This window comes from Dermochelys coriacea, chromosome 1 (genome assembly GCF_009764565.3).
Source record: "Dermochelys coriacea isolate rDerCor1 chromosome 1, rDerCor1.pri.v4, whole genome shotgun sequence".
Classification (NCBI taxonomy): domain Eukaryota; kingdom Metazoa; phylum Chordata; order Testudines; family Dermochelyidae; genus Dermochelys; species Dermochelys coriacea.
This window is the reverse complement of record NC_050068.2, coordinates 218181611-218253699: the sequence shown is the minus strand read 5'-3', so window position 1 is coordinate 218253699 and position 72089 is coordinate 218181611. Positions and strand designations below refer to the sequence as shown.

General features: G+C 43.9%; 1 protein-coding gene across 6 annotated transcripts; it reads right to left on the bottom strand.

Moving 5' to 3' along the window:
* Positions 1 to 13192: 13192 nt before the first annotated feature.
* LOC119854830 (C-type lectin domain family 4 member E-like) lies at positions 13193 to 71452 on the bottom strand. Of its 6 annotated transcripts, XM_043514368.1 has the most exons (8): positions 71442 to 71452; positions 67574 to 67679; positions 67188 to 67190; positions 66985 to 67071; positions 66272 to 66385; positions 15436 to 15587; positions 15058 to 15188; positions 13193 to 14748 (listed from the first exon to the last, which is right to left on the bottom strand). In XM_043514368.1, exons 2-8 carry the CDS (start codon positions 67608 to 67610, stop codon positions 14601 to 14603), a joined length of 672 nt encoding a protein of 223 aa, XP_043370303.1. In that variant the 5' UTR covers positions 67611 to 67679; positions 71442 to 71452; the 3' UTR covers positions 13193 to 14600. The 6 variants fall into 6 exon arrangements, with proteins under 6 accessions (XP_043370303.1, XP_043370299.1, XP_043370312.1 ...); XM_043514364.1 differs by lacking the exon at positions 71442 to 71452 and having other exon boundaries at positions 67574 to 67893; XM_043514377.1 differs by lacking the exons at positions 66985 to 67071; positions 71442 to 71452 and having other exon boundaries at positions 66272 to 66382; positions 67574 to 67893.
* Between the last annotated feature and the right edge of the window lie 637 nt (positions 71453 to 72089).

Here is a 72089-nt window from a genome sequence, read left to right as displayed (position 1 = left end):
TGGCCATACATCCCAAAGCCCTCCTTATAGCACCACTGCCTAAGCCATCTGTTGACAGTCATAATCTTGTCACACCTTTGTTGCCCTTCTCTAGGAAGAGGCAGGATCCCACTAAAGATCACCTGAGCCTCAATTTCCTTAAGCGTCTTCCCCAGCCTAGCATAGTCTCCCTTAATACTTTCCAGTGAGAATCTAGCCGTATCATTTGTTCCCACATGAAGGATAACTAGGGGATTCTTTCCCGCTCCCTTTAGGATCCTTTTCAACCTCATGTCTACATCCCGTATCTTAGCACCTGGAAGACAGCACACCCTTCTATTCTCTGGATCAGCTCTAGTTACAGGCCTGTCTATTCTTCTCAATAAAGAGTCCCCGATCACATAGACCTGCCTTTTCCTGGTGACAGTGCTATTCTCCAGTCTCTCCCCTGTTCCCTCTGGCTGCAAGTTCTTTCCATTCCTATTTTCTCTTATAATCCTTTTCAACCCATCCTGTATCCTCCTGGGGCTCATATTTGGTCTAGTCTCCCTTGACTCTTCTGCTTTTCCTATAGGACTAGCCTCTCTTCTCTTCTTCCTTACCCTTCCACCTTCAACAAGTACCTGCTGAGCCCCTTCTTCTTCTTCTTCTTCTTCTTCATTTTCCAACTCTGAAAACCTATTCCTAAGCTCTATTTCTCCTTCACTAGCCCGTCTTTTCCTCTGCCTGGTCCTTTTAGTCACATGCTTCCACTGACCACTTTCCTCACCCAGTCTCCCCTCAAAATTCCCCAGCCCTACTTCCATCTGTAAGTCTGAGCTTTTCCCTTCAGATACCTCATGTCTTTGCTCCATCATCTGCTCAAACCCCTTCCTAAACTCAATGAGACTTTCCACCTGCATCTCCAAACCTCGGATCTTTTCCTCCATCAGCTCTATCAGACGGCATTTCATGCAGAAAAAACTCTTATCGGGTCCCGCCTCCAGGATCATGTATATACCACAGCTTCCACATCCAGTCATCCTCAATGTGTCTTTCACTACAGGAGTCACTCCCACAGCTGCCTCCGTATCTGTCATCGCCTTCCCACCTAAGTCCTGTTAATCTGGGAAACAGAAGTCACACCAAAAAGACCACCCCCTCCCCCAGCAAAAGCAAACCCCAAACAAGCACCACAATACAAACTCCCCTGTTTGCTAGCTCCTGTGCTGCTGCAGGTGTCTGTGCCGCTGCCTGACTGGCTGGCTACCTTTATAGGACCTCTAGTCAGAAGCCCCACCCCCTAATCAGGGCTCAGCTGCTCTCCCAGCACAAAGCCCCACCCCCTAATCTTGTTATATTGAATCAGATCTACCCAGCACCACTGGTCTTCCTCCTTCTGATCAGTCAGACTAATATAGTAATCATTCCTTTTAAACACTGCATTAGTTCTCTGGGTATAGTTGAAAATGAAGTTCTGTATTTAAACAACAACAAAATCTCAACCAAATGTAGTGATTGACCAGACTGTAGGAGGCAGGAGTCTTTTGTAGGGTGTAACAGTAATGATGAGTGGGTTGGGTGGAGGATGTTGGGAAGGGAGATGATTTATAGGAGTCCAGTATTTAATTAACATGGATACTGAATTCACCTCCTACCCCTAGGATCAAGAGTGGATGGGCCCTCCAGATCCGGACACTGAATTCCCAATGAAATCTGACCTGTGGTGAGTTAACTACTCAGCTTCTGTATAGATCACCACCAGATGGGAGCCCATCTCTGTGCAGTTCTTCTCACTGTCAGCACAGGTCATTTTATCACGAGAGAAGTAGTAGCAGATGGTTTGAAAGGGCTTCCAGCCCATGGGCAGCATACCCAGCCTCGCTCTCTGAGGGACAGAGTAAAGTTGGGAGGAAATGAAAGCAGGGAAAACTCATTTATATAATGTTTCTCCTGGGGGAATTCTGCACCAAAAAAATAAAAAAATTTACACCAAATAGTTAAGAATTCTGCACACAATATTTTAAAATTATGAAAAATTCTGCATATTTTATTTTTCAAAATAATACAATATAATCACACTAGTTTCAATTATTTTGATAATTTATTTAAAAATACCTGTCAGCAAGTATGTCTGTAACAATGTAGACAACAAAAAAGATTCAGGAAATTTTTTTTTGACAAATAGATTCCTTACTATGCATATTAATACAGAACTCTGAGTAAAAATTAATCTAAACTACAATACAGAACCATATTTCCCACACCCCTCAGAAGCAGTGCAAAGGTTTGGGGGAGCCAGTGTAATGGAGGAGCTGAGGGAGAGGGAAATAATTGCTGGGATGGAGCCTGGGTATGAACTGAAGGGTTGTTGGGTATGGGTGGGAAAAGTATGGAACAGGCTTTTTGGGGGGGCAGGGAGGGATTGTTAGGGAGCATCCCCCATGCAGACCCTGGCTGACCCCTAGCCTCTCTGATTCAGTCAGGCACATCTGCTCTTGTCCCCATGTGTGCTACACCCCCATGTGTCCTTGAACCCCCTGTCCACATGTGTCCCTCCACTCCCACTCAGACATCCATTCCCCCATCCCCATGTGGCCCTGCACCCCCTTCTCCTGTCCCCATGTGTCTGTGCCCCCATTCAGCCATCCTCCTTCCCCCTGTAGTTCTGCAACCCCTTCCCCTCTGCCCATGTGGTCCTGCGCCTCCACTCCCATTCAGCCCTTGCCCCAGTCTGTCCTCCCCCACTAGCCCTTTTGAGCCCCCAGAGGGGAAAGTAGCTGGTCTGGTCCGGTACGGAATAATGGTAAAAAAAGATGCAGTAGTGTACCGGCAAGTAAGTGGAGTATTCAGTACTGGCTTACTTTCACCTCTTTTGGCTGCAGAACAAAAAGTTCAAACTCAAAGCTAATAAAAGCTTGGAAAGGAAAAACTCACTGTCATATTTATTTGTTGTTTCTCCCCCTCTCCTCCTCCAGCCAGGCTGCCGACACGGCTAGGCTCCCCGTTCCCCCGACCTCCCGCTCATCAGGGGCTGCAGGGGCTCCCGTCTAGCTTGTAGCAGGGAGCAGAGGGACTGGCTGAGGGAGAAGCCTCCCCAGGTAGCCTGCTGCCTGCATGAGAACAGTTTAAATTTAGCTGTTCACTCCGTGGTCTGAACCTTGGGATTAGGGGCTTTTCTGGCTTCCTTGTTAATTTCACTCAGGGTTGTTCCTGGGAGCGAGGGAGGGCGGGTTGGGTGAGACCAAGGCAGGGGCAGCATACAGTAGCCATTTGGCTGCACAACTTAAATCCAGAGCTAATAAAAGCCAGTGGAAGGGGAAAACTCACTGTCACGTTGGTTTCTCTCCTCCCTCCTCCTCCAGCCAGGCTGCCGACAGGGCTAGGCTCAGTGCTTCCCCAAACCACCGCACTCAGCAGGGGCTGCAGCGGCTCCCTTCTAGCTTGTAGCCTGCAGGGACCAGGGGGACTGGCTGAGGGAGAAGCCTCCTCAGGTAGCCTGCTGCCTGCATGGGAACAGTTTAAATTTGCTGATCCTGCCCTGGTTCAGACTGGGATTTGGGGCTGTTTCTGGCATCCTTGTTAATTTCATTCACAGTTGTTGGGGGGTGTGTGGAAGGTGAGACCAAGGCAGGGGCAGAATACAATAGGCATTTTACTGCACAGCTTAAATCCAGTGCTAATAAAAGCCAGTGGAAGGGAAAACTCACTGTCACATTGGTTTCTCTCCCCTCTCCTTCTCCAGCCAGGCTGCCTGATGCGGCTAGCCTCCCCGTTCCCCCGACCTCCCCCACACCTCAGCAGAGACTGCAGTGGCTCCCCTCTAGCTTGTAACAGGGAACAGGGGGACTGGCTGAGGGAGAAGCCTCCCCAGGATGCCTACTGTCTGCATAAGAACAGTTTAAATTTAGCTGTTCACTCCGTGGTCTGAAAACTGGATATTCAGCAAAAGTATTGTGTCTCCTTTGAAAGAAATAGTAGTTTTCATTCCACCCTCTTTATATATTGAATAGAGGGAAGAAGATGAAGTAAGAAAGGATACAGCCGTGGGTAGGAGAATGTATATAAGGAGCAAGGGCGGTGTGGATACTAGTCTAATAGGTTATACTGGCTGTAGAATGACTGTGCCTAATAGGGTACAAAATGTGAGCGAGGCCAAACAGCAAAAATTAAGATGTTTATACACCAATGCGAGGAGCCTAAGTAACAAAATGGAGGAACTAGAGCTACTGGTGCAGGAAGTGAAACCAGATATTATAGGGATAACAGAAACATGGTGGAATAGTAGTCATGACTGGACTACAGGTATTGAAGGGTATGTGCTGTTTAGGAAAGACAGAAACAAAGGTAAAGGGGGTGGAGTAGCATTGTATATCAATGATGAGGTAGAATGTAAAGAAATAAGAAGCGATGCAATGGATAAGACAGAGTCCGTCTGGGCAAAAATTACATTGGGGAAGAAAACTAGTAAAGCCTCTCCTACGATAGTGCTTGGGGTGTGCTATAGACCTCCGGGATCTAATTTGGATATGGATAGAGCCCTTTTTAATGTCTTTAATAAAGTAAATACTAATGGAAACTGCGTGATCATGGGAGACTTTAATTTCCCAGATATAGACTGGAGGACCAGTGCTAGTAATAATAATAGGGCTCAGATTTTCCTAGATGCGATAGCTGATGGATTCCTTCATCAAGTAGTTGCTGAACCAACTAGAGGGGATGCCATTTTAGATTTAATTTTGGTAAGTAGCGAGGACCTCATAGAAGAAATGGTTGTAGGGGACAATCTTGGCTCAAGTGATCATGAGCTAATTCAGTTCAAACTAAATGGAAGGATTAACAAAAATAAATCTGCAACTAGGGTTTTTGATTTCAAAAGGGCTGACTTTCAAAAATTAAGGAAATTAGTTAGGGAAGTGGATTGGACTGAAGAACTTGTGGATCTAAAGGTAGAGGAGGCCTGGGATTACTTGAAATCAAAGCTGCAGAAGCTATCAGAAGCCTGTATCCCAAGAAAGGGGAAAAAATTCATAGGAAGGAGTTGTAGACCAAGCTGGATGAGCAAGCATCTTAGAGAAGTGATTAAGAAGAAGCAGAAAGCATACAGGGAGTGGAAGATGGGAGGGATCAGCAAGGAAAGCTACCTAATTGAGGTCAGAACATGTAGGGATAAAGTGAGACAGGCTAAAAGTTGAGTAGAGTTGGACCTTGCAAAGGGAATTAAAACCAATAGTAAAAGGTTCTATAGCCATATAAATAAGAAGAAAACTAAGAAAGAAGAAGTGGGGCCGCTTAACACTGAGGATGGAGTGGAGGTTAAAGATAATCTAGGCATGGCCCAATATCTAAACAAATACTTTGCCTCAGTCTTTAATAAGGCTGAAGAGGATCTTAGGGATAATGGTAGCATGACAAATGGGAATGAGGATATGAAGGTAGATATTACCATATCTGAGGTAGAAGCGAAACTCAAACAGCTTAATGGGACTAAATCGGGGGGCCCAGATAATCTTCATCCAAGAATATTAAAGGAATTGGCAAGCCCTGAAATTGCAAGCCCATTAGCAAGAATTTTTAATGAATCTGTAAACTCAGGAGTAGCACCGAATGATTGGAGAATTGCTAATATAGTTCCTATTTTTAAGAGAGGAAAAAAAAAAAAGTGATCCGGGTAACTACAGGCCAGTTAGTTTGACTTCTGTAGTATGCAAGGTCCTGGAAAAAATTTTGAAGGAGAAATTAGTTAAGGACATTGAAGTCAATGGTAAATGGGACAAAATACAACATGGTTTTACAAAAGGTAGATCGTGCCAAACCAACCTAATCTCCTTTTTTGAAAAAGTAACAGATTTTTTAGATAAAGGAAATGCAGTGGATCTAATTTACCTAGATTTCAGTAAGGCATTTGATACTGTGCCACATGGGGAATTATTAGTTAAATTGGAGAAGATGGGGATCAATATGAACATCAAAAGGTGGATAAGGAATTGGTTAAAGGGGAGACTGCAACGGGTCCTACTGAAAGGCGAACTGTCAGGTTGGAGGGAGATTACCAGTGGAGTTCCTCAGGGATCGGTTTGGGGACCAAATCTTATTTAATCTTTTTATTACTGACCTTGGCACAAAAAGTGGGAGTGTGCTAATAAAGTTTGCAGATGATACAAAGCTGGGAGGTATTGCCAATTCGGAGAAGGATCGGGATATTATACAGGAGGATCTGGATGACCTTGTAAACTGGAGTAATAGTAATAGGATGAAATTTAATAGTGAGAAGTGTAAGGTTATGCATTTAGGGATTAATAACAAGAATTTTAGTTATAAGTTGGGGACGCATCAATTAGAAGTAACGGAAGAGGAGAAGGACCTTGGAGTATTGGTTGATCATAGGATGACTATGAGCTGCCAATGTGATATGGCTGTGAAAAAAGCTAATGCGGTTTTGGGATGCATCAGGAGAGGCATTTCCAGTAGGGATAAGGAGGTTTTAGTACCGTTATACAAGGCACTGGTGAGACCTCACCTAGAATACTGTGTGCAGTTCTGGTCTCCCATGTTTAAAAAGGATGAATTCAAACTGGAGCAGGTACAGAGAAGGGCTACTAGGATGATCCGAGGAATGGAAAACTTGTCTTATGAAAGGAGACTTAAGGAGCTTGGCTTGTTTAGCCTAACTAAAAGAAGGTTGAGGGGAGATATGATTGCTCTCTATAAATATATCAGAGGGATAAATACAGGAGAGGGAGAGGAATTATTTCAGCTCAGCACCAATGTGGACACAAGAACAAATGGGTATAAACTGGCCACCAGGAAGTTTAGACTTGAAATTAGACGAAGGTTTCTAACCATCAGAGGAGTGAAGTTTTGGAATAACCTTCCAAGGGAAGCAGTGGGGGCAAAAGATCTATCTGGTTTTAAGATTCTGCTTGATAAGTTTATGGAGGAGATGGTATGATGGGATAATGGGATTTTGGTAAGTAATTGATCTTTAAATATTCAGGGTAAATAGGCCTAATCCCCTTAGATGGGATATTAGATGGATGGGATCTGAGTTACCAGGAAAGAATTTTCTGCAATATGTGGCTGGTGAATCTTGCCCATATGCTCAGGGTTTAGCTGATTGCCATATTTGGGGTCGGGAAGGAATTTTCCTCCAGGGCAGATTGGAGAGGCCCTGGAGGTTTTTCGCCTTCCTCTGTAGCATGGGGCATGGGTGACTTGAGGGAGGCTTCTCTGCTCCTTGAAGTCTTTAAACCATGATTTGAGGACTTCAATAGCTCAGACATAGGTGAGGTTTTTTGTAGGAGTGGGTGGGTGAGATTCTGTGGCCTGCTCTGTGCAGGAGGTCGGACTAGATGATCAGAATGGTCCCTTCTGACCTTAGTATCTATGAATCTATGAAATGTCCTTAGGAAATCGGGGCTCAGATCTCTTTTTGTTTTGTGGGTGTCCTGCAGAGTACGGAGGCTGAAATTGACAAAACTTTCTCTAAGTATCTAAATGTGCTTCTGCTGGTGTAGCTATTTTTGTACAGGAAGGGGAAGGAGAATAAGTGATACTGGTATAAGGCACCTTAGTAACACTATCATTGCAATAATTTCCCTGAATATCCAGTTTTCCCCTCCAGACCTTTTGTGGTTTTGTCTATGGGGCTATTTGCTTTCCCTGTGAATCTTTAGTGGTTTTACCAAAATTGCTTTGCCCAAAATAAACCCTGATCATCAGAACACATCTTCTCACTATGTTCTCCATGTTTTTTTTTTTTAAACAGTAACATTTCAAAGAGGATCTGCAAGCAGTTTGGACATCACAACCATGATCCTCTGCTGGGGAGGGAATGGGATAGATTTGAACTTGGAAATGGTTCCTGATTTTGATTGTATTTTTTGTGTATTATATTATTTAATTTAAACTGTTCTTATGCAGTCAACAGGCTACCTGCGGAGGTTTCTCCGTCAGCCGGTCCCTCTTCTCCCTGCTACAAGCTAGAGGGGAACCCCTGCAGAGTGTGGGGGTCGGGGGAACGCAGAGCCTAGCCATGCCAGCAGCCTGGCTGGAGAAGGAGGAGGGAGGACAAGGAGAAAAATGTGACAGTGAGTTTTCATGCTTATTCCGATAGTAAAGTTTTATTACAGACAGTATTGGTAGTAGTAATAATAGCTTTATTTTCTATCTCTAAGTCATGCAATGGGAGGGATCCATGAAGTATGTAGAAGAAGTGGTTTGCTTGTGTTTGGACTGTAGGGGTAAGAAATGTAACTTATTTCCACCCCTTACCCCGCCCCTTCTGCCTGAGGCCCCATCCCTTCCCGGGGGGGGGGGGGAGCGTTGGACCCATACCAGTAAGAGCTGTATTTTACTTTCACCCCTGAGCCCCTGTCTGACCCCCCCACCAGCTGCATGCTGTCTGTCTCCCCACAGCCCCTGTCTCCTGACCTGGCCCAACAGGTGAAGAAGTGAAGAAGGCAGGCTCTTTCTTTTCCCTGTCATAGCTGGGGCTGGCCATGAGCGGCTGTTGTGTTCTATTGCACAGTGCCTTCTCGTGGGCAAAAGGCAGAACTTCGGAAGTTATTTTCTGCTGGGAGCTGCTGCTCTGTTCTAGTGCCACAGCACCCTCTGGTGGGCAAAAGGCAGAGCTGCAGCAACTTTTCAGCAGAAGCTATTTTCTGCAAAAAATTATGCACGGCCTATGAAATTTGCATGCGTGCAGTGGGACAGAATTCCCCCAGGAGTAACCTGTATAGCATCTTTCATCTTCAATGCTCCCAAAATCTTTGCAGGTTTCAGAGTGGTAGCCATGTTAGTCTGTATCAGCAAAAAGACTGAGGAGTAGTTGTGGCACCTTAGAGACTAACAAATGTATTTGAGCATAAGGTTTCATGGGCTAAAACCCACTTCATCGGATGCATGCAGTGGAAAATACAGTAGGAAGATATATATATACACATACACACAGAGAACATGAAAAAATGGGTGTTGACATACCCACTATAATGAGAGTGATCAGTTAAGGTGAGCTATTATCAGCAGAAGAAAAAAATAAAAACCTTTTGTAGTGATAATCAGGATGTCCCATTTCCAACAGTTGACAAGAAGGTGTGAGTAACCATAGGGGAAAAATAAGCATGGGGAAATAGTTTTACTTAGTGTAATGACCCATCCATTCCCAGTCTTTATTCAAGCTTAATTTAATGGTGTCCAATTTGCAAATTAAGTCAAATTCTTCTGCTGAATTATAAATTTGTTGGTCTTTAAGGTGCCACAAGTACTCCTCATTCTTTTAAAAATCTTTACAAACTCTGTATGCAGAAACTGTGTCCCTTCTTTTTCCTTTAAGCCACTTTTCCTGGGTCATGGTGGCAGCATGGAGAGTAGGGAGGACTAGACCTTCCTTTCCTCTGCAACAGGTTCCAGCTCCTCCTTGGGGATTACCACATGTTCCCAGGCCAGCTGGGAGATATAATCCCTCCAGCGTGTCCTGGGTCGGCCTCAGGGCCTCCGCCCAGTAGAGTTCCAAAGGAATAACAGAATTAGAGCTGGTGAAAAACATTCAGTTTTTCAAAATGTGGATGACATTTTTTGTAAAAATGTTTCAATTTTTTTTTACTGGTTTTAATCATCTCATAAAGCGATTGATGCTGATTAAAAATTCAAAAGTTCATTGAAATTTTTTTGTGAAGATGTTTCTACATTTTTTTGACCAGATGTAAACAAAGCTGAAGCACTAACCAGAGGGAGAGAGAGAGATTGGATTCACCAGATCAGAACAGACTCTTATTCCAGCATATTAGCTGGTATCTGAGTCCCTGGCTGTAGATAACAGATTTCTTGATGTGTTTGGGGTGGTTACTGGATCTATGAAGGTAGGTGTAGTGATCTGTGGGTTTCTTGTATATTGCTTTCTGTAGGGTTCCATTGCTGAAGCTGATCATGGTGTCACCAATTCACCAATACCCGATATATGGACTTTGAAATTTCTGTATGTATCTGATTGCTTTACCATTTAAAAACTCTCTTCTTGTTCTCTCTCTTTTCTTTGTAATAAACCTATAGTTTTAGACACTAAAACTGACTGGAAGCATGGTATTTTGGGTAAGATCTAATCTAATATTCACCTGGCAATGTGGCTGGCCCTTTAGGGTTCAGAAGAACATTTTGTATAGTGAGCAGAGTTTTTTAAATAACTTCTCACTTTACATCTCACTGGACCTAGGTGATGACTGGGAGCCAGAGAACTGGAATGCAGTAAGAAGGCTGTGTGATTTCTTTATTTAGCTTGTTGATAACCAGTGTGATGGAATACAAGTAAACTTTGTGACTGGTTGGTGAGTTTAACTTCAGTGTTAACCATCAGTTTTGGGAGTATCTTTTCTCCCTTTTGCAGCCTGCCCTGACCTTGGCATTTTCAGTGAGGGCTACCGCAGGCACCATGGGTCACACCAAGGAAGGTAGTTTCCAGCCAGATTAGTTGCTGTTGGTTTTATGTCAAGTCTTCTTAACAAAAAACAGGATCACAGCCTCAATCCTTAAAGTCTATACAGGTTACTGTGATATCCCCCAGGGTAGAATCTGGACAGTTGATCAGCTGTGTCCTCTCAACCCTCCAACCTGGGGTGCCTTTCATGCTGTTTTGCTATGAGAAAAACCACTCCTGACCTGTTCACACACAGGCTTTGGTGTGCAAAATCACTCCCAGCTGAATTATATGAGTGCTCTAGGCAGCCCCTCCTGAATTATACTGCTGAGTGATCAACAAATTCCCGGTCTCCAGACTTATTCCCAAAAATGTGCATCTTGTACTGCCCAGTTCTTTCCTTCTGTGCAGTACAAGCTCATAGAAGCTCATCATTTCATTAATAGAAAATGATATGCACAAATCTTTGTTATCTCAAATGGAGGTCTCTGAACACTTCAATTCAAATACACAGTGGTTTAGATAAAATAAAACAAGTTTATTACCTAAAAAAAGATAGATTTAAGTGATTACAAATAATGAGGTATAAAAGTCAGAATTGGTTACAAAGAAATAAAAGGTAAAACACAAACTACTACCTAACTTAACAAGCTAAAATGAATGAAAAGCAAAGGTGTTTCTTACCAAATGTTTTTACTGGCTGAACTCCTTCATTGATGTTTCCTTTGTCTTTCAAATGCTGTTGATGCTGTGAGTAAAGATGGGGGGGGGGAGAGGTGTCCTCTATTCCCCCTTCATAAAGCATTTCAATTCTTTGAGAATCATCTCCAGCTGGGGTTCAGGTGACAGCAAGTCTGTTTTAGATGTGGACCCCCAGTTGGACCCCAAAATGTAAATTTCTCACTCACATCCTTCTTCCTTCCAAAGAATGTCTGGTCAACCCAGTAATTATCCACTTGATTATGTTGACACCTGGCTGAGGTGGTGACTAACCCTTTGTCCCTGAGGAACTGGTTTGGGTTGCTTTTCTAAACTTGGAGCATGTCTCAGCAATGTCATACAGTAAAATCTTAGAATTTTACATACAATGTTTCTACACACATTTTACCAGGACAATAATGTTCAGTAGATTCTGAAGTTTACATGCTACCTCACAAGGCACACCTGGTACAAAATTTATCAAAGTCTTGTAAAAGAACATAAGGGCACAGTGTGTCACAGTTATGTTCCTTTTCCCAAGTCTGTCTCTCCTCCCCATGAGTTCATCAACCCAAAAGTTCATGGCTCTTACCTCAGAGTCTTTGCAATAACAGGACTTTCCCCAGTCTCCCATCTGTTTCTTGTAGCTGCTGCTCCTCCCAGCAGTTGCTCCAGCCTGTGGCAGGTGTTGCAGCCCCTGTCCATTTCCTGCTCCTCCTTTTATGAAGATCAGCCAGTTACGTTTGCAGGTCTTTTCCCATGTGAAGTGGTTGAGGCTAATTAGCCATACAGCTGCAGGCCTCTGACCCCAGAGGAATGGTGCCCCTTATACCTTCACACCCAGCTATCTTAAATCTGTCTATCTCAGGTACTAGAGCTGCGAACTCATGGTAGCATGTGGTCTGTGGTTAGTGTGGTCTATACAAACTCGCCTGGAATCCTGTAAAAACTCAGGTGGCTAGTCTGCACTGAAACCATACTGCTCTGGGACCCAAGCTAGCTAGATTAAAGTTAGCTCAGGTACGTCTACCTGAGCTGCTACTACACTATGTGATTGCACTGTAGATATATCCTTTGTCCTCTGGCATGGGGTTTACAGTTATTGAGTAAATATTGAAATCTCTCCTTAGACGAGCATCAGATGTTCCTCCTCTAAACCCATTAACAACGAATCCTAGGATTGTCACACATTCTGTCCAAAGAACTGGAGAAGGTGCTAAAAGAGACAAGCCTGCAGTGACTGCCGGGAAATGAACAAGATAGGAGTTAATGCTTTCTGTCTCTAGGATGAAGTCTATCCATCCCTCTTTTTGCACCTTTCCTGACCAAGATATTTGCTTTTCCTACAGTAGTAAAAAAATGTATTTAAAACTGATCACATGAATTGTTAATCACAACTGTTCCAGTCTGTGGCATTTACAGAGATTTGTACTGCTCCTCTATTCACTGGCTGGACATGTTGCATAAATAATTATCAACAGGAATAACAATTATATAGTAACTAAGGTCATATACTCCCTTGATCTCTGGGCAAACCTTCAACAGCCCTTGGGGGCCATTCCACTGTGCATTGTGGGAAGTATATAGTCCTGTGTTTATACTCTGGCCCACAAACCAAAATTTTCATGGAATTTGGTCTTTTCCTCCAAATGAAGCAGGAGCGCTGTGAGTAAGGACTGGGGTGCACTGCCAGAGCTGTGTGTGTGAAGCTCTTGATTGACACTTTGACACAGCAGATTGTGCTGAAGGTCAGGAGTCAGGTGCATTATCAAAGCTGCGTGGGGATCCTGGGACTGAAACAGCAATAAGGTGGCAGCTAACAATGCTGCCCCTATGAATCAGGAGGTCTCTTGTCTGTAAGATTTCATCCCAGCACACTGTGGTCCTGTCACTTTGCAGAAGGTTGTGGTTCAGGGCATAGGAATTAACCAGTCTATCTTCTGTGTTTTGAAAATGACAGTAGACACACCCTGATGTGAACAGAGAGCTATCCTGCCCTGTGTGACTCAAGGACCCTGGGTAAGAGTTCATTCCAGCACCCTGGGATTCTCGCACCTCGTGGGAAGTCAGGGCTGGTTTCTCAGCAAATGGGCTTCCCAGAATGAACTGGATCAGAATCTTTTGTTTACATCTGACTTTATTAAGATAAACCAATAGTAGACACAATCCTGAAATAAGCAGGGAATTCCTGGAGAGGAATCGTATGCAGAAAGAGTCAGAAGTAAGCAGTAGGAGATGGGACAGCACTAGGTGAAACACATACAGAGAGAATTTTATACAGAGCGTCCGACATTCTGCCTCAAAACCCATCAACAATGAGATCTAGACCTGTGGTCTCCTCAGAGGAAGTAGTGGAAGTGCCATTGCTCCTGCCATTCAATACTGGATTAGACAAAGATGTGGAGAATGCACGACCGGCAACAATCCAGCACTAGCTCCTGGGCAGTGGGAAAGAACTGGGCTTATAGATCCTTTCCATTTCTAGGAGATTTGGTCTAGGATCAGTCTCTTGATTGAAACCCTGTCCTTTCTCTGGGGCAGTGGTTCCTAAACTTGTTCTGCCGCTTGTGCAGGGAAAGCCCCTGGCAGGCCGGGCCAGTTTCTTTACCTGCCACATCTACAGGTTCAGCCGATCGTGGCTCCCACTGGCCGCGGTTCACTGTTCTAGGCCAATGGGAGCTGCTGGAAGTGGCGGCCAGTACGTCCCTTGGCCCACGCCACTTCCAGCAGCTCCCATTGGCCTGGAACAGTGAACCGCGGCCACTGGGAGCCACGATCAGCCAAACCTACGGACACGGCAGGTAAACAAACCGACCCAACCTGCCAGGGTTTTCCCTGCACAAGCGGCGGAACAAGTTTGGGAACCACTGCTCTGGTTAAATCTGGAAGAGAGCTAATGAACTGGGTGGCCTTCTAAACAGTCTCAGCTGGAAGCACAGACACATGTTTCCAGTGAGGTTGGAACAACAAAGAGCTCTGAGATTTGGACCTTTACTCTTGCATCTTTTTCCTGAAAGCTGAATCTCTTATTACACCCAGCAGTCACCAGAGCAACATGGACATGATGAGACACTCTCCCATTCACAGCACACACATTCTTGGGGACTGATGTGTTGGGCCCAAGGAAAGTTATTACATTTAGCAACATTGGCTGAATTAATACAGTGAATAGCAACTCTCCCTTCAACACTTTAAGGCAAATCCTCTGGCTCTCCCATTCCCAACCCACCTTCTCCACTGGACTCATTGGGTGATGTCACAGGGAGTTTTGTGACATCATAAACAGAGCTTGGCTGAAGTCTGGTGTTTTTCCACTTTAGTCATTTTCAGAAGTTTATATTTTTTTTTCAAAATGTTTTTTTTGTGGTGAGTTCATGCCACTGAGCACGGTAACCTCCACCTCCACCTTCCTGCATATTATACAGCCCCAGACACACAGTGATACAAACCCTCCAATCTGATCTCTCTGTGAGCTGCCCATGGTGAGGGATGGGCTCGCTCTCTGATTTCACATCCATGATGGGTTTTTTCATCAAATATTTGTTGCCACAGTTTCACAAATTCGATGAGATGGTACGATACAAGGGAAGTTATTCCAATTCATGTTCTCCTTTTTGGATGTATCTACAGCAACACATTTCTCCACAATGAGGTTGTTTGGTTCTCCAGGTATCCAGAACCTGTAAGACGGAGAAGTTGATGTGTCAGACGTCAGACGTATCATTATGAGTGACCAAGGGGAAAGAGTTCTAGCTGATGAGGATGGAAGAATGGTGGAAATGATAACCTATGAATCCTCCAGAGAGATTCCCCTTCCTCCCTAAAATGGATTTGTAGCTTCTGATCATGATGCCCTAAGAAATTTTCCTTTTGCTGGATCAGAAACATTTAGCTCCAGTAGGTGACAGATATCTCTCTCTAAGACACACACATATCCACTATGCTGTATGTGAATCTGTTGGACAGTCTTTATCCCAAAAGGTACTCACACTGCCGTCTTGTTATATGGAGTCAGATCCACCCAGCGCCACTGGCCTTTCTTCTGTTGAGCCAGACCAATATAGTAATTTTCCACTTGGATGCCAATAACTGTTCTTTTTACATAATTGGAAATGAAATCCTGGATAAAAAAAATCAATTTAAATTTCACTAGATTCAGTTACTGAGCAGACAGTAGCAGGCAGGCAGGAATCTCTGGGGACTGTGAGTCTGGATGGAGATGTTGATGGCTAAGGAAGCCCATGACTGCGTGACCATGGAGCCAGAACTACTCACACAAACTCAAGAGCAGGTGTGTGTGTGTGTGAAGGTCTCCTCTAGGGCTGGGCACTGAATTCCCAATAGAGTCTGATCCCCAGCAAAGATACCTGCTCAGTTACCGTGTTGATCACGACCAGGTGGGAGCCCATCCCTGTGCAGTTCCTCTCACTGTCATCCCAGTTCATGATGTCTTTAGAGAAGTAGTAGCAGCTGGCCTGAAAGGGCTCCCAGCCCAAGGGGCAGCACGTCCAGACTCGCCCTGTGAGGGAAGATAAATCCAAGGAGAAGGAATCATAATAATTAGAGATGGAAAATCCCTACTCGTGACATCTTTGCCATTGTCTATGGACAATGTTGAATTGTTCCCTCCAGTTTATTCTGAAGGGGTTGATGTATTTTTAGAAGACATTAGCTAACATGGTCAGTAAGCCCAGTGTAGACAAGGCAAGGTAAACTAACATGTTAGCTGACATGTTCTAACCACGTACCTTTAAATTCTCAACTGGACAAAGCCAAAAATGACTCAGTTAATACAGTTTCCCCCCATTCATTTGCAAAGACATCCATAGTCTAATGGATATGAGAATGTTAGTGTTAGAGAATATTTCCTCAACCTGAATTGCTCTTCTTTTTCTCCTGTTATACTTTCTCTGACCATTCTCAATTAACCCCTCCCCATCCTACTTGTTCACACCCTGCCTGTGCTTGAAGAATGTTGCTATTTCTCTCCTTAGCTTTCACTTAGCCCCTCTGTACAAACTTCATTTTCTCCTCAGGGGTGAATCCCTGCAGCCCATTGTCACTGTTTTCTGTCAGTCCAGACCTGGGTGTGAATCAGGCCACTAGCCCAGAACGCTGGCACAGGGGTGATTTCTTTTCTCTTTCAGTGTCACTGACCTTTCCCTTCATCTCTCCCCACGACACAATGCCACTCTGCAGAACCCTGGGGCAGGGCCTTGTGCATTTCACAGCTTGAATTTCCCATGAGGAAAGTGACTGGTAAAGGAGAGAAAAAAAGAGAATGGATACAATATTTCCCTCCTCTTGCTTCCACATACAACCTGATTTCTTGTCCATCTCCTGGCCAAGAACTGTCACAGTATGGTTGCTCCTATATGGGTTTGCTTTATTTTCATACATACCCAAACAATCTCCCATAGGAGGAGAATAGGGTAGCTCAGCTTCCTTCATCTGGGAGAGTGGGGGGGGGGCATTCCTTCAGTGGGAGAGTCGGGGGCTAGAATGCAACATTCTTTAAACTTAAAAGCCAAACCACCCTCTTGATATAAACAAAACAACACCAAAGGAACCAGCTGCAGGAGTAAAAAGAATGCAGGCAGAGGTCCAGCAACAGAGTGGGGGCTACTCAGTTTATTGCACCCAATGCTGCATGTATGATTACCTGCCCTGTGGGCAGATGGCATATGTGTGCATTTGGTGCAAGGAGCTCCTGGCCCTCAGAGACTGTGTACAGGCTTTGGAGACCAGAGTGGCTGAACTGGAGGAGCTGAGGGAGACAGAGAGTTACATAGATAAGACTTTCCAGGACACAATATAATGGTTCCACCCCCAGTCTGACTATCTCTGTGCTGTTGAGGAGGATGAAGGTCCCAGGGAAGGAGAGCATCTAATTGGAGCAGAGGGAAACAATCCCATAGTTGGGACCCTCCTTCCAGTTGATGTTGTGGTATCCTCTCCCACTGAGGATACCTCTCCGGAGGAAGGAACTCCAGCTATTAGAAAGAGGCAGGTATTAGTAATAGGCAATTCAATCATTAGAAACATAGATAGCTGGGTTTTCCATGACTGGGAGAACCGCATGGTGACCTTCTTGCCTGGTGTGAAGGTTGCGGATCTCTCGAGACATCTATATAGACTTATGTGTAGTGCTGGGAGGAGCCAGTGGTTATGGTACATGTAGGTACCAATGACATAGGGAAGAATAGGAGAGAGGTCCTGGAGGCCAAATTTAGGCTGCTAGCTAAGAGATTGAGGTCCAGGACCTCCATGGTAGCATTCTCTGAGATGCTCCCAGTTCTACATGCAGGGCCAGTTAGACAGGCAGAACTGCGGAGTCTCAATGCATGGATGAGATGATGGTGTAGGGAGGAGGGGTTTAGATTTATTAGGAACTGGGGAAACTTTTGGGAAAGGGGGAGCCTATACAGGAAGGATGGGCTCCACTTAAAACAAAATGGAACCAGATTGCTGGCACTTAACATTAAAAAGGTTGTAGAGCAGTTTTTAAACTAAGGGCTAGGGGAAAGCTGACTGGTGTGGAGGAGCATGTGGTTCAGACATCCCTTGGGGAGGATCTATTAATAGAGAATCTCTATGTCCTAGTGAGGATGAGAGGATGGAAAATGATAAAATACAGGCAGGGTCTGATCAGAAACAGTCAAATGAAAAAAAAATCCCATTCAGTTACATCATGTAATGGCAGACAGCTAAAAGGAGACAAGTTTTTAAAGTGCTTGTATACCAATGCTAGAAGTCTAAATAATAAAATGGGTGAACTAGAGTGCCTCATATTAAATGAGCATATTATTATAATAGGCATCACAGAAACTTGATGGAATGAGGAAAATCAATGGGATACAGTAATACCAGGGTACAAAATATATTGGAAGGACAGAATAGGTCGTGCTGGTGGGGGATTGGCATTTGTGAAAGAAAGCATAGAATCAAATGAAGTAAAAATTGTAAATGAATCAAACTGTACCATTGAATCTCTATGGATAGAAATTCCCTGCTCTAATAATAAGAATATAGCAGTAGGGATATATTATCGACCACCTGACCAGGATGGTGATAGTGACTGTGAAATGCTCAGGGAGATTAGAGCGGCTATTAAAATAAAAAAACTCAATAATAATAATAATAATAATAATTAATAGGGGATTTCAGTTATCACTATGTTGACTGGGTATACGTCACCTCAGGACGGGATGCAGAGATAAAGTTTCTTGACACCTTTAAATGACTGCTTCTTGGAGCAGCTGGTCCTGGAACCCATCACAGGAGAGGCAATTCTTGATTTACTCTTTAGTGGAGCACAGGATCTGGTCCAAGAGGTGAATATAGCTGGACCGCTAGGTAATAGTGACCATAATATAATTAAATTTAATATCCGTGGCAGGAAATCCACCACCGTGCCCAACACTGTAGCATTTAATTTCAGAAAGGGGAACTACACAAAAATGAGGAGGTTAGTTAAACAGAAATTAATGGGTACAGTACCAAAAGTGAAATCTCTGCAAGCTGCCTGGAAACTTTTTAAAGACACCATAATAGAGGCTCAATTTAAATGTATACCCCAAATTAAAAAACATAGTAAGAGAACCAAAAAAGAGCCACTGTGGCTAAACAACAAAGTAAAAGAAGCAGTGAGAGGCAAAAAGGCATCCTTTAAAAAGTGGAAGCTAAATCCTTGTGAGGGAAATAGGAGCATAAACACTGGCAAATGAAGTGTAAAAATACAATTAGGAAGGTCAAAAAAGAATCTGAGGAACAGTTAGCCAAAGACTCAAAAAGTAATAGCAATTTTTTTTTAAAAGTACATCAGAAGCAGGAAGCCTGTTAAACAACCAGTGGGGCCACTGGACGATTGAGCACTCAAGGACCACTCAAGGACCACTCAAGGACGATAAGGCCATTGCGGAGAAACTAAATGAATTCTTTGCATCAGTATTTATGGCTGAGGATGTGAGAAAGATTTCCAAACCCGAGCCATTCTTTTTAGGTGACAGATCTGAGGAACTGTCCCAGATTGAGGTATCATTAGAGGAGTTTTTGGAACAAATTGATAAATTAAACAGCAATAAGTCACCAGGACCAGATGGTATTCACCCAAGAAGTTCTGAAGAACCTCAAATGTGAAATTGCAGAACTACTAACTGTAGCCTGTAACTATCATTTAAATCAGCTTCTGTACCAGATGACTGGAGGATAGCTAATGTGACACCAATTTTTAAAAAGAGCTCCAGAGGTGATCCCGGCAATTACAGGCCTGTAAACCTGACTTCTGTACCAGGCAAGCTGGTTGAAACTATAATAAAGAACAATATCGTCAGACATATAGATGAACATAATTTGTTGAGGAAGAGTCAACATAGTTTTAGTAAAGGGAAATCATGCCTCACCAATCTATTAGAATTCTTTGAGGGGGTAAACAAGCATGTGGACCAAGGGAATCCAGTGGATATAGTATACTTAGATTTTCAGAAAGCCTTTGGCAAGGTCCCTCACCAAAGGCTCTTAAACAATGTAAGCTGACATGGGATAAGAGGGAAGGTGCTCTCATGGATTGGTAACTGGTTAAAAGATAGGAAACAAAGAGTAGGTATAAATGGTCAGTTTTCAGAATGGAAAGAGGTAAATAGTGGTGTCCCTCAGGGGTCTGTTCTGGGACCATATTCATAAATGATCTGGAAAAACGGGTAAACAGTGAAGTGGCAAAATTTGCAGATGATACAAAATTACTAAAGATAGTTAAGACCCAGGCAGACTGCGAAGAGCTTCAAAAGGATCTCTCAAAGCTAGGTGACTGAGCAACAAAATGGCAGATGAAATTTAATGTTGATAAATGCAAAGTAATGCACATTGGAAAGCATAATCCCAGCTATACATATAAAATGATGGGGTCTAAATTAGCTGTTACCACTCAAGAAAGAGATCTTGGAGTCGTGGATAGTTCTCTGAAAACATCCACTCAATGTGCAGCGGCAGTCAAAAAAGTGAACAGAATGCTGGGAATAATTAAGAAAGGGATGGATAATAGGACAGAAAATATCATGTTGCCTCTATATAAATCCATGGTACGCCCACATCTTGAACACTGTGCACAGATGTGGTCACCCCATCTAAAAAAAGATATATTGGAATTGGAAAAGGTTCAGAAAAGGGCAACAAAAATGATTAGGAGTATGGAACAGCTTCCATACGAGGAGAAATTAATAAGACTAGGACTTTTCATCTTGGAAAAGAGACAGCTAAGGGGAGATATGATTGAGGTCTATAAAATCATGATTGGTGTAGAGAAAGTAGATAAGGAAGTGTTGTTTACTCCTCATAACACAAAAACTAGGGGGTCACCAAATGAAATTAATAGGCAGCAGGTTTAAAACAAAAAAAGAAAGTATTTCTTCACATGTTTCAGAGTAGCAGCCATGTTAGCCGTGCATTCCTTTTCTTATTTCTTCACATGATGCACAGTCAACCTGTGTCAGAGGATGTTGTGAAGACCAAGACCATAACAGGGTTCAAATGGAGCTAAATAAATTCATGGAGGATAGGTCCATCAATGGCTATTATCCAGGGTGGATAGGAATGGTGTCCCTAACCTCTGTTTGCCAGAAGCTGGGAATGAGTGACAGGGGATGGATCACTTGATGATTACCTGTTCTGTTTATTCCCTCTGGGGCACCTGGAACTGGCCACTGTCGAAAGACAGGATACTGGGCTAGATGGACCTTTGGTCTGACCCAGTAGGGCCATTCTTATGCTTTTATGTTCTCTGTTGGCAGTGGTAAACAGTTCTACTGACTGACTGGTGCAAGACAATCTTTCTTGGTCAACAAGGCAAACAAGAGCAGTTTCTGATCCACATGGGGTGGGTCGAGTAGGTGTGGCCAGGAAACAACTCATTAACATTGTCATGCCTTGCTGAGCAGTAGCAGGTGTCGGGGCCTTCAGTGTTGTTGAATCTGGGTATTTTCTTAGCCTATTTACAGGTGTACATTACTTCCAGGAAATCACCTCTTCCAGAGCTCCCAGGCCAAACACCAACATCATGTCCCAGGAAGCAGCTCTGCCCCAGGAATTGAATCTAGGTGCACAGATTAAGGAAGAGAGAAAACTCTTGCTGTTTGCCACAGTGCCCCCAAAAGAACCTGCATCCCAAAACTAACTTTGGTACAGATCCCATCAGTCACACAAGCACGGGAAGGCAGAGCATACTGGAGGTGAACCACTGGCTATGAGACCAGTGTGAAGCTGAAACTTTGGGTGTTGTGAAACATTGGACACATTCCAAGGAGAGAAAGGGCTGTACGAACAGGATGGGCTGCATCTCACAGGCGGTGGAGGGGCTAATCTTCTGGGTTGGAGACTAGCTGGGGCAGCCAGGAGGGTGTAAAACTAGCAACACATGGGGGAGGTTTCTGAGGGGGCGAACACAGTACAAATGTTTAAATGTCTAACTTAAAGTCAAGGCGTTGGGAACTTCTTGAACGGAGGTGGCAAAAAGTGTGAAGAGAAGTGGTTTTTTCAATTGCATACGTACCAGTGTCAGGAGCCTGGGTAATGTACAAGAGGATCTGGAAAATCTCACTGATGAGAAGAAATTTGATATAATTGGCACTACTGAAACCTGATGGGAGGCTTCACATGACTGGAATGTTAAAACTACTAGTTATCACCTGTTTAGAAGGATCAAATGGGTAGGAAAGATGGCGGGTGGCTGTGACACTCACAGAGTCCCAATGCCAGAGGGCAAGGGCCTCACTGGTAACAGGTAATAAGTTTCACTTGGCCTGAGCAGTTCAGTGTACCCCAGTTCATGGATGTCATAATCTGTGTCTAATAGGTGTCACATAATATGTCATTGGAAAACTAATAATTCACTGAACAATAATTGTCTTGCGTGATGTAAGTATATGGTGTGTATTAAAAGTTATGACTAGATAGGCTGGAATTATATCTAAAATGTATATAAACCAGGCATGTAAGGGGGATTTAGTAAACAGGTCTGCCCTAGACAAAGGAATGTGTTTGCTTCTCTGACTAGCCTGGTCATCAGGCAGAGACAACAAAGGTCTATTTACATACTAGGTAAACAAAGCTATCAAGCTAACAAGCAGGGAAGAGAAACTTTATCTGATCTATAAAGACAAGGGGCCTAAACCTCAAATGATAAGCAATGTATCAACTGATTGGGTACAATATTACTGTATTATGAAAGTCTATTGATTGAGATATTTTATGAAAGCCTTTGACACACTAGTGATTAATATCAATGTGCAATGTCTGTATTAGCAGAACATAAGGGATTGTGAATACTCATTGATTTCATGCTTTAAAGTGTGTGTCCAAACAAAAGAAGAAACAGGTCTCTTCCAGACAGGATGGAATGTCACATTTATCTACCTGTCCCCAATGAAAATAAGCAAAGTGTGACCCAAAATAATGGAATCCCCACTTACACAGAAAAGCAGCAGAGGAATGGGAAGTCCACAAGAAGGGAAGAACAGCAAAAGGTCTTCCTGCCTCTTGAAATAAGGTTGTTGAACTTCGGAAGATATAAGCCAGAACAGAAATAATCTTTGGCATTGATCACTGGACAGATACAAGGGCCTGAGGCTCTTGCAAGCCAAGAAAGGTGGATCCTTCAACCAAGGCGGGGTGGGTTTGAAGTCTCTGGGAACTGAATATAGGTGAGATAACTGCTTAGGTAAAGATTGTACCTTGCTATATTAAGTTTTAGATTTTTAGATATGTGTTTTCACTTTTATTCATTTGGGATCTTTACTAACTTTATTCCTTTTGCTTAGCATCACTTAATCTATGTCTTATTGTGAATACTGTTTTATTTTTGTTATAACCAACTCAGTGCTGTGTTTGAGGGGAAGGTGTATTTATCCCAGTTAAGTTAATAAGCTGTAATGTACCTTTGTCTCTTTAAAGGATCAGACAAACCTTATTATTTTCCTGAGTTATCCAAGAGAGAGCTGGACACTTCAGGGCACACAGGTTTGGGAAAAATTTGGGACGGGGGTGTGTTAGAGTCACCCTGCAAGTAGTAACCCAGGCTGGTGGAAGTTGGAGGGGGGCAATGGGGCTGTAGAAAGGCTGCTGGAGTCAGAGCTGCTGAACCAGGGATGGATGCATTGCACACAGACACTGAGGGTGACCTGCATACTTGCAGGCTGGCCGTGAGTATCCTAGGCTGTGAGCTACAGCTGCAAAGCATTGAAAGGCAGCCAGGATTGCAGGACAAGTGCTGACACAACCCACCACTGGTTTGGACTGCACCCTAGAATTTGACAGTGGCACTCTACATTAAAGATACCATTACCTGCTTTTGAGTTATTAATAACTCAAAAACGCAAGATTGTCAATGTATATGGATCAATGTGATAATCAACAAAACCCAGGAAGAGGTACGGATGGGGGTGAGTTACAGACCAGCAAATCAAACTAGGGAACAGGATGAATTGCTCCTTCCTATAAATTTGTGGAAAGAAAAATTATGTTGTTATGGGGGGAATTCAATTTGGAAGCCAGTAGTAAATCTCATTAGAGTTTCTAAAAATGATAGATGATAATTTTCTAACAAAAACGGTATTGCACCAAACACATTTTGGACCGCATTATGAACAGCTAAAGATGAATTATCACTGACCTGGAAATTGGTGGTTGTCTAGGGACCAGTGATCATGCCCCAATTACACTCCTTGTGGGCAAACCTAAGACAGTCCCAACCAGTTATGTGTGTATGTGTACACACACACTTTCTGCTTCAAAAGACCTAATTTCCCAAACCTGAAGAAGATTATGAGTGAAATTGATTGGGAGGAAAAATGTAGACAGAAAATTGTGAATGCAAATTGGGAGTTCTTTAAGGAGAATTTATTAGATGGCCAAAACCCCATGATTCAGAAATTGTGACAGAGAACTACTTTGCTTAAAAGCCCATTCCAGTTAAGAGGTCAAGTGACAGCAGGAATTAGAATAAAATATGTACATAAAACCAATAGAGAACAGGAAAGTAGATAGAAATCAGTATAAATTAGAAGTTATGGCGTATAGAAAAATGTTAAGGGATGTTAAAGACATCAGGGAAAAATCCATGGCTGGCAAGGCTTAGGACAATAAGAAATGTTTTTTAAGTATATCAGGAACAAAAGAATTCCTAAGAACGGTATAGGCCCATTACTATGTGTAGATGGTAAAATTGTTAATAATTCTCCAGAAAAGGCAGAAATATTCAATAAATATTTTGGTTCTGCATTGGAAAGAAGCAGGATGATGTATTCATATCACATGAATATTATGTACTTTCCAGATCATTAGTAACTAAGGAGAATGTTAAACAACAGCTACTAGGGATTAACATTTTTAAATCAGTAGGCCCAGACAGCATGCACCAAAACATCCTAAAAGAGGTGGCTGAGGAGTTCTCTGGCCCACTGGTGTTAATTTTTAGCAAATCTTGGAACTTCAAGGAAATTCCAGAAGACTGGAAGAGTGCTGTTGTACAATTCAATTCAATGCAAAAAGGGCAAGTGGTATCATCTGGGTAACTATGGGCCAGTTAGCCTGACATAGATCCCAGAAAAAATATTAGAAATATTGATATGGGCATCACCCAATAAAGAATTAAGGAAAATAATAGAATTAATGCCAATGAACATGGCTTTGTGGAAAGTAGGTCTTGTCAAACACATCTGATTTTATTTTTGATTAGATAAGTTTGGCAGATTAAAGTAACTGTGTAGATATATTTAGAGTTTTGCAAAGCTTTTTAGTACCACATGACACGCTAATTAAACAACTAGCACTGTACTACATCAATAAAGCATACATTAAAAGAATTAAGAACTGGCAGATCTCAAAAAGAAGTTGTCAGTGGGGAATTACCAGTGAGGGGGGTGTTTCTAGTAGGGTTCCACAGGGAGCAGGACTAGGCCTGATGCTATTCAACATTTTCATCAATGATGTGGAAGTAAATATGAAAGAACTGGTGATAAAATTTGCAGGTGACACAAGGATTGGCTGACTGGTAAACAATGATAGGGCCACACAACAACCAAACACACAGAGAGACCAGATTGAAGGCAGAAAGGTACAACTCATCACACTGCACCGCAGATTGGCTCTTTTGCAGAGCGTCGCAAAGGACCTAGATCACATGGCTTCCCTAGCCTGCACATGGGTCCAGACAGGGCCATCCCAAGTGGGGTGCGGGGCTTGGGATAAATCAGCCTGTATTGGCCCCCCTTAACATTTTTTCTACAGGTTAAATCTGGTGTGGGGAGGGAACACCAGTGCTGGGAGGCGAGGACAATCAAGAGTCACAGGGTAGCACTTGTGCTAGGGGTGAGGGGGCCCCCTGTGCTTGGGGGGTCCCAGAAAAGGGAGAGGTCTGGGGCAGAAGGGCAATGGATGGGGTCAGCCTGGCGCTGGCGTGTTCCAGCGGAGCTAGGATGCTGGTGGCTGGTTCGGCGGTGGGCGAGCAAGAAATAAAACGCATGCTTCCTGCCGGTGAATGCGGGCCTGACCCTCACTGCTGGCGCCAGGCCCCCCGCTAACCCTCCTGGGCTGGCTTGGCCCCCTGAACCCCTAATCCCACCCCTCCCAGGCCGGCCTAGTGCCCCCCCGCACAACATACGCACACTGAAGCATGGGGCCCCCCAAAGCATGGGACCCAGAGCTGCTGCCCCAATTCGCCATTCCCAGGGGACGGCTCTGGGTCCAGGAAATCCCATATAATTTAAAATGATGGCTTGTAATTTTAACACAGTTTCCAATATGCCACATATAAGGAATTGGCAAGACCAATATGGGGATATTGCATCCGGTTCTTTTGTCCCACATTTTATAAAGGATGTTGATCAATTGAAGAGGTTGCAGAGGGCAGCCATAAAAATTATTCAAAAGTGCAAAAATAGCTTTACTGAGAGACTTTAGGAGCTCAATCTGTTTAGCTTATCAAAAAGAAGATCAAGAGGTGACTTGATTATACTGTCTAAGTATCGTCGCAGAAAGAAAATACCCGGTACTAAAGGGCTCTTTAATCTAGTGGAGAAATGCAGAACAAGACCAGTGACTGTAAATTAAAGCTGGGCAAATTTAAATTGGAAATAAGGCACCATTTTTAAGAGAGGGTGATTAATCATTGGCACAAACAACCAAGGAAAGAGTTGGATTCTCCATCTCTTGATGTCATCAAATCAAGACTGGATGCTTTTCTGGGAGATAGGATTTAGTCAAACTCAAGTTTCAGAGTAGCAGCCGTGTTAGTCAAAATAAATTTGTTAGTCAAACTCAAGTCATTCGTCTCAATACCAGGATAACTGAGTGAAATTCAGTGGCCTGTGATATTCAGAAAGTCAGACTAGTTGATCCATTCTGGCCTTAAACTCTATGAAAATCATTTCTTTGAAAGCTGAACAATGATTACATGACAAAAAAAGAACTTGTAAAACTGAATAACAGCACCATTTGGTGACTCCTACAATAACAGTTCTGCAATATTAATCCCAGGATGCACCTCTTTGGATAGAGAGAACACATAAATTTGCTCTGACTTTTATAGAGGAATATATCAACCAGGCTACCTTAAATCCCCAACATCAGGGAACTAGGAGGAGCATGTAGAGCAGAGGTGGGCAAACTACGGCCCGCGAGCCACATCCGGCCCGCAGGACCCTCCTGCCCGGCCCCTGAGCTCCTGGCCCGGGAGGCTAGCCCCTGGCCCCTCCCCTGCTGTCCCCCATCCCCCGCAGCCTTAGCATACCGCGCCGCTGGTGCAATGCTCTGGGCGGCTGGGCAGCGCAGTTGCAGAGCCATGACCTGACCTGGTGTTTTGGGTGGTGCAGCTGTAGCGTTGTCAGCCACTGGTGCTACAGGCAGAGCGGTAAGGGGGCAGGGAGCAGGGGGGTTTGGATAGAGGGCAGGGGAGTTCGGGGTGTTGGTCAGCGGGTGGGGGTGTGGATAGGGGCGGGGCGGTCAGGAGTGGGGAGGTCTGGGGGTGGTCAGGGGAACAGGGGGGTTGGATGGGGCAGAGGTCCCAGGGGGCAGTCAGGAAGGAGAGGGGGGTTGGATGGGGCAGCAGGGGGCAGTCAGGGGTGGGGAGGTCTGGGGGTGGTCAGGGGACAGGGAGCAGGGGCTGGTGGATGGGACAGGAGTCCCGCGGGTGTCGGATAGGGGGCGGGGGCCAGGCCACGCCTGGCTGTTTGGGGAGACACAGCCTCCCCTAACTGGCCCTCCATACAATTTTGGAAACCCGATGTGGCCCAGGCCAAAAAGTTTGCTTCCCCAACGTAGAGGGTGGAGCAGCTTTATAAATACCTTGAGTGATCTCATGAAGCAGCAGCAGCTGAGTGGTTAGAGTAGAAATTTCTCATGCTTAGCTATAATGTGATGTTAGGTTGGAATTAGCTGAGCTGTCCTGGTGTTAGGTAAGCAGAAAAAACATACATCCCATTTTTGAAAAAAAAGTTGAGGCTTTTGTACTCAGGTAACTTGAAATCGGGCTCGCTCTACATAGATGTATGATGATATCCTCTGATTTGTTGAGCACCATCTATTCCTATTGAACTAGGAACTGAAGGGGTCCAGTACCTTGCAGGAGGGGTAAATAATGATGTCCTCAGTGACAATAGATGTCCTGGATATGTTTCAAGAAATTTGGTTCATGAGTAAAAAAAGTTATAAGAGATCAGTAATTACAGCTGGGAACTAATGCCCTGGATGCAAAAGGCTCTGTATACCAGTTCTCCTGAACCAGCTTGGTCCCCTGAAGCGGAGCCAAATTGGAACCAGTGTCCTAGAGCTGAAAAGCTCTGTATCCCATCCCCCAATTCTCATGGCTGAGCTGATCCCCAGACGTTGGGGCTCAATTAAAACTCACGGCCTAGAGAAGAAAGTCTCAGAGATCCATTCACTGATCTCTTAAACCATCCACTCTCCATGACAGGGAGCTGAATTAGAACTCATATGGCTCTGTTTATTGTTCTCTCATCCTGCTGAGCCATCTCAATCTCCATCAGGGCTAGTTAATATCCCTGATCCTCTGGACATATATCGCTACACCATCTCATCTACTGCCCATTGCAAATCCACTCCCTCATTCCCCTTTGCCAGTTCAGGAAGGATTTCCCTACAGTGTATTCTTCCGGGCTTTTTCCAGGCCCAAATGTTTGGACTCCCACCCAAATCTCCCCTTGAGGTTTTTCTTCAGTGTAATAGACCCCTCACTGTTAGGGAGTATTTCCTGATTGTCTAGCAGGGTGTTTCCCTCTTTGCTCAGTTTTATCCACCTTATTCACAAAAAGCTGGGTACTTTTCTTTTGCCTTCTGGTTTCAGAGCATTTAGGAAACACTCTGGTCACATTCAAACTTTTCTCCACAACCATGAGTGCTAGAGACTTCTTTTTTGCTTTTAATGAGAGCTGGGATTGTCTCCAAGAGGTGGTGCTTTAAGTAAAAAAAAAAAAATCAAATGTTGTGAGGCTCACGATAAAGTTGTGAGAGTTGGTTATTGAGTGGGGGGAAGCTTTGGATTGACTAGGCTGTCTCTTAGTTCTTGTCTAATGAGGCACCAACCACTGCTTTAAAGTGCAGGATAGCCAACCCTAAGTGCTCAAACATCATCAATCAGACCACTTCCCCCCCACAAATGATGACATTTTATAACATAATAAATTATGGGATCTTATGATTTGCCTTGTGGGCTTTTCTCCTTTCAGGGTCATGTTTTTGAGATTTTTTCTGAAACCAGGAGGGCTACAAACTTATTTTTTAAATGAGTGCTATGCTATGATCCTGCACAATCACATGACTCCAGGATCTGGGGCTTTAAGAAAAACAGCAAATATTGTGAGATTTGTGATAAATAATGAGAGTTGGCAACACTGAGTAATCCCCGGGCTCAACAAACCTGGCAACACTAACAACAACTTGTTTCTCTCCAGTCAATTTCTTCTGGAAGGAAGCTCCAGCTCTTTACTGACTGTATTTACAGTAGATGCTTCCCCAATCACAGAAAATCAGCTGCCTCTGGGATGAAATGTGGCAGCTGTTTAATGACACAAAGAGTAGGTCAGGACAGTAGACAACAAGTGAAAACCCAAATGGACCTGCCTGGGGGATTCCAGGAGGCAGTTTATAGCTGCTTGAGGTGGGATTTGACATGGACACCTGACTAAATGCTGCTATTGATGTGCAATACATTGCCCGCTCTTTAATTTCCACAAGGGAGCAGCATTTTTTACATATTACACAAAAGGTGTCACTTCCAACAGCCCCTGGCACTTCAGGGTCAGACAGTGAGGGAGGTGTATCCTCCTGAGTGACCCACATCACACCCTGCAGACCATGACCTACAGCACCCCTGTGCCCAGCACCCAGCCGTGTATGAAAGCCTGGCCTGGCTGCACTGGCTCCTCAGTCCATGCTGTTGTGTCTGAGACAGCAGGAGGGAAAGGCCCAATAACAGCGACAGAAAAATAATGAAACCTTCCCCCCCACACACAGCCTTTCCTCTGTAGCCTGGGGGGGAGGGGGCCTTCAGTCTCCTGCCAAGCCTGTAAAGGTTCCCACCGCCAGCAGGGGTGAGCGAAGGCAGCGAGAGATCCAGTGACTGCACACAAATGATAATGGGCTTCATCACACTTGCGACAGAAACCACCGAGAAACACAGGCGTGCTGCGGGGAGTGGTGCTGGTGATTCAGGAGGGGAAACTTTTCTCTCTGTGTCAATAGGCAGAGTGTGGGATGGGGCAATGGATTAACTATAGAGGAACAGACTATTTTTCCATCTAGCCCAGCATCAGGCTTCTTGCAGAGACTGGTGTTAGATGCCTCAAATAAAAATAATATATCTCCATATCTAGCTACCTGTCCCACTTTGAGGTTGGGGGAAAGAGGGGACAGTTCTTTCTGGCCCCTATAGAGATCATTTGTCCCCTAATGCCTGAGGGTTTTTTACCTTTCTCTTAATTATGCTGCTCTTTTTATATCCAGCAACTGCACCAGACTTGGTTGATTCCCTGCAGCAGGCAGTTCCACAGGTTGAGTTTACAAGCCTTTCATTTTACTGATTCTAAATTTACCGGCCACTATCTTACTCGAGATCCTTTTTGTTTTTGTAAGATGGGAAAAAGGAAAGAAGCAGGGAGGACAGACCCCAAAGAGACCAATAAAGTCCCTTCTTGTTTTATATGTTTACTTTTTCTTTCCAATGCAGCCAAATAAACAGAATTCAAAACCCACCCATGCAGCCGGAGATGACACAGGCCTTGAGGACAAGGGCACAAACAAGAATGACCCAGGGGCTCAGCCAGGGGCACAGTTTCCTCTCTTCTGTGGGGCCTGAAATACAAAAGGTAAGAGCAGGTAAGAATCACACACCCTTTCCCAAAGATAAAATTGCAGGAGAGCCCAGGAGGCCCAGTAACCCCGGTTTTCCTGATTCCAACACAGTGTCCTGAGACAAATGTGAGGGAATTTTCTGAGAATTACACCTGGACCCAGAAGCCTGTAATTAAAAATGGCTCAGTTACAGGAGCTGGGATTAGTGCAGGGTTCCCCAACTCTTCTCTTTCTCTTTTTTCTCTCTACCCACAAGACTTGTCTCTCCTCCTCTTTCCCCTTTATTCCTTCTCTCGTCCATTGCTTGGTCCCCCACACCTCCTTTTCTCCCCATATATATCTCCCCTTCCATCTCCCCAGCCACTCCTCCTTTCTCTCATTGCATTCTCTTCCTCCACCTCTGCCCACCTCTCCTTGTTTATCCCATCTTTCTATCCCCATCTTCTCTACTTCCCTTTTGTTTATCCTCTGTACTCCCTTATCTCTCCTCTCCCCATCCACCTTTCCTTACTCTTTAGGGATCTGTCTACACTTTGAGCTAGGGGTGTGATTCCCAGTTTTAGGATACATACCTGTGCTAGCTTTGATCAAACTAGTGTGCTAGAAGTAGACTGTAGCCATGGTGGCATGTGCAGTAGGAGGGTCTGATGACATACCTAGCATATCTAATGAACATGCACTTATGGCAGCTCTCCCCACTTGCTGTTTGCACTGCTCCAGGTAATCTATTTTTAGGATTAAAATAGCTCAAACAAAGCTGGTGTTGATATGTCTCCTTGAGCTGGGACTCACACCCCTAGCTCAAAGTGTAGATATTCCCTTCTATCTGTATGTCTACATCGCAATTGGAGGAGTATTGCAGCGTGCGGAAGGCATACCTGTGCTAGCTTTAATCTAGCTGGGGCAGGTAATGATGGTAGTGAGGACTGGGTGACGTAAGTTTCAGCACAGGCTAGCCGTCCCAGTACAAGCCCACTGGGGACCCTGGGTGGGTACTTGCATTGCTAGCCTCTGCTGGGGTCCATGCCGTTGCATCTCTGCTGCAATTGTTCACACAGGCATGTCTACATGCACTACAATCACCCTTTCATTTGCGGTGTATATGTAACATATGTCTCTCTCTTCCTGGCCTGTTACTCACAGGTCAGTGCTCTAAGTTGCCTAAAGGAATGAAAGTCCAGCTCAGCCCGTTATATACAATTGTTTATAAAAGTCAGTCAAAGTTGGAGACAAATACAAATGGTAAAAATTTGGTTGTTTACAGTGAAAAAATCATGACCAGTCTTCAAAGCATCTAGTAAGGTCGGAGGTTGGCATTGTAATGAGCACTAAGATTGTAGAAATGGGAGGAAATGTTTATGGTTGAAATCATCCAAATGTGTTTCAAGTGGTTCATTTAATGGGGTGAGGTTGACACCCCTTCTTGGACATTGTTTCTGTGGGGTCATTGAAATGGACAGAAGGTGATTGCTTTTCTCTCATAATTTCATTATCCCTTCTCCAATTCCTTTGGGCCATTCTCCAGCCCGGTTACTTCCTGGTTCCATTCTCTTTGTCCCTCTATCTCATCTTTTCCAGCCATTGTTCCCCCATTTCTGTATGGTCTTTCCCCAGAACTTCTCTCCTCTAACACTCCCTCTCCATTGCCTTCCCAAATCCTTATTTCAACCCATCCCGCCCTACAAAGTGAGATGAAATCCCCATTCTCACCTGCAGTTCCTGGGCTGGATTTCCCCGTTGGGCTCATGGCCTCTCCCAGAACCTCACTATCCCCACCGGTGACTCCAGGGAATACACGTAGCCACCAGCATAAGGGACTGTTCTACTGAAGAACAAATTGTACTCTGAGCTGGTCAAACACAAATGAGGAGCCTTAATGATGTCTGATGAGATAGCAAGGCTGAGAGCCAGAGCCTGGAGATAAATATCCCACAGAAGGGAGTGGAGGGAAGGGGAAGTTTTCAACTGGTCTTGTGTTGGCTCATTTCAAACCAGAAGTACATAATTATGAGAAATAAAAACAACTCCACCCTAGTCCCCCTCTCCCCCCCCAAATATATACATAAAAAAGTGAAGAAAATGAGAACGGAAAAGAGGAACTATCCCCCATCCCTGAAATATTTTATTTCGAAAATATTCATGCAGTTTTGCAACATGTAACTTTGTAACATTAACCTTCTATCTGCTAGATTTGCCCTGTGTCTGTGGGGTGGGAGGGGGAATTTTTAGCCTGTCAGATCTCACACGCTATGGATTAAGCCAGTTTAAGGCCAACACAAGCCTAATGTTTGCTATAAGGGAGGTTCCCCAGGTTTAAGATGATTAAGCCAGTTTGATACTGCCTGCTTTTCTAGGGTTTGTCCCCTGTCCAGTACTCAGACAAAACCAGATGTGGCTTTGTCGGGAATCACACACACAAGGTCGTGCCGGCGGGGATGAGGCAGCGTGCTCTTAAATATGGAGCTCCCCTGTGAGGTGAGACGTCGCTTTCACCATGAAGGGGAAGGCATATGCTGTTCCTGGAAGTACTGGCATGTGTTCTGTGAATGTGTGACAGGCCATCCTACTCTGCCATGGTACATTTTTTGTTTTTCATTATCAGCTTTCTTTAATCTTTTTACATCATGTTCATTTTTAACATCTTTTTCTACAAAATTAGGCAGTCTAGTTTTTAGTTTTCTCTTAAACAGAATGTCTGCGGGAGACAATTAGGGTGACCAGATAACAAGGGTGAAAAATCGGGACGAGGGTGGGGGGGTAATAGGCACCTATATAAGGAAAAGCCCCAAATATTGGGACTGTCCCTATAAAACTGGGACATCTGGTCACCCTAGAAACAATCCACGGTTCAAGGATGCTGCCTTATAGTTAAGCAAGCCTAAGTCAGGATTTGAATTAGATTAGTTTGATTTTTTTAGTAGCTTCTTTATAATTTTTATACCATTCTCCACTAGACCATTTGTCTGTGGGTATCTAGGACTTGCTGTAATATGCCAGAATCCATAATATCTCACAAAATTTTTGAATTCATATCCTGCAAATTGTGGATATTTTGTTTGACGTTACCATTGAAGGAATATCATACCTAACAAATATTGATTTATGCGTGTTATTATACGCTTTGCTATGGTGTTGTCCAGTAAAGTAATCTCTGGAAAGCGTGAGTAATAGTTTAAAATCAAAACATAATCTTTACCTGATTATGATATCTGAATAAATCAATACCAACTTTATACCAAGCCTCTAAAACTTCCTGAGGTACCAGCATAGGTTCTTTCACAGGCTTAGGCTGTAATTTTTGATGCTTCACATTTCTTAACGGCTTTTTTCATCCATTTGAGGCCAACACAGCTCTGGCCCTTCTTTTGTATTTTTTATTTCCTAAATGTCCGTCATGAATTCTAATAAGCATGTCAGGCTGTAATATTTTCGGAACAATTATTCAGTTGCTTCTAAACAAAATACCATCAATCCCTGAAAATTCTTCTTTGAAGTGAAAATATGGACTAGGAATATGGTGTCCAGGCCAACCTACTGTTATAGCTTTTATCACTCTTGGCAAGGTCTCATCATGTACTTTGGCTGCTGCAAACACAGTCCACATTTTTTCAGAGACAGGGTCGTTTTTCTTTGTAACAGGGGTGGCCAACCTGTGGCTCCGGAGCTGCATGCGGCTCTTCAGAAGTTAATATGTGGTGCCTTGCATAGGCACTGACTCTGGGGCTGGAATTACAGGCGCCAACTTTCCAATGTGCTGTGGGGGTGGGGTGCTCACTGTTCAACCCTAACTCTGCCACAGGCCCTGCCCCTACTTCAGCCCTTCCCCCAAGATCCCCACTCCTTCCTGCCCCCTTCCATGAGCCTGCCGTGCCCTCGCTCTTCTCCCTTCCCCCAGAGCCTCCTACATGCCGCAGCAGGCATGGGGAAAGAGGGGGAGGTGCTGATCAGCAGGGCTGCTGGCAGGCAGTAGGGAGCTGATGGGGGGTGCTGACGTATTACTGTGGCTCTTTGGCAATGTACATAGGTAAATTCTGGCTCCTTCTCAGGGGCAAGTTGGCCACCCCTGGTTTATAAGGTTCACATGCATATATCAGATTCAGAGTCATTTCCTGCTACAGTATTGTCAAAAGCTCTAGACCAGTGGTTCCCAAACTTTAACAGCCCACGAACCCCTTTCACTAAATTGTGAAATCTCGTGAATCCCCTCCTAAAAATGAATATTTCCAGGGATTTAAGTTTAAATTTCCTCTGCACTCTGCGGGGCTCCTGCTGCTGGACCCTGTTGACCGCCCTGGTCTACTGAGCTCCACTGAGTTCGGGCTGCCGGTCTCGCTGACCACCAGGGCTAGGGCTGCCAGCCCTGCGCAGAGTGCTGGGGCTCGGGCTGCCGACTCCCCCACTGATGGGGGCAGGGCTCGGACTGCCTGCCCCAACTGCCCTGCCCCTCTCTCTCTGGGGCTTGGGCTGTCTGTCCTGCAACCGGGTCCAACCTGCTGCCTCCAATGCCCGGGGTCCTCTGGCCACCATTAGTGAAATTTTTCTGGTGAACCCCCTGTAATATTCTGCGAACCCCAGGGGTTCGTGAACCCCAGTTTGGGAATCATTGCTCTAGACAGAGTATCCACTAAATCCCATCCTGGTTTATATTCTATTTGCAATTCAGATAACTGCAGTTGAGAAAAGCAGTCTCTGCACTCTGGGAGGAATGTCAGCCCGTCCCTTCATCGAAGGGGAGTTGTCAAAATCCTGCTGATGCATCCAATGTGGAGAAACGTTTAGCGCCAGCCATTTCTCTAAATATGTGTTCCCTAGTGGGCATGGGAAAATGTGCTCTTTTAACATATTTGTTAATTTTTTTCAGGTTTGTTTTTCTTTTCTACCGTTACTAATGAACGAACCCATTCTGTGTCTCCTTTACTGTCTTGATTATCTCTAGTGCCATTAATCTGTTTGGCTCCTCTTTGAGTTTTTTTCTCAGAGCTAGAAGAACATTCCTAGGGGAATGTATGATGGAACAACTAGGCTCTGTCAATTTAGTTTGATATTCTGCTGGCAGTTTTCGAATGCCCTTAAAGACATCCTAAAACTGCTCCCCAATACCTGAGTCCTCTTGCCCTGCTAATGGGTATATTTTCTCTGAACTAACCCTAGTGTTGGGCATGTTTTCAAGGCCTGTATAGGCACATTTTTTCCTGGCACAATTACAAAATTTATTATTTTTCAATCTTATTTTTAACGTTACCTCTAATTCACATGTGCCCATAAGTAGAAATGAGCTCTCCACTGTAAGACCTTCACTTTACCTGTCTATTACCAATGTACCCAGTCTTTTTTTAGACCCTTAAAATATATTCTGTTACCACATTTGCTTGAGCACCAGTGTCTCGTTTAAAAGTCAAAAAAATTCCATTCATTGCCAAGGTAACAGTCAAATCATTTGGTGCAGCTGCTTCATTCAAAGCTCTTCTTCTGTGCTGCTAGCACTGTTCTCCTCATGCTACATAGTGTGTGTACTTTGATTCTTTTGGTGCATCTGCTATTGCTGCTTGCACACTCTTTCAAAATTATTGAATTTCGTGCACTTGTTGCAATGTTGTCCAAATGCAGGACATTGCTGAAATTTCCTTTCACGCCTTGTGTAATTCTTTATGTTGTCCTCAACAAATTCCTTTTTTGCAAACTCATTTTTTTTTACAGGCTTTGTTGAACATTTCTGCTCTTTACTGCCTTTGTGCTTTCCCTTTGCACTGAGGGTTTGTGATTCTGACCATCAAAGTGGTATCTTGTTTTCCCTCCAAAAATGTCAATCTGTTCTGGGTAACCTCTGCTGTTTAGCATCTTCTAAATGCCTAATCCAGGTTCAAATCTGGGTTTTCCAGCATCTTTTTCTAATCTTTGGATCTCGAATTCCCGTCGTTAGTTGATCTCTGATTAGTGAATCTGTGAGCTGATCATAATTAAATGTTTGGCTCAACAGCTTGAGATCCAGCATTAATTCTTCAAACAACAATCCTCTCTGAGCTCTCATGAAATTTATATCTTTCAAAAATTTCATTTGTCTCGGGTGTGCAGTACTCTTCAAACTTCATGCATCTGATAGCATGCTTGTGCTGCTTGACTTAACTGTACATAATTAGAAATACCTAGTGTTTTGGTCCCACGATAATTTTTTTAAAAAAATAGCTCCCTTCTGTTTATCTTCTTTTTCAATAAAGCCACTCACTTGTATGTACAGGCTGAATCTGTGTTGAAATCCCTTCCACTTATCTACTGTATTGCCAGAGAACTTCAGCTCCAAAAGAACTCTCAGCTACTCCATTTTCCTTACCTCTTTTGTCCTGTACTCTCTTCTCCAGTCACTCTCTGACCACTCCTGTTACCGTGTAGTGTTTGTGTGTGCCGTGTAGGAGACCCAGGACTGTAGGAAGATCAGAATATATCATTTATTATAGATTCAGCTCAGCAACTCAGAGTCTGGTGTTACAGTTTAGAAGGCTGCCTCAGAAGTGCTCACAGCTCCCCCTAATGTATCTATACAGCTAAACTGGGCAGAGCCCTAAAGGAGACAAATCTTCACAGGGATATCTCCAAGGTAAATGCAGGATCCCACAGGAAATGACATTAATGATTGATTGCAGAGTAGCAGCCGTGTTAGTCTGTATTCGCAAAAAGAAAAGGAGTACTTGTGGCACCTTAGAGACTAACAAATTTATTTGAGCATAAGCTTTTGTGAAGTGAGCTGTAGCTCACGAAAGTTTATGCTCAAATAAATTTGTTAGTCTCTAAGGTGCCACAAGTACTCCTTTTCTTTTTATTAATGATTGAGTGCAGGGAAGGCCTCTGCTGAGTCAATCCCTGAATATCCCAGGAGGGTACTAGGGGAGCTGTGCTGCTGGATGTACCTCTTTTTTTATTGAAAAAGCAATAAACCCCCACTTGTGGTGCCCATAAGGGGTGCTGCAAGTAGCCTTTCAGAGATTCAGAGATATTAAGGCCAGAAGGGACCATTAGAGCATCTAGTGTCTGACCTCCTGTGTAACTCAGGCCATAGAACCTCACCCCGTTTACTCCTGCATTGAGCCCAATAACTTGTATCTGACTAGGGCGGGACTTTCCAGATAGTCATCCAGTCTGGATTATAAGACATCAAGAGCACAACCATTTCCACTGGTAGTTTGTTCCAAAGGTTAGCCAGACCCACTGTTAAGAATGTGTGCCTTATTTCTAGTTAGAATTTGTCTGGCTTCAATTTCCAGCCATTGGTTCTTGTTATTCCTTTCTCTGCTATGCAAAAGGGCCCTTTTACCTAGGATTTTTTCTGCATGAAGTGCTTTAGACCTTTCTCATTGTTGCCCCATCTAGCGAGCAAACTTTCAGACTGAGTATTTGGAACTGAGGCCTCATCATGGGGTTGAGTGTTTGCCGGAGCTCTTCATGTCTCACCAGAGCATGCCCACAGCTGCCAAAGTTCACATAGCACTTTGAGATCTACTGGTGCAAAGCACTATATAAAAACTAGGTATGATTATGATCTCATATGAGCTAAATGAAGCTTTTCTAGAGCATTCCGTGCTCCCCAGAGAATGTTTTATACTTCTAGATCCTATTTTCTCCTATGTCAATGCAGTGGGTGGAGGTGGCGCTGGTGTGCACTAGCAGGTGGTATAAGGTGAGTGGACAGGAGTGTGGGGAAGAAGAGAATGGAAACGCTTGAGGGGCTAGTGGTAGAGAAGACACTCTAGCATATTCAGCAGCCCCTTCCACTATTGCTGACTGCAGTGCAGGATTTTGGGAGACCCTGCGGTGATGCTAGGAAGCCCAGGCTGTGTTAGTCAGTCAGTCTGAGAATCAGGAGAACCACAGGAGGGCCTGTCTGTGTCCAACTGCCTCGCTAAAGAATCCTTTATATATATGTAACTCCTTGGGGTTTAGAGAGCGTGGCCCCTTTAAATATTTTTCCTATTGGGGAGGGGGAGCAGTGAGAGAGAGGAGGGAAACTTGGGGGTGTGACTCTGGAGCCAGGGTAGAGAAGGGCTGCAGCCTGAAGGCCTGGGACAAAGTGAAGGAGACAGAACCTGTCTGAAGCCTAAGAGGGACAGGGTGGCCAATCGGGGGACACCCCAGGACAGGAGCCAGGAGGAGCACTGTGCCAGGGAGGAATCGCCCAAGAAGGACTGGCCGGAGCTGGACCCAGTATCACTGCTGCCCAGAGCTGCATGGGGCCATGAGTACTGGGGCTTGTGACTTTGCACTGGGAATAAGGAGGGAGGCTGTAGCTAGTTAAGTGGGGAGGTGGTCGCTCTGTGGCTTTGCAGAGAGCGGCAGAAGAGGGCATCGGAGGGGTTTGTTGGGGAAAGTTCACTGGCGCCGAAGACAGCCAGGAGCACACAAGACTCAGCACTGGACTGGAACTTTGCTCAGGACCCCTGAACTCTGGGTGCAGACACACTGCTCGGTGTCTGCCCTTTCAGACTGTGCTACCACTGCGCCTGAGGGGCCTTGGTTTGGATGCAACCCTGTTGTACTGCTCCCCCTACATTTCCCCTTGTTGTTTTTCTCTTCTCATCCCTCTATAAATAAATACCTCCCTATGTTATATCTATTGTACTTTTCCGGTGGGTGGGTGTGTTCACTTGGGGGGGGGGGTTGGAACAGGTGCCCCTGGGGTGGAAGGAATTTTTCCTGCTGCATTCCTGTGCGTGCCGTCTCTTGGCCAGAGCTGCCTGCAGAGCAGACTCCATCTTGGCCACGAAGGCGCTAAAGTTACAGATACAATACAGCTGAATCCTGTCTCTTTCCTACAGCCAGGGCATCACAGGTATCAGGGAAGTGTCAGAGGAAGGAGGGGAATGGATCACACACTGAGCGGGACGGAGAGGGGAGCACTCACTAAGGGACTGGCTGCTCCAGGTCCCAGTAAGAAGCACTGGAGGAACATAGGAGCATGGAGACTAAGGAAGGGGACTAGCAGTAGCCATACTCCTTGCAGGAGAGACGTTAATGTGCTGGAGTGCTAACACCAGATGAAGGTCCCTTGAGGGGTGTGACGTTATCTGATTAAAATATGATCATGTAGATCCACTGTGATATAATTGCAACAAAACTTATACAAAGTATGTCAAGTAATGTGTCTATGGAAAAGTTATTGTTTGCTGAATATGATTATCCTATTTGTATGCATGTATCATGTTTGTATCTGAAGTTATGAATATTGACTATGTGTCTGTATTTCAGATGTGTTTGCTCATGTGGTAACACCTACCAGGTATTTAGCCAGCACATTGTAAAGGGACTATTCAAGTTGAATGGTCCATCAACGAACACTTAGCTCACAATGGGCCATGGAAGATGCCTATCTACACGTAATGGGCTTCCTGAGGACATTCTAATTAGAGTATGGGTAATGGCCTCTGCTTTGACTCAGCGGAGCATGCCAGGACATGTGACACTAATGATGAGTGTGACCAATGACCATGTGACACTAATCTCCATCTTGTTACCTGTATTTTTCCACAAGCTGTGCAGAGGAATAATGGGTTTCCCTTTCACATGGCAGAAGCTATAGAAGGCCCTGAAAGCATTTCCATTTTTTCCTGCTCAAACCTCTGGACTATGAACTTATACTTTTGGGAACATTCTAACCAAAGGACTGAGGCCCTTCCAATGATTTGGAAACAACCAGAGACTTAACAAGACAGAAGTTCATTCCATCACTGCTATGAGCCTGATCCAAGAACCTTGGAATTACTGTATGTATTTGATTCCTTTAACCACTTTTAACTCTCATCTTTCTTTCTTTCTTTCTTTCTTTCTTTCTTTCTTTCTTTCTTTCTTTCTTTCTTTCTTTCTCTCTATAACCTTTAGATTTTAGATACTAAAAGATTGGCAACAACATGATTTTTGGTTAAATCTGAGTTATATATTAACCTGGGTGTGTAGCTGGTCCTTTGGGATCAGAAGAACTGTTTGGTTGATGAAAATTGGTTTTAAATAACCACTCATCATTAAGTTTAGTGTTGGTGGCGGTGATACAAGGACTGGAATACCTAAGGAGACTGTTTTTCTGACTTCTTGTTAGCTAGTGTGGTAAAACAGAAGTTTTCTTTTGTTGCTCGTTTGGTATATTTTATGGGAGAATAACCACCAGTTTTGTGGTGTGTCTGCCCTATTTCTCAGCAGTTTGTCCTGAATTTGGTATTCTCGGTTGTGACCCACCTAGGCACAGTGACAACGGGCTGTCATTATCACAATGAGTCTCTAGAGAGACTCAATCTGTTTTCATTGTCCACTCTGAAATCTTGAGTAACCCCCAGCAGCAGGCAGGGCAATTGTGTACAGTCAGTAGCAAGGCTCCTGGTAGCACACTCTGCTGGGAAAGAGTATATGTTTTTCCTTAAATATACAGTGAGTGAACAGATAACTATTAGGGCTGGTCAAACAAACATTTCTGACAGAAAATTTGGGTTTTTGACAAAACAAAAATTCTCTCATGGCACTGTTCTCATTTTCTGAAGAAAAAAACCTATTTTCGTAGTTGTATCATAGTGCCAAATACAGTAGAACCTCAGAGTTACAAACATCAGAATTACAAACTGACCTATCAACCACACACCTCATTTGGAACCAGAAGTATGCAATCAGTAGTAAAGTAGTAAAGTTTCAAACCTGTATTAAATCAATGTTCAGTTGTAAATTTTTGAAAGAACAGCCATAACATTTTGTTCAGAGTTACGAATGTTTCAGAGTTATGAACAACCTCCATTCCTGATGTGTTTGTAACTCTGAGGTTCTACTGTAGCTTGGAGTGTACAGTTGTGTCTGTATATGAACTTTGTAGGGGAGACCAAGCGGCCTTCTCCTCTGGGAAGCTTTTAAATCCCTGACTCCACTCCCTTCCGGTTTTTCCAATGGGAAAATAGTGATTGTTCAGGCAGGGATTTATTTTTCTATCACTGTGGCCATATCTGAGTGGCTGGCTTGGCAGTAGCCAAAGAGAAAGTGAAACTCCTTCATCAGAGGCAGGGAGATCACTCCAATCTTTCCTTCATTCTGGTGCTGACATTTGAATGTGCAGTTTCTGAGAGCTCCCTCCAGAACATCATCATATTTAGGAGTTTCCAAGCTTCTTGAGGATATTGGAGGTTTTCTTTGAGTGCACCGTGGCTATCTGGGCAGACATCTTAAACTCACCCTATCAGTCTTTGACCGTCCATTGGAGCAGTTGCCCTCACAATGCTGATGTTGGTTAGTTAATACCTCCTTCTTCTCATGTTCCTGTGGCTCTGTAAATTTACAGAGTTACACCCAAGGTTTCAGAGTAGCAGCCGTGTTAGTCTGTATTCGCAAAAAGAAAAGGAGTACTTGTGGCACCTTAGAGACTAACAAATTTATTAGAGCATAAGCTTTCGTGAGCTACAGCTCACTTCATCGGATGCATTTGGTGGAAAAAAAACCACCAAATGCATCCGATGAAGTGAGCTGTAGCTCACGAAAGCTTATGCTCTAATAAATTTGTTAGTCTCTAAGGTGCCACAAGTACACCCAAGGTTGTTAATAGTAATAGCCCTAGAAATTGCCGTTTATCCACTGCTCGGGTACTGCAGAAAGCTCATTTGCATTAACATTTTCTCAGGGCCAAAAGGAAACCAATCTGCTAGAGGGGAAAGGCTCCATAGCCCTTCCCTGATTCCACTGAGCCAGTCCGTGCCCCTGATCTGGGGCTGAACAGAAACCAGTGCCACAAAAGTTCAAAGCTCCACAGCACAGTCCGCAAATCCCTTGAGCACCATTTCCCTAAATAGCTTGTTATTTACCTTTGGCCTCTACAGGTGGTGGTGTGTTCTTGAACTTCATCTCAGTGTAGACAATCTCTGCTGCCATTCAGAGACTGTGTGGCTGACACACATTCTTTATATATTCATATTTATCACATTTAAAACTGATCTTTTAATTCTCTAGAGCCAGAGTGCAACACTGGCCACTTTCTAAATCCTTCCCATCAGAAGTGTCTGCCACCCCTTCTCCTACCTGCAAGAAGAGGAGAGATCGGATGTGGAAAGCACTTAATATGAGCTGAGAAGCATTTGGAGACAGAGCTATACCCCTTGATACAGCTCACTCTCATCATCCAAATCCCCCTCCCCAGATTCCGCGGTGAGGCTGCACCCAATCCTGGTGTAGCACAAGGGCCAGGCCTGCCCCAGAAACACCCCAGGGAGCTGCCTCTCCATGCCAGGCGCACCAGCTGTTGGCAGGCAGGATCCAAGTGTGGAGGGGCTTAGTGTGGGGGATTAGGATGTGGGTCAAGAGGGTTCTGTGTGGTGTGAACTGCTGAGTGGGGTGTCCAGGGAGGATCTGGATACACAAGGGTTTGTTGGGCGGTTCTGGGTAGGGGCAATAGGATTCTTCAGAGTGATCCAGGTGAACATGTTTGGGGCTCAGCAGGGGAGGTCTGGGAGTGGGGGGCTCAGCAGTTGCTGGGAGAGTGAGGCTTTGTGGGGTGGGGGTCTGGGTGCAGCTGGTTGGGGCTCAGAGGGATGGGGGTCTATCTATGGGGAGCTCGTTGGGGTGGGGTTCAAGTGGGGGGCTCAGCGGTGGATGATATGGGTGCAGGGGTGGGGTTCCACATGCAGAGGGGTGGGGCATGGCAAGAGGTGGGGCTCGGCAGGGAGTCTGGGTTCAGGGGGGTCCAGATAGGGTGTGAGTCTCAGCAGGGTGGGGATTCGGATGCAGGGGACTTGGTGGGGGGGGTTGGGTGTAGGGGGTGAGGCTCGGCAGGAGGATCTGGGTATGGGGGAGTCTGAAGGCATGGGGGTTGGGCAGATGGGGGAGCAGCTCCCTGTACAGTGATCCCTCCCCCCATGGCTGAGGAGCAATGGGTGAAGAAAGTGGCAGGGGGTGGGAGGTGTGGAGCTTGTGTTCACTCGGAAAACCAGGCTGAGGTTTTCTTCTCATGCGTTTCTTTAAAATAACAGAAACTTACTAGCTAAGAGTGAAGTTACATTCCACACCCCAGTAAAAATACTCACTTATCTCCCTCTCTAGTTTTCTTTGTGCACCTTATCTTGTTTCTTTTTCTGTTTCTCCTTCACTTTCTCTCTTTGAGTGGTTCCGTGGTTATTTCTCTGTCTGCCTGTTGTGATTCCACAGCCTCTTCTACATTATGCTTTGCTGACAATGTGTATCAACAGTGAGTGCAATTTACCCAGTGCTGAGCGTAACTTAACCTCAAGTGCAGCCAAAGACAAGCTATGTCAACACTAGTTGAGACACTATGATTAAACCCTGGCTCCCAGACAAGGGGCAAGATGTGAACTAGCAGATCTTGTCCATTCCCAGGAGTTTCAGTCTAGGCTCAATCTCTCAGGCCTTGTATACACAGGAAAGTTTTACCAGTTATACCAGTATAGATAAACTGGAGCTGGGCAGGAAATGTCTTTCCCACCCAAAACGTCTTTTTGAGATTGACATTTTTCCCCATCTTGAATCAGAACAAAGAGTCAAACTCTGAAAATTTTTTACAACAAATACAAAAAGAAAAGAAAAGAAAAGTTAAGATCAGGTAAATGGAAACATTTTGTTTTGATCATTTTTAAATATTTCAGTGTGATTGACCTTTTTCTTTTCTTTCTTTATTTTTTGTTTTGTTTTTACTAGAGCTGTCAAGCGATTAAAAAAAATTAATCATGATTAATCACATGATTAAAAAATGTGATTAATCGTGCAATTAATCGCACTGTTAAACAATAATGGAATACCATTTATTTAAATATTTTTGGATGTTTTCTATGTTTTCAAATATATTGATTTCAATTACAACACAGAACACAAAGTGTACAGTACTCAATTTATACTTATTTTTTATTACAAATATTTGTGCTATAAAAACAAAAGAAATAGCAGTTTTCAATTCACCTCATACAAGTACTGTAATACAATCTCTTTATCATGAAAGTCGAACTTATAAATGTAGAATTATGTACAAAAAAACTGCATTCAAAAATAAAACTATGTAAAACTTTAGAGCCTACAAGTCCACTCAGTCCTACTTCTTGGTCAGTCAGTCATAGACAAACAAGTTTGTTTACATTTGCAGGAGATAATGCTGCCTGCTTCTTGTTTACAATGTCACCTGAAAGTGAGAACAGGAGTTCACATGCCACTGTTGTAGCTGGCATCACAAGATATTTATGTGCCAGATGTGTTAAAAATTCATATGACCCTTCATGCTTCAACTACCATTCCAGAAGACATGCGTCCATGCTGATGACAGTTCTGCTTGATAATGATCCAAAGCAGTGCAGACCGACTCATGTTCATTTTCATCATCTGAGTCAGATGCCATCAGCAGAAGATTCATTTTCTTTTTTGGTGGTTTGGGTTTTGTAGTTTCTGCACTGGAGTGTTGTTTTTTAAGACTTCTGAAAACATGCTCCACACCTCATTCCGCTCAGATTTTGGAGGGCACTTCAGATTCTTAAACCTTGGGTCGACTGCCGTAGCTACCTTTAGAAATCTCACATTGGTACCTTCTTTGCGTTTTGTGAAATCTGCAGTGAAAGTGTTCCTAAAGTGAACATGTGCTGAGTCATCATCTGAGACTGCTATAACATGAAATATATGCAGAATGCGGGTAAAATAGAGCAGGAAACATACAATTCTCCCCCAAGGAGATCAGACACAAAATACTTAACAGATTTTTTTTTAACAAGTGGCATCAGCATGGAAGCATGTCCTCTGGAATGGTGGCTGAAGCATGAAGGGGCCTAGGAATGTTTAGCATATCTAGCACATAAATACCTTGCAATGCTGCTACAAAAGTGCCGTGTGAACACCTGTTCTCACTTTCAGGTGACATTGTAAATAAGAAACCAGCAGCATTATTTCCTGTAAATATAAACAAACTTGTTTTTCTTAATGATTGGCTCTAGAGTTTTACATTGTTTTGTTTTTGAGTGCAGTTATGTAACCAAAAAAAATCTACATTTATAAGTTGCACTTTTACAATAAAGAGATTGCATTATGGTACTTGTATGAGGTGAACTGAAAAATAGTATTTCTTTTGTTTATCATTTTTACAGTGCAACTATTTGTAATAAAATAATAATATAAAGTGAGCACTGTACACTTTGATTTCTGTGTTGTCATTGAAATCAATACATTTGAAAATGTAGAAAAACATCCAAAATATTTAATAAATTTCAATTGGTGTTCTATGGTTTAACAGTGTGATTAAAACTGCTATTAATCCCGATTAATTTTTTTGAGTTAATCGCGTGAGTTAACTGTGATTAATCGACAGCCCTAGTTTTTACTACAACTTAACTAAAATTTCATAAAGAAAATTGTTTCAAACCGGAAAACAAAATTTTCATTTAGAAAAATCACATTTTGAATCAGAGATTTGTCAAAATCAAACCTTTCTCACGAACAGTTTTAGTTTGGACAAATTGGCATTTTCAGACAAAATCATTAAAAAAATGTTTAATTAAAAAATTCCTGACTAGCTTGAAGTAAAATTGCTATAGCTGTACTGGTATAGCTCCCCAAGTGGGCACATGTTCCAGGTTAAGAGTGGTAGTGGTGGTGATGGTTGTTCTTGTTTTTTGGTTTAGGATAAACACCTGTCAAAGTGACATAATCTAAATCAGAAAAAGGCGCTCTTAAACCAGAATAAAGATGTCCCCTCAGGGAGTTATAAGTGCATTTACTGGTGTAACTTCCCATATAGTCAAGCCCTCAGTTGAAAATCTTTCAACTCTTTCTGCACCTCCTCATGGCTGAGAATTTGAGTCTCTAACAAAAGGGCTGATTCTTTTTCCTCTTTTTTTCTGATAAGAATGTATTTAAACTGTTGAAGTAAATCAGTGATCATAACTGTAGCCATTTGTGGTTTTTATGGAGGTCTTAACTGCTCTTCTGCTCACACGCCACTTTTGAATATTTATTGCGGATCATAATTATTAGGAATAGACGTTCACTGTACTGCTTAGGCTTCATCTACACTGCAAGTACAACCAGGTTAGAGGGCCCTGCTAAAGCAGGAAAATTTCCCTGCACAGTTTAAGCAGTTGGTTTTAATTGTGGCCTTGTCTCCATGAGAAAACTGCACTGATTTAATTAAATGGGTTCAGAGACTGATTGAGTTAAATTGGGACAACCCCTTTGGTGTGGACAGTCCTATTTCTATATTACACCGACACATATTGATATAGCTTTAGGGGATTCCATACTGACTTCAACTCTGTTGATACATGACACTAGTGATAAACCACAATAAAAGCCTCTGCACAAGGGGGTTACCCCAATTTACCCGTACCTAAACCCAGTTAGTTAAATTGGTGCAATTCTATGCGGAGACAAGCCCTGAGTCCCTGGAGTGATGCAAAAGCTTTGGTCTATTTAGCATTGCTCAGGGACATGAGCAAAGCCTCTTCTGTACTGCAGTGATGGAAGAGAGTTGTAGTTGAGTTAGGGGAAAACAGGTTGGACCTTGTTATATCTGTAGTATGGACAGGGCCTTTTGGCTGGGTTTAAATGTCCCTGCTGTGCTATGCAGAAAATGTAAGTTATTAACTTGACCAGCATTAGGAGGGTTAATAGGAGGCTTCTTTTTCCCAGTGCAAACCCACTGGCCCTACCCTTTCCAGCCTGCTTCCTGCACAAGACTTCTGATAGCTTTAGTGACACTCCAGCTTTTTGTCCACTTTAAATACTTTTAGCAGTTTATATTTTTTCCAGAATTGATCTTTTCAATGTAAGTTTGGACCCCAACAGCCCCTCCCTGCCACCATAATTACAGCTCACAGCCCATGGTGATTCATCCTCTCCCATCAAATCTCTCTGTGAGCTGACCCTAGAGAGAGATGGGCTCAGTCTCCAGCCTCATATCCAGGATGGGGTTTCTTTCCTCAAAGTCTCATGGATGCAGTTTCACAAATTTAATCAACTTTTACAAAACACAGGCCATTTGTGACAGACCTTATGTTCAGGAATATGATAAATTTTGTACAAAGTATGCCTTGTGAGGTTATCATTTGAAAACTCATAATCTGCTGAACATTATTGTCCTGTTAAACTATATGTGGCAATATTGTATATAAAGTTATAAGATTCTACTGTCTGGTGTTACTGAGACACGTTGCAATTCTGGGGGACAGCCACAGACCATTTCCTCAGAGGCAAAAAGTCTAGCCCATGCCTTGTCCAGGTGTCAATGAAATCAAATGGACAATCATCCAGTTAAGCGGCCACTCCTCGGCAGGAGAGAGGGAGTGGGAGAAGAAATTTACATTTTGACACAGGAACAGCTTGAGGTTCTGTCCAAACAGACTTTCTGTTTCCTAAACCTCAGCTGAAGATGATTCTTGTGCAAGAGAAGAGCTATAAGAAAGGGGAACAGATGCCCCAAGTTACTTCTTCCTTTCTCTGTGCTCACAGCATCAACATCACCTGAAGGACAAGGAAAATAACACTGGACTGGAGGAGGGATCCTGCTGAAAGAAATCCAGCCAGTAAGACTGCTAACGCATGAGGTGAGAGAAACATTTTGCTTTGAATTCATTTAGGCTTCTTAAATTAGCTATTAGTGCGTTTACTTTTATTTTCTTGTAACCACATCTGACTTTTTGTCTCATTACTTGTAATAATTTAATATCTATCTTTATGTATCTTATAAATGTGTTTTATTGTTTTATCTAAACCAGTGTGTTTGGATTAAAGTGTTTGGGAAACTCTGTATGAGATAACAGGATTTGTGCATATAATTTCCTATTAATAAAATGACAGACTTTATGTGAGATTGTGTTGTCCAGGAGAGAGCTGGACAGTACAAGTCACATATTTCTGGGGTCAAGTCTGGGACTGGGAGTTTGCTGGTGTTGCCCTGCAATGTAATTCAGGAGTGGCTGGCTATAGCACTCATACAATACAGCTGAGAGTAATTTACATGCTGGAGGCTGTGTGAGAGCAGACCAGGAGTGTTGCTCTCACAGCTAAGTAGTGTAAAAGGCATCCCAGGTTGGAGAATTGAGAGGACACAGCTGTTCAAGAGTCCAGATTGTACCGTGGATAATGTTATGTCTTTTCCTCAATTTCTGTTTCCATGTGCATACATGACAGTACCATCCTCAATGTTGTGTTTACTGGGTCTCCAGAACCCATAAGAGAGAGAAGCTCATGTGTTTGAGATGCATTGCTAAGAGTGTGGCAGGGGAGAAAGGCTGAGCCAGTGAGGATGCAACAAGAAGGAGAAATACAGCACTTGGATCAGACAGGGAGATTTCTCTTCCTCCTTTTCACTGTTCCCAAAGCTGAGTTTATAGCCTCTGACCGTGTTCCCTGTGTAAATTTTCTCAGTAGTGGGTATAGCTCTCTCTCTCTCAGACACCCCCCATTACATTATATATTATTATTACTACTATTATTATTAATCATGGCACTAAGTGGAGGATGCTAAATAGTTTCCTCAAGCTGAAGTCTCTTTATACAGAGTCTGATTCAGTGCCACTGGACTTCCATCTCCCACGCAGTCTGACTGATACAACTCTTTTCTTGGCTGCTTGTAACTGTTCCGTTTAGCTGAGTGAAAATAAAATGATGGAAAAATAAAATAATATCAGATGCAGTCACTGAACAGACAGTAGGAGCCTGGGGTTCCTATAGGGGGTGTGATGGAGCTGGCTGTGATGGGCAAAGAAGCCAAGGATTGAATAGTCACAGAGCCTGAATATGCTGCTCATCTTCAGTTGAGTAAGGCATCTGGGGTTGGGGATGAAGAGGGGAATGGAAACATCCTCTCCAAGGCTGTGCTCTGAGTACCCAGAGGAGTCCATCCCTGGCTAATCACCTGATCAACTGCTGTCCTGATCACCACCAGGATAGGAGCCCATCCCTGTGCCATTCTTCTCACTGTCATCACAAGTCAAGGTGTCATTAGAGAAGTAGTAGCTGCTGGGTGAAAAGGTTCCTGGCCCTGGAGCAGCATGTCCCAACCCGCCAGGTGAGGAAGAGAGGAATGAATCACATAGATTAGAAGTAGAAAGGACTTGTTGTTAGGTTACATCCAATTCAGTTCCTGGGGCCAGTGGAGGATGGTTTTATGCAGTCCATCTTCATTTTACACATATCCCATATGATGGGCCTTCCTCTACTTCTCAGCCCTGGTCTACACTAGGCGTTGAGGTCGAATTTAGCAGCGTTAAATCGATGTAACCCTGCACCCGTCCACATGACGAAGCCCTTTTTTTTTACTTAAAAGGCTCTTAAAATCGATTTCCTTACTCCACCCCAGACAAGGGGATTAGCGCTGAAATCGGTTTTGCTGGGTCAAATTTGGGGTACTGTGGATGCAATTAGATGGTATTGGCGTCCGAGAGCTATCCCAGAGTGCTCCATTGCGATCGCTCTGGACAGCACTCTCAACTCAGATGCACTGACCAGGGAGACAGGAAAAGGCCCACGAACTTTTGAATTTCAATTTCCTGTTTGGCCAGTGTGGCAAGCTGCTGGTGACCATGCAGAGCTCATCAGCAGAGGTGACCATGCAGAGCTCATCAGCAGAGGTGACCATGATGGAGTCCTAGAATCGCAAAAGAGCTCCAGCATGGACCGAATGGGAGGTACGGGATCTCATTGCTGTATGGGGAGAGGAATCCGTGCTATCAGAACTACGTTCCAGTTTTCGAAATGCCAAAACTTTTGTGAAAATCTCCCAGGGCATGAAGGACAGAGGCATAACAGGGACCCAAAGCAGTGCCCCATAAAACTTAAGGAGCTGAGGCAAGCCTACCAGAAAACCAGAGAGGCGAACGGCCGCTCCGGGTCAGAGCCCAAACATGCCGCTTCTATGATGAGCTGCATGCCATTTTAGGGGGTTCAATCACCACTACCCCAGCTGTGTTGTTTGACTCCTTCAATGGAGATGGAGGCAACAAGGAAGCAGGTTTTGGGGACGAGGAAGACGATGATGAGGACGTTGTAGATAGCTCACAGCAAATAAGCGAAGAAACCAGTTTTCCCAACAGCCAAGAACTGTTTCTCACCCCGAACCTGGAGCCAGTACCCCCTGAACCCACCCAAGGCTGCCTCCCGGACCCACCAGGTGGAGAAGGGACCTCTGGTGAATGTACCTTTTAAAATACTATACAAGGTTTAAAAGCCAGCATGTTTAATGATTAATTTGCCCTGGCATTCGTGGCTCTCCTGGATATACTCCCAAAGCCTTTGCAAAAGATTACTGGGGAGGGCAGCCTTATTCCATCCACCATGGTAGGACACTTTACCATGCCAGGCCAGTAGCACGTTCTCGGGAATCAGTGTAGAACAAAGCATTGCAATGTATGTTTGTTGGCGTTCAAACAACATCCATTCTTTATCTCTCTGTATTATCCTCAGGAGAGTGATAGCATTCATGGTCACCTGGTTGAAATAGGGTGCTTTTCTTAAGGGGACATTCAGAGGTGGCCGTTCCTGCTGGGCTGTTTGCCTATGGCTGAACAGAAATGTTCCCTGCTGTTAGCCACGCGGTGTGGGGAGGCAAAATGCGACCTTGTAACGAAAGCACAAGTGCTATGTATGTAATGTTAACAGCAAGGTTTACTGTGAAAGAGCATACCCATTGTTCTATAAAATGTGTCTTTTCAAATACCACTGCCCCTTTTTTTTCTCTACCAGCTGCATGTGTTTCAAGGATCACAGGATCTTCTCCTTCCCAGAGGCTAGCGAAGATTAGAAGGCAAAAAAAATGCACTCGCGATGAAATGTTCTCTGAGCTCATGCTCATTGACAGAGCACAGACAAATGCATGGAGGCAGACAATGTCAGAGTGCAGGAAAACACAAAATGACTGGGAGGAGAGGTGGCAGGCTGAAGAGAGTAAGTGGCAGGCTGAAGAGAGGGCTGAAGCTGAAAGGTGGCAGTAGTGTAATGAGAGGAGGTGGGATTCAATGCCGAGGCTGCTGGAGGATCAAACTAATATGCTCCAGCGTATGGTTGAGCTGCAGGAAAGGCAGCAGGAGCACAGACCGCCGCTACAGCCCCTGTGTAATCAACCACCCTCCTCCCCAACTTCCATAGCCTCCTCACTCAGACGCCCAAGAACGCGGTGGAGGGGCCTCCGGCCACCCAACCACTCCACCCTAGAGGATTGCCTAAGTAACAGAAGACTGGCATTCAATAAGTTTTAAACTTTTAAAGTGCTGTGTGGCCTTGTCCTTCCCTCCTCAACCACCCCTCCTGGGTAACCTTGGTAATTATACCTCTATTTGTGTGATGAATTAATAGAGTGCATGAACGTGAAGCAACAATGACTTTATTGCCTCTGCAAGCGGTGATCGAAGGGAGGAGGGGAGGGTGGTTAGCTTACAGGGAAGTAGAGTGAACCAAGGGGCGGGGGGTTTCATCAAGGAGAAACAAACAGAACTTTCACACCATAGCCTGGTCAGTCATGAAACTGGTTTTCAAAGCTTCTTTGATGCGCACCGCACCCTCCTGTTTCAGACTAGCGGCCGTGTTGGTCTGTATTTGCAAAAAAGAAAAGGAGTACTTGTGGCACCTTAGAGACTAACAAATTTATTTGAGCATAAGCTTTTGTGAGCTACAGCTCACTTCATCGGCACCCTCCTGTGCTCGTCTAACCGCCCTGGTGTCTGGCTGTGCGTAACCAGCAGCCAGGCGATTTGCCTCAACCTCCCACCCCACCATAAACGTCTCCCCCTTACTCTCACAGATATTGTGGAGCGGACAGCAAGCAGTAATAACAGTGGGAATATTGGTTTTGCTGAGGTCTAACTGAGTCAGTAAACTGCGCCAGTGCAGTTTAACTTTTAAACGTCCAAATGCACATTCCACCCCCATTCTGCACTTGCTAAGCCTGTAATTGAACAGCTCCTGACTAATCTCCAGGCTGCCTATGTATGGCTTCATGAGCCATGGCATTAAGAGGTAGGCTGGGTCCCCAAGAATAACTATAGGCATTTCAACATCCCCAACGGTTATTTTCTGGTCTGGGAAGAAAGTTCCTTCCTGCAGCTTTTGAAACAGACCAGAGTTCCTGAAGATGCGAGCGTCATGTACCTTTCCCGGCCATCCCACGTTGATGTTGGTGAAACGTCCCTTGTGATCCACCAGTGCTTGCAGCACTATTGAAAAATACCCCTTGCGGTTTATGTACTCGCTGGCTTGGTGTGCTGGTGCCAAGATAGGGATATGGGTTCCACCTATGACCCCACCACAGTTAGGGAATCCCATTGCAGCAAAGCCATCCACTATGACCTGCACATTTCCCAGGGTCACTACCCTTGATATCAGCAGCTCAGTGATTGCGTTGGCTACTTGCATCACAGCAGCCCCCACAGTAGATTTGCCCACTCCTAATTGATTCCCAACTGACCGGTAGCTGTCTGGCATTGCAAGCTTCCACAGGGCTATTGCCACTCGCTTCTCAACTGTGAAGGCTGCTCTCATCTTGGTATTCTTGCGCCTCAGGGCAGGGCAAAGCAAGTCACAAAGTTCAGTGAAAGTGCCCTTACGCATGTGAAATTTTCACAGCCACTGGGAATCATCCCAGACCTGCAACACTATGCGGTTCCACCAGTCTGTGCTTGTTTCCTGAGCCCAGAATCGGCATTCCACCGCATGAACCTGCCCCATTAGCACCTTGATGCCCACATTGGCAGGGCCTGTGCTTTGAGAGAAGTCTGTGTCCATGTCCTCATCACTCTCGTCACCGCGCTGAGGTCGCCTACTCGCTCAGTTTTGCTTTGCCAGGTTCTGGTGCTGTATATACTGCTGGATAATGTGTGTGGTGTTTAATGTTCTCCTAATTGCCAAAGTGATCTGAGCGGGCTCCATGCTTGCCGTGGTATGGCGTCTGCACAGAAAAAAGGCGTGGAACGATCGTCTGCTGTTGCCCTGACAGAGGGAGGGGCGACTGACGACATGGCTTACAGGGTTGGCTTACAGGGAATTAAAATCAACAAAGGGGGTGGCTTTGCGAGAAATTGAATGGCTACCTCAGGGATAGAACTCAAAACCTCAAGGATAGAACTCAAAACTGGGTTTAGCAGGCTGTTGATTTCACAGAGGGAGGGAGGGAGGAGAAAATGAATACAAAACAAATCTGGTCTATTTCTTGTTTTGAGCCACTTCATCTATCTTTATACATCATGCTGGCAGCAGACTATGCAGTATGACCGCTAGCCATCATCACCTCCTGGGTGCTCGGCAGAAGACGGTGCAGTATGACTACTGGCCATCGTCTTCTGCTAGCTGCAGATTAAAAGACAGTGCACTGCTGGTAGGACTCAGTCGCCATGAGACGAAACAAGGGAAATGACCTGGCTGAGTCACTCCCATGTTTTCCCAGGTACCTGGTTAAAAGAGCACCCAGGACTATGTTGACGACGGCTACTAGTCATACTGCACTGTCTGCTGCCAAAAGGCAATAAACTGCTGCTGTGTAGCAATGCAGTACCATGTCCGCCAGCACCCAGGAGACATACGGTGACGGTTAGCTGAGCGGGCTCCATGCCGTGCTATGGTGTCTGCACAGGTAACTCAAGCAAAAAGGCGCAAAACAATTTTCTGCCCTTGCTTTTCGGAGGCAGGGAGGGAACGGGGTCCTGACGATATGTACCCAGAACCATCCGTGACAATGTTTTAGCCCCATCAGGCACTGGAATTTCTACCCAGAATTCAAATGGGCGGCGGAGACTGCGGGAACTGTGGGACAGCTACCCACAGTGCAAAGCTCCAGAAGTCGACTGTTGCCTCGTTACTGTGGACACAGTCCGCCGACTACATGCACTTAGAGCATTTGTGTTGAGACACACACACTCGACTGTATAAAAACGCTTTCTACAAAACCGATTTCTATAAATTCGACCTAATTTCATAGTGTAGACATACCCTCAGACTAACAGATGCCTTCAATATTCAGTGACCTGAAACTCAAAAAAGAAAGTCATACAGAACGTGGAAACTAGGGCAAATTACAAAGGATGAATATAAACAAACAACACAAGAATGCAGGGGCAAAATTAAAAAGGCCAAGGCACAAAATGAGATTAAACTAGCTACAGACATAAAGTGTACAAGAAAACATTCTAAGTATTAGAAGCAAGAGGAAAGCGAAGGATAGAGTAGGCCCATTACCCATTGAGGAGGGAAAGACATCAGAAAATACAATAATGATCAAAGCATTAACTGCCTTTTTTGTTTCAGTTTTTGCCAAAAAGATCAGCAATGATCTGACTACTAACATAGTGAAAATCAGTGTAAATGGGGTAGGGTATCAGGCTAAACTAGGGAAAGAACAAGTTAAAATTTACTAGACAAGTTAGATGTCTTCAAGTCAGCAGGGCCTGATGAAATACACTGTAGAATACTTAAAAACTTGGCTGAAGAGATCTCTGAGCCACTAGTGATTATCTTTGAGAACTTTTGAAGGATTGGGGAGACCCCAGAGGACTGGAAAATGGCAAATAAAATGGCATCTATAAAAAGGGGAATAAGGACAACCCAGGGAATTATAGACTAGTCAGCTTAACTTCAGTTCCTGAAAAGATAATGGAACAAATAATCAATTTGTAAGCACCTAGAAGATAAGGTGATAAAAAAGAGTCAGCATGGTTTTGTCCAGAAAAAATCATGTCAAACCAGCCTAATATCCTTCTTTGACAGGGTAACAAGCCTTTTTAATATGGACAAGCAGTATTTGTGATATATCTCAACTTTAAGAAGGTTTTTGATACTGTTTCACAGGACCGTCTCATAAACAAACTAGAAAAAATACAGCCTTGATGAACCTACTATAAGATGGATGCATAACTCATTGCAAAACCATAATCAGACAGTAGTTATCAGTGGTTCACAGTCAAGCTATAAAGGCATATAAAGTGGGGTCCCACAGGGATCTGTCCTGGGTCTGGTTCTATTCAATATCTTCATCAGTGATTTGGATGATGGCATAGAAAGTACACTTACAGAGTTTGCAGATGATACCAAGCTGGGAGGAGCAAGTGCTTTGGGGACAGAATTAAAATTCAAAATGATCTCGATAAAGTGAAGAATTGGTCTGTAATAAATAAGATCAAATTCAATAGGAGAAATGCAAAGTAGTACACTCAGGAAGGAATAAACAGTTGCATACATACACAAAATGGGAAATGACTGCCTAGGAAAGAGTACTGCATAAAAGGATCTGGGGGTTATAATGGATCACAAACTAAATATAAGTTAACCATATAAGACTGCTGCAAAAAAGCAAACATCATTCTGGGATGTTTTAGCAGAATTGTTGTAAGCAAGACATGAGGAATAATTCTTCCACTCTAGTCTGCACTGATAAGACCTCAGCTGGAGTATTGTGTCCAGTTCTGGGCACCCCACTTTGAGAAAGATGTGGACAAATTGGACGAAGTCCAGAGGAGAGCAACAAAAATGATTAAAGGTCTAAAACAGGGGTTCTCAAACTGGGGGTCGTGACCCTTCAGGGGGTCATGAGGTTATTATGTGGGGGTCATGAGCTGTCAGCCTCCACCCCCAAACCTCACTTTGCCTCCAGCATAATAGTGTTTAATATAAAAAATGTGGTTTTAATTTATAAAGGGGGTCACACTCAGAGGCTTGCTATGTGAAAGGGCTCACCAATACCAACGTTTGAGAACGTTTGAAAACACGACTTATGAGGAAAAATTGAAATAATTAGGTTTGTTTAGTCTGGAGAGAAGACTGAGGGAACACATGATAACAGTCTTCAGTACTGTATGTGAAAGGTTGTTATAAAGTGGAGGGTGATAAATTGTTCTCCTTACGCATTGAGGACAGGACAAGAAGTACTGGGCTTAAGTTGCAGCAAGAGAGATTTAGGTTAGACATTAGGAAAAGCTTCCTAGCTGCCACGGTAGTTAAGCACTGGAACAAATTGCCTAGGCTAGGCGGGTTGTGGAATCTCTGTCACTGGAAGTTTTAAAGATTAGGGCAGATGAACGCCTATCAGGGATGATCTAGATAATACTTAGTCTTGCCTTAGTGCAGGGGAGTGAACTAGATGACCTCTCAAGTTCCCTTCAAGACCTACATTTCTATGATGACTCAGGTGATGATTCATCACCTCCAGACTGGGATTTTTTTCTACTACTTCTTCTTCCTCTTTATACTAAAATTTCCCCTCTAAAACCTTTCCCAATCAATTCCTTCCCCACTTTGGTGCTTTCTCCCTCTATATACTTGTAGACGGATAATGCACAATAACCAATTCTGTGCTCAACTACACCCCTCCTACTTCTGTGCTTGCTCCAGCAGCCTCTCCCTTAGTGTCTCCTCCTTCACTTTCTCCCCTTCTATCCATTTCATTCATGGATCCATCACTGGTCTCATTCTCTTCTCAATCTACACCCTTCCCCATAGATGACCTCATCAACCCAAATGGCTTCATATGTTGTCTTTGCTATGTTGGTACAAAAATTATACCCTCCATTCAATTCCACCTCTCTCCATTTGACCCAGAGCTCCCACAGTGAAACCCTCTTCTGCTCCTTTCTATATCATTGACAACTATTTCACCATCCTCTCAGCCACTTAGGCTTGCAACCTCTGTGTCATATTTGACCCCTCTGTCTCTCTCTCTTCTTTATCCTCACATCCAGGTGCTTGCCCAACACTGCCAGTCCTTTCCTCCCTCTCTCTCCATCCCTACTGCCAATTCCTCAGCCCATGCCTTGGTCATCTCTCTCTAATCTTGACTGCTGCACCTACCCCTCTGTAACATCTCCAGGTTTCATATTATGCCCTCAAATCCATCCAGCTTGCTGCTGCCATTTCATCTCCTGATCCCTCCCCACCTGAGTCTCTTCATTGGCTTTTGTTCTTCTTTTGTGTCAGATTCAAAACACTCACCTCACCTTCAAGATCCTTCAGAGCTTTGACCCATCTCATCTATAGTTGCCTCCTGCTCCTGTGTTCACCCATTTCAGCTTATCTCTTTGCTCTTCTGTCCTTCCACAAGCAACTCTGCACCTTTTCTCACTATGCCCTTGATACCTGGAATATCCTCCTCGACCCCATGTGCTCCTGCCTCAAATCACTCCTGAAAACTCATTCCTTTCAGTCAGTCTTCCACAACTGCCCTCTCTCCTGACTGTCTCTAATTTGTGATATTATGGTGGGTCAGTAATGAAACCATAGTTGAGGTTGCATCAGAAATTTGTATTTAATGGGAAAAGAATAGGAATATCTGCTAAATATTTTACTATACAAAAAAACTGGAACACATAAAATAGAGTGTAGCAGGGCTTTTAATTTTCTGTCTAAATGGAATCTGTAAGAGAGTAACTGTATTTAACAATATTTTGGATATAGAAATGAATGTGTTTTGTTATTGGAGCCCCAGTGTCTCACTTTTTTAAGAGTATACATGAAAGAATCTAGAATAAACTTCCCATAGAGATATCCTTCCCGTGTCTATCTATACTTTACACAAATACCATTTATATATTTTTCCATTTTGGAATTTCAGAGAAAAATATTTTTCGTTTCATAACTGATGTGTGCTGTGCCAATTTGGAAGCACTGCAGTAAAGATATGACAGTGTGTATTAGCCAGCAACCTATGTTGCTAGACATATATATATATATATATATATATATATATATATATATATATATATATATATATATATACATGGAAGAAGATTCATCATATGCCATCATATGTAGATTCTAATGTGAACATTGGCTTCAGCATTGTTAATATGGAAGTGCCACATTAATTGAGGAGGACATTCTTTACCACACATTGCCCTACTATGTCTTTTATGTGTGGCAACACATTTTCCAAGTTGCAGTGACTGCATTTAATTGAATGTCAACATTTCTCCATAGCTGACCACTCACTGCAGCCACTGTGTTCTTGAGTATGTTGGCATTGTTCTTTGTAAGGCAATGTATTTACTTTTTATTTCTGATGTCCAGTTTACACGGTTGCTTTTAAAAATAGGAAAATTCACACAGAAAAATCTTAGTTTTTTGTTATTTATGATTGTACTGTTTTACTTTAACAACAATTTCTTCACACTGTGAAAAGCTAGAAAATAAACCCTTTCAGGTCAACAACCATACTTCCGTTTCTCTACTGACACCAACAGAAAACTTTACAACTTTTACCAATTCCTATCCTCCTTCCACTGCACATTGTTCACATCCATGGCTTCATAAACTACCAGTCAGCCTTAACTCCAACATGCATATAAGAAAGATGCATATGTTAAATGTGCTTTTAACATATGCCTTTGCATTGAGATTTTCTTTGACGAAAAGAAAATATTTAACCAGTGTTTCTTTCTTGTACAAACTATCATACATCCTGAACTCTGACATACATACATGGGAGAGTTTTCCCCCAACCTACTAAATCCGAAGAGAACTGTATCTTACTAGGATGAATTGAACTTTTAAAAAAAAAGTCTTGTTAAAACAGTAACTCTTGGAATATTTTTTTCACATTTATTTCTATATAATCTGACTTGCTCTAATGTCGAAAATATAACTACGTTGTATAAAATCTATTTTGGAGATTCATCAACTGTAAGGTTTTGATGACTACGCTTGGCAACAAGGTATGTGAGCAATTTACATATCGATACAAGACATAGCTTTGTTTAGTGACAGTTAAGGCTGCATCAAGATACACCCCACCCATCATCTTAGAACCTCAAAAGCATGGAAATAAGTTAACAGCAAGGTTTCCTGCATTTCTTTCCTGTTTCATGTTGTCTGTAACATACTCCAGTACTCCATAAGGCTTTTGCTTCCATCGCAAACAGATACTGAAAAGCAATACGTACCCCAGCTTCATCAAACTTGCACCCAACACAAAACCTTAACAGTGATCACAGCAACATTAAGGCAGAATAACTTCCCAAATGCATGGAATGTCCAAAAGTCAGAAGGGCTGATCTGTTGATACATGAAGGTCAGAGGTCACTGTTAAAGTTTAATGACACATTTTATTTTATTTTATTTTGGGCCTTAGAGGAAATCAGATTATCACCACAGATTTAGATGAAATATTTAGGCACGTAGGGTGAAATGCTGGTTTTATTAAACTGAATGGCAAGATTCTTATTGACTTCAATAGGCCCTGGATTTCACCCTTATTGTTTCTGTGGGAAAATTCTTAAAAGAAGGAGCTACACTTTTAAGTTATTGCTCTCTTTTTGGAATTCTCAGAAAAAAGAAAACACTTTTAACATCTTTCTTCCTCTTGTGTATAGAGTTGGGCAAAGTTTTTTGAATGAAATTTTTTCACCAAAAAAAAAAAAATGCAGATTTGGGCCAACCAAAACAACCAGAACACAATGCCATCCACAGCCTCAGAAACAACTCTGACATCATAATCAATAAGGCTGACAAAGGAGGTGCTGTCGTCATCATGAATAGGTTGGATTATGAACAAGAGGCCACTAGGCAGCTCTCCAACACCACTTTCTACAAGCCATTACCCTCTGATCCCACTGAGAGTTACCAAAAGAAACTACAGCATTTGCTCAAGAAACTCCCTGAAAAAGCACAAGAACAAATCCACACAGACACACCCCTAGAACCCCGACCTGGGGTATTCTATCTGCTACCCAAGATCCATAAACCTGGAAATCCTGGATGCCCCATCATCTCAGGCATTGGCACCCTGACAGCAGGATTGTCTGGCTATGTAGACTCCCTCCTCAGGCCCTACGTTACCAGCACTCCCAGCTATCTTCGAGACACCACTGACTTCCTGAGGAAACTACAATCCATTGGTGATCTTCCTAAAAAGACCATCCTAGCCACTATGGATGTAGAAGCCCTCTACACCAACATTCCACACAAAGATGGACTACAAGCCATCAGGAACAGTATCCCCGATACTGTCACGGCTAACCTGGTGGCTGAACTTTGTGACTTTGTCCTCACCCATAACTATTTCACATTTGGGGACAATGTATACCTTCAAATCAGCGGCACTGCGATGGGTACCCGCATGGTCTCACAGAATGCCAACATTTTTATGGCTGACTTAGAACAACGCTTCCTCAGCTCTCATCCCCTAATGCCCCTACTCTACTTGCGCTACATTGATGACATCTTCATCATCTGGACCCATGGAAAAGAAGCCCTTGAGGAAGTCCACCATGATTTCAACAATTTCCATCCCACCATCAACCTCAGCCTGGACCAGTCCACACAAGAGATCCACTTCCTGGACACTACGGTGCTAATATGCGATGGTCACATAAACACCACCCTATATCGGAAACCTACTGACCGCTATTCCTACCTACATGCCTCTAGCTTTCATCCAGATCATACCACACGATCCATTGTCTACAGCCAAGCTCTACGATATAACCGCATTTGCTCCAACCCCTCAGACAGAGACAAACACCTACAAGGTCTCTATCATGCATTCTTACAACTACAATACCCACCCTGCTGAAGTGAAGAAACAGATTGACAGAGCCAGAAGAGTACCCAGAAGTCACCTACTACAGGACAGGCCCAACAAAGAAAATAACAGAATGCCACTAGCCATCACCACATTAGGAAAACCTCTCCAACGCATCATCAAGGATCTACAACCTATCCTGAAGGATGACCCATCACTCTCACAGATCTTGGGAGACAGGCCAGTCCTTGCTTACAGACAGCCCCCCAACCTGAAGCAAATACTCACCAGCAACCACACACCGCACAACAGAACCACTAACCCAGAAACCTATCCTTGCAACAAAGCCTGTTGCCAATTCTGTCCACATATCTATTCAGGGGACACCATCACAGGGCCTAATCACATCAGCCACACTATCAGAGGCTCGTTCACCTGCACATCTACCAATGTGATATATGCCATCATGTGCCAGCAATGCCCCTCTGCCATGTACATTGGTCAAACTGGACAATCTCTACGTAAAAGAATAAATGGACACAAATCAGACGTCAAGAATTATAACATTCAAAAACCAGTCGGAGAACACTTCAATCTCTCCAGTCACTTGATTACAGACCTGAGGGTGGCTATCCTTCAACAAAAAAACTTCAAAAACAGACTCCGTAGAGACTGCTGAATTGGAATTAATTTGCAAACTGGGTACAATTAACTTAGGCTTGAATAGAGACTGGGAATGGATGAGTCATTATACAAAGTAAAACTATTTCCCCATGTTATTTCTCCCCCCCACCCCACCCCCCACGGTTCCTCAGATGTTCTTGTTAACTGCTGGAAATGGCCTACCTTGCTTGTCACCATGAAAGGTTCCCCCCCCCCCCCCCCGCTGCTGGTGATGGCTCATCTTAAGTGATCACTCTCCTTACAGTGTGTATGATAAAACCCATTGTTTCATGTTCTCTGTGTGTGTATATAAATCTCCCCACTGTATTTTCCACCAAATGCATCCAATGAAGTGAGCTGTAGCTCACGAAAGTTTATGCTCAAATAAATTTGTTAGTCTCTAAGGTGCCACAAGTACTCCTTTTCTTTTTGCAAAACATTTAGTGAATTTGTGTCAAATCCACCAGATTGTTTTGGTCAAAAAGAAAACAAATTCTGAAAAAAATGAAACTTTTCATTACAATTTTTTCCAAATGGAAGAGTTTGATTTTTCAAATAAAAACAACTTTTTGTTTTCAGTTTTACTTCAATTTTATTTTAGACATGTATCATTTTCGGTTAATTGAATTGTTTTATACAACTCTCCTTGTATGTGTGTTGGAGTTAAGGCTGCATAAATTACAAGAATTAGATGTTAAAAAATAATTTTTTTAGAGAGGTAAAAAAGAAACAGCAAATAAAATAAAAAAAGAGAGAGAGAGAGAGAGAAAATGAATTTTCAGCCGTAGGGAAATGCCACTATGTTGACATTTCTTTTTATCCTGACTCAGGATGAATAGTCAAAATATTGAAACTTTGAGGAACAAAAAGTTCTGAAATATTTTGATTCAGAAATACCAAACATTTCATTTTGACATTTTCAATTGAAACTGTTTTTTCATAGATTTCAAGGCCAGAAGAGACTATTGTGATCATCTAGTCCGACCTCTTGTATCACACTGACCATAGAATTTCCCCAAACATATGTCCTTTAGAGAAACATCCAATCTTCATTTAAAAATGGTCAGTAATGGGGACTCGACCAGAATCCTTGTTAAATTGTTCCAATAGTTAATTATCCTCACTGTTAAAAATATATGCCTTATTTACACTCTGAGTTTGTCTAGTTTCATCTTCCAGCCTTATTATACTTTTGTCTGCTAGATTGTAGAGCCCATTGTTAAATGTTTGTTCCTCATGAAGATACTTATAGACTGTAATCAAGTCATTCCTTAACCTGCTCGTTGTTAAACTGAATAGGTTGAGCTCCTTGAGTCCATCACTATAAGGCATGTTTTCCAATTCTTTAATCATTCTCTTGGCTCTTCTCTGAATCCCTTCAATTTATCAACATCTTCGTTGACACTGGAACTGGACACAGTATTTCAGCAGCAGTCTCACCAGTGCTAAATATGGAGGTAAAATCACCTCTCTACTCCTATTCAAGAGTCCCCTGTTTATGCACCTCAGGATTGCATTATCTTTTTTGGCCACAGTGTTGTACTGAGAGCACATGTTCAAATCTTTTTCAGAGTTACTGCATCCCAGGATAGAGTCCCCGATTCTTTTTTCCTAGATGTATACATGTACATTTAGCCTTATTGAAACACATATTATTTGCTTGTGCCCAGTTTACCAAGCAATCCAGATTGCTCTGAATCAGTGACTTGTCCTCTTCATTATTTACCACTCCCCCCATTTTTTGTGTCATCTGCAAACTTGATTGGTGATGATTTTATGTTTTCTTCCAGGTCATTAATAAAAATTTTAAATAGCGTAGCACCAAGAACTGATCCTGCAGGATCCCACTGGAAAAACACCTGTTCAATGATCCCTTTACAATTACATTTTGAGACCTATCAGTTAGCCAGTTTTTAATTTATTTAATATGTGTCATATTAAATATATTGATCAAGTTTATTAATCAAAACGTCATGCAGTACCAAGTTAAATGCCTCTCAAAATTTATGTATATTACATCAACGCTATTACCTTTATCACCTAAACTTGTAATCTCACAAGAAGTAATATCTAGTTTGACAGGATTTATTTTCCATAAACTCATGTTGCTTGTCATTAACTTTATAACCCACCTTTCATAGGCTCTGACTCCGTGGGTGATCTGAGGCTGGAGCACCCATGGGAAAACAGTAGTGGGTGCTCAGCAGTCACCAGCGGCCCCGCCAATCAGCTCCTCCCCCTCCCTCCCAGCACCTCCTGCTCATTGCAGATCAGCTGTATAGCAGCGTGCAGGTGCTGGAGGGAGGGGGTGGGAAGAGGTGGGGTGGGGTCTTGGAGAAAGAGGTGGAGTGGGGGCGGGGCCTGTGGCAAAGCTGGAATCGAGCACCCCTGGGAAAATTAGGAAGTCAGTGCCTATGCCACCTTTAGTTCCGTATTAATCAATTCCTCTCTCAGCTGCTCCATTATTTTGCCTGGAATTAAAGTCAGACTGACAGGCATATAATTAGACAGGTCATCCCATTTACACTTTTAAAATATTGGCACAACATTAGCTTTCTTCCAGTCTTCTAAAACTTCTCTGGTGTTTCACTGACTTATTGAAAGTCATCATTAACAGTCCAGCAAGTTTCTCTGCCAACTCTTCTAAGACTCTTGGATGCAAGTTATCTGGATCTGCTGATTTTACAATGTCCAATTTTAGTAGCTGCTGGTTAACATTCACCTGAGTTATTAGTGGAATGGATATGATATAGGATATGACTGCATCATCTGTTTTTCCCTCAAAATACAGAACAGAAATGTTCAATAAACAGTCTGTTCTGCATTATTTTGATAACTACCATTTCCATCTAGTAAAGGTACAATACCATTGTTAGGCTTCCCAATATATTTAAACTACTTATAGTCCTTAACTCTGCTGGCCATAAATTTCCCCTTGTGTCCCTTTGCTTCTGTTATCAATTTTCTATAATTCCTAGTGTTAGAAGTGTTAGTGATTCAGGCCTATATATTTGCCTGAGATAGAATTTTGGGTCTTGTTTGCCAGTTTGATTTTTTGATACACTTACATCCTTACTAATATGTGTGACCAACGATACTGTGTGTTGCTTCTGCCCAGCCAGATGGGTTTGTTAGTATAATGAGAAAGATAAGGGATAGAGCAAAAGTGTTACTGGGTATGGTGGGAGTACAATATATGAGCGCACACTTGAAGACTGCCTCGACTCCTATCTCAAGGCAAGGTCAAGCAACCAGTTGGAAGAGGCAAGGGGGTGGGAGGGGAAGGTATAAGAAACACTCAGGCCAAAGAAATACCTGTCCCCTTTCCTCATTCCTTACTCCTCTCATGGGATACAAAAAAGGTGGGATGAAGCCCCCAGATGCACAACCTCCCAAAATGGAACATGACCATAAATTGTAAGAGGTGGAAGAAAGGGTATGCACTACAGGTATATTTATGCCTGCTAAGGGGGGTGTAGGGAGGGGGGGGAAGGACACTGGGAAACAAGGCTCTGTGGGATCAGAGCTATGGATATGCTTTCTTGAAACTAACCCCAATAAACATCGCATTGCCTGCACTTCAGACTTCCCATCTTCTGCTTTCTGTCTGCGTGACAAGAACCGTGTGTGTGTGTGTGTGTGTGTGTGTGTGTGTGAAGGGAAAGCCCCCTAACACCTAGTTTCTGATATATATATTCATTACTTGCAACTTCCACTTTCTTTCATTTGTTTTATATTATTTTTTATAGCTACCTTCACTTCCCCTCCAAACCAGGTAAATATTTTAACCAATATGACTTTCTTCCTCGAGTGTAGTATTGTGGCTTTTCAGGCATCTAGTAAAGTGTTCTTAAACAATTCCCAATTTTCAGTCACATTTTCCTGATTAGGTTCTTCCTCCCAGTGCATTTGGCTCATAATTGCTTTGTGAAATTGGTTCTTTTAGCACCACATATATATATATATATATATATATATATATATATATATATATATATATATATTACTGGTTTTGACTTTATTCTGTTTGCATATTATGAATCTGATCAAGTCATGATCATTTGTATCTAAATCACCATTAATCTTTAATGCTGTGATCAATTCTTCATTGGTCAAGAAAAATTTTTTAATATAGAATTCCCTCATGGTGGATGCAAAACTGTTTGAGTTCAGGAAATTGTCATCTATAATATTTAGATATTCCAAGACTTAGTCTTGGCAGCATGAGACCTCTAGCATATGTCACTCAAGTTGAAGTCTACCTGATCATGCAGCTTTTTCCCCCCCTACAGAGAGAGCTGCTTAAGGAGATAGTCACAGGACGACCTGTGTTCGTCACCAGCTGGGAGCAATTAACCACTCAGACTTCAAATAGCAGAGCTGATCATTGCAGTCTTTAACAAGGCACCAGCAAACAGAAAACTAAATGTTTAGCCATTACCCAAATCAAAACCTTTTGATTTTCCCGATGGAAAATTCTCCCAAAATAGACTATCCTTACTATCTGAGAGAGAACAGCACCTGCTACTGAGCCTCCAGCACCACTCCCTCCAGCTCTTGCTGTGTTACTGCCTGTTTACCCATCCACATAAGGCAGGGCTCAACTGGCTGGTTTGTGTGATCTCACTTGGTTACTAGCCCCACCCAAGGTGAGGATCTCTTCAGTCTACACAGGAGTTTAAATCAGATTCCAGGTCTCAGAAAGGAAGGGAATTGTATATGGTGAGGAGTCATTTTTGCTGACTTTCATTCATGCTGACCTTTCCCTGCCTGACCCTCTGAGACACAAGTTTTTTCCTTCAGATACCGGAGCAGCCAAGACAGTTTCTCTTGCTCTTCGTGCCATGTCCTAGTGTCCCAGTGCCAGGTAACTATAGACATGGACAGGATGAAAACCAGAATTACAGCACTAGCCAGTGGGAGAGGGGGACCGGATCTGGAGGGTGAGAACAGACTCTTGGTCTGTCTCTTGCCAAGTGCCCCACAGGAAGGCTCATCCTCACATCTTGTGCCTCATTGTGCAGTATGATACCAGACTGGAGGAAAGGGGGATTCTACCTGACCTCCACAGTGACCAGATCATGCCCTGAAACGGGTCAACTAGTACCTCTATCCATGCTAGCAGCAGCACCAATGATACTGCTCCTCATAAATGTATCCAGCCGCTCTTTAAACCCAGTTATTATATCTGACTCAATGACCCCCTGCAGCAGTGAGTTCCACCATCCATCAACAGGTATGTGAACGTGCATTTCCCTTTACTTGTTCTGAATGTACCAGCCACTCATTTCACTGGGAACTTCTTTATTTTTGTAAGTTAGGGCTGAGGGAAAAAGCAGGACAGATCCTTTCATAATACCCCCCACAGAGGGGGGGAACCAATCCCCCAGAGAGCCATACAATCCCTGCTTATTGCATTTTATTTGCTGTTCTTTCCAATCCAGTTCAATAAGCAGCAGCCAGAACCCTCCAAGGATGCTGGAGATGAAACAGACGCTGAGGATCAGGATGGAGATCACAGGAACGACCCAGGGGCAGCCTCCCCTCTTCTCTGCAGGGGCTGAAATACACCAGGCAGCAATCACACAGATCAGAGCCAAAGGAGCAGGAGGGTCTGTTTCTAGCACAGTGCCTGGAGGCACTTGATAGGTTTTCCTCTTGTGTGCTCACAGGAACCATCTTTTCTTCTCCCCCATTTACTCTTTTGTCTTTTGTTTTCTTCTACTGATCTCCTCTTCTCTCTCCTCACTGTCTGTTCCTTCACTGCTTCTGTTCCACTTCTTCCTTTTCCAAATTTCATTCTTGCTCCCCTTCTTTGCTTTGGCTTTTCTCTCCTCTCTCCCCTGCCAATTTCCTTCCCATCTCACCCCCAGTTCTTGTCCCTCTCTCCTTCCTTTCCCTCGCCACACCTCCATCTCATGCTCTCTCTCCTTGGATCACCCATTTCTGTAAGGTTCTTCTATTGTTCTGACTTCTCCATCGGTCTTTGGCCATTCCCTTTGCCAGCCGTCATTACCATCATCCATCCCCCAGCAGAGCAGAGATAAAATCCTCCTTGTCACCTGTAGTTCCGGGACTGGTTTCCCCTTTTGGGCTCATGGCCTCTCCCAGACCTCACTCTCTAGTCAGTGACTTCAGGTTTCACATGTAGTCACCAGCATGGGGATGCTGAGCTGAGGAGGAGGTGGTCAGACACAAACAAAGAGCATATAAATTCTCTGCTGGGACTGGCAAGCAGCACTGGAGTTTGAGGAACCCCACTGAGTGGGCGCAAAGGGAAGCTGAGGGTTTGCTGCCTTCTTATCACGGGGAAAAATACTGAGAGAGGAACATGAAGTGAAACTAAAATGAGCCAAACATGAACCTCTCAAAGGTATAGAGAGAAGGAACGTCCCTCCTCTGCACCCCACAGAATCTCATGGTCCCCCCTACCCCAAAGTCAGTGGGACCCTCCCTGTGTGGATCTCCTCAGTGGCTGGGTAAGCCATCTCTGACTCAATTTTCCGCTAGACCCCACCTATAGCTCTCTAGTCCAGGATTGGCTTTTGAGACGTGGATAGTGACACACATCCTCTCCTATGGGTCCTTTAGGGTTTCTCCGGGGTAGATAATGCCACCCTGGGCTCTATTGCTCACCCTATCCCTTATGCCCTGAGACGAGAATCCCTCTTCATGGGTGTCCCCTGAGCAGGCACTGGCTGTGAAAGCACTGGCATCTTGACTCCCATGGCGCTGCTGTACTGGGTTGGGTGGTGGTTGGAGGAGATGAGGGTTAGATGCAGGGGACCCAGGACCCAAGGAAGACACAGGGCCTCCAACTGGGTGGCCTAGACATCCATCTGATCCCATGTGGGGCTCCTGAGAGCTGGATTTCAGCCCCACAACCTCTTTTGAGGACTGGGGGGAACAAGCCCCTCTAGCTGAAGGAACAGTTAGGGAGGGAGCCCTGAATGAAACACAGCCCCATTAGACCCCTTACAGGATGTCCCAGGAGTAAGTCTTTGCACACTAGCTTAATACACTTTAAAAGTGCATCAAGCCAAACTTCCCGAGGGCACTCTTGGTGCACAGTAAGAGTGTCCACACAGGGAGTTAGTGCAGAGTAGCTAGTGCACTTTAAAGTCACACTATAGCTTAGTGCGCACTAACTTCCCCATGTGGACAAGGTATAAATGTGTCGGGGATGCTGGAGATGCCTGGCGTGTACTGAAGAATGACTATGAAACAGCAGGTAGTGGGATCACCTAGGGTGCTGTACCAACAGTCTCCTCCTGCTGGCCATGAATAGGACTGCCCTGCTTACCTCCCTCAGCTGCTGAATCCACTTGCTCCCCTCCTGTACCCTGAGAGAGTTACATGTGACTCAGCCAGTTTAGACATTTGAACTCCATCTGGAATGAGGAACTGGTTCCTACTCCCCCTCAGTGCTCCAACATGACTGATCAGGGAGCTCAAGCCTCCTTATATCAGGTGTCTGTAGGGTGGCCATATTTTCCCAAAGGGAAAATGGGACACTGCACAGGGCTGGTTTAAGGCCCCCTCCCATCCAGTTTGCTCTTGCCAACTGATGATCAGTTGTCAAAAGCAAAGGACAAATGCCCAATTTTGCCAAAAAATTCAGGATGGCCAGGACAGGGCTTAAAAAAGGCACTGTCCAAGCCAAAACAGGATGTATGGCCACCCTAGGTGTCCCTTATACAGTATGAGTGTTACTTAGGAGGTATGAGCATTTCCTGGGTCTTTTTAGTTGGTGCATCATTTGAGACAATAGTTGGCTCTGAATACTAGGGTCTGTTTGCAATAAACCTTTATACTATCTATCTAATCTATCCATCTACTATTCTTAAAACCTATGAGACTGAAAGAAATAGGAGCCCCGTGTGTAGCCCTGGGAGTAGGTGCCAGGGGATGGATCACTTGATGATTACCTGTTCTGTTCATTCCCTCTGGGGCACCTGGCATTGGCCACTGTCAGAAGACAAGATACTGGGCTATGGACCTTTGGTTTGACCCAGTATGGCCATTCTTATGATAGGATGAAGCTGTGTGGGAAGCCTTTGATTGAAACAGCAGATTCTGCTGCAGGGCAGGACTGAGGAGCATTGGCAGAGCTGTGTGGAGAACCCAGGACTGGAACAGCAAGAGGGTTGCAGGGGAGGACTGAGGGGCATTGGCAGAGCTGGGGCCCAGGTCATGGGAGGACAAGCAAGGGCTGTGCTGCACAATACAAATGAGGGAGACTGAGTAAGATTTCATCCCAGCACATTGGGGAACTCAAACTTTGTATGAGGTCGAGCTTGGTGCCCAGGAATCAACCAGCTTAGGTTCTGTGTATTAAGATGTGACTTTATTAAGATAAAGATGTCAATAGATACAGTCTAAAGTCACCATGTATGAAAGAAAGCTTTATAGTATTCAGAGAAAAAAAGTTAAGACCCCATCAGGAAACAACCATCTACCCAGCATCAGACATTCGTTCTCTAAATCTATTAACAGGACTGAGACCTCTTCAAAGGAAGTGGTGGAAACCCCATTGCTCAAGTCATTCAAAGCAGGATGAGATAAGGAAGTGGAGAATGTGCTGCAGGAACCAACCCTGCCCTGGCTCCCTGGTGAGATGAGAACTAGAATGCCTTGGAGGTACAGTCTTAGGATCAGAGTGTTGGGTGAAATTCTGCCCTCTTTCTGCACCTCAGCACAGCAGAGTATTTATGGCTCTTACACTATCGTTGATTTGTTTTGTTCCAGTAAGAATATGTTTAAACTGTTGACAAGAATTAGTGGCCATAATTCTACAGTTTGGGGTTTTTACAGTGGTTTTCCAGCTCTTCTGCTCACACACCACTTGTGAATATTTATCACAGACAGTAATTACTAGGAATACTAGCTATTCACTAAAAAAAAAGGAGTACTTGTGGCACCTTAAAGACTAACAAATTTATTTGAGCATAAGCTTTCGTGAGCTACAGCTCACTTCATCGGATGTCTTGAAGTGAGCTGTAGCTCACGAAAGCTTATGCTCAAATAAATTTGTTAGTCTCTAAGGTGCCACAAGTACTCCTTTTCTTTTTGCGAATACAGACTAACACGGCTGCTACTCTGAAACCTGTTTTTTCTCGTCGATTGTGTATGTCCCCACACAAAATTCTCTAAGTGCATTAAGTGCATTAACTCGGTGGAGTGCTTCCACAGTACCGAGGCTAGCGTTGAATTCCGGAGTGTTGCACTGTGGGTAGCTATCCCACAGTTCCCGCAGTCTCCGCCGCCCATTGGAATTCTGGGTTGAGATCCCAATGCCTGATGGGGCAAAAACATTGTTGCAGGTGGTTCTGGGTACCTGTCGTCCGGCCCTCCCTCCCTCTCTCCCTCCGTGAAAGCAATGGCAGACAATTGTTTTGTGCCTTTTTTCCTGAGTTACCTGTGCAGACGCCATACCAGGGCAAGCATGGAGCCCGCTCAGCTAACTGTCACCGTACGTCTCCTGGGTGTTGGCAGACGCGGTACTGCATTGCTACACAGCAGCAACCTATTGCCTTGTGGCAGCAGACGGTGCAATAGGCCTGAAAACCATCATCATCGTGTCTGAGGTGCTCCTGGTCACCTCGGTAAGGTCGGTCAGGAGTGCCTGGGAAGACATGGGCGCAGGGACTAAAATAGGAGTGACTCGACCAGGTCATTCTCTTTAGTCCTGCTGGCAGTCCTATTATACCGTCTGATGGCGAGTAGGCAGGAGATGAGGATGGCTAGCAGTCCTACTTCACCATCTGCTGCCAGCCAAAGATGTAAAAAATAGATGGAATGGATCAAAACAAGAAATACACCAGAATTCTGGGGGGAGGGTTAGCTCAGTGGGTTGAGCATTGGGTTGAGCATTGGCCTGCTAAATCAAGGGTTTTGAGTTCAATCCTTGAGGGGGCCATTCTGTGTGACAGTTGTTTTTGTTTCTCCTTGATGTAAAGCCACCCTCTTTGTTGATTTTAATTCCCTGTAAGCCAAACCTGTAAGCCATGTCGTCAGTCGCCCCTCCCTCCGTCAGAGCAACGGCAGACAATCGTTCTGCGCCTTTTTTCTGTGCAGACGCCATACCATGGCAAGCATGGAGCCCGCTCAGATCACTTTGGCAATTAAGAGCACATAAACACCATGTGCATTATCCAGCAGTATATGTAGCACCAGAACCTGGCAAAGCGAAACCGGGCAAGTAGGCGACGTCCACGCGGTGATGAGAGTGATGAGGACACAGACACAGACTTCTCTCAAACCATGGGCCCTGCCAATGTGGGCATCATGGTGCTAATGGGGCAGATTCATGCGGTGGAACGCCGATTCTGGGCCTGGGAAACAAGCACAGACTGGGGGTACCGCGTAGTGTTGCAGATCTGGGACGATTCCCAGTGGCTGTGAAAATTTCGCATGCGTAAGGGCACTTCCATGGAACTTTGTGACTTGCTTTGCCCTGCCCTGAGGCACAAGAATGCCAAGATGAAAGCAGCCTTCACAGTTGAGAAGCGAGTGGCAATAGCCCTGTGGAAGCTTGCAATGCCAGACAGCTACCGGTCAGTTGGGAATCAATTAGGA

Excerpts from the sequence above, each read along its gene's own strand:
- LOC119854830 (XM_043514368.1), bottom strand. The coding sequence starts at position 67,610 with ATGAGCCCAAAAGGGGAAACCAGTCCCGGAACTACAG. Across the intron at positions 15,189-15,435 it reads TCAACACGGTAACTGAGCAG|GATTTCATTTCCAATTATGT; the intron begins GTATCTTTGCTG and ends TTTTTTATCCAG. Across the intron at positions 14,749-15,057 it reads CCATATAACAAGACGGCAGT|GTTCTGGATACCTGGAGAAC; the intron begins GTGAGTACCTTT and ends TCCGTCTTACAG.